Here is a 60,948-nt window from a genome sequence, read left to right on the forward strand (position 1 = left end):
CACTTCAATCGATCCATTGATCGATTCCGCAAGCTACTGCTCGCAGAAATTCCCTTTGAATCGATCGACTGATCGATCCAGCCTGGGTTAATCGATCGGCTGATCGATTGAACCCAATCCAATCGATCGGCTGATCAATTAGGTTTCTGATTTCTCTAAAATCCAATTTTAGCGAAATTCAGACACTCCCCAAAAATTTTACAAAAATTTAAAAATCATGAAAACTCATGTAGTCATTATTTAGGGTATACTTTATCAAGGAAAAATAGTTTTCTATGAAAATACTTTCTATTTTCAAAGATTGACATAACTTTGAAAAAACCCTTGAAAACTTCAATGTTTTCTCCTAGTTTGTGTCTAACTTTTCAATGATAATTACTATCAAAAGATAGTCTTCACCAAGATTTTCAAAAAGTATTTTAAAATCATTTTCAAAATCAATATCCAACCATGTTCTTTGGGCTCAATGCACATGACTTGTACATTAGCTTTCCCAATGATTGGAAATCACATGACTATATGCTTTGATGAACCTAAAACTCAACAAGATGCACTAAATCAACATCTTGAGTTTTGTTCACCATCTAACATCTCACTTGTATCTAACGTGTATTAAAACACATTCAAGTCACCTTATAGTTCTTGTGAGATGTATATTTGATTTTGCCCTAAACTAAGGGATCATACATATCTATCTAGACATTATAAGAGTTATGATCATTCACCTAAAATGTCATTTGGTATAATCACACTAATTGAGATATTTACCATTCATGATAAATGTCTTTTGTCCTTAATTACAAGGAAATTGACATAATGCATGATGATCAATGGCATACATCAAAATAAGCAATTTTCAAAAGAAAAACATGCTATAACTACGTGATTTATGTATAACATGACATGGTATTTTTGTATTTTTCATAATAAAAATGAATGCAACACATGATGTCATGACATATAATAGGCAGTCAATCATGACATTTTAGCATAAATAAAATATACCTAGATAATCTATCTAAGTATCCTCAATTCTTAGCTCAACCTTAAAATTAAATCCTAGATTGCCCAATTTCATCAAGAAGATGCCAAATCCCAACTTGGCATTTCTTTAATCTCTTGATTTATTTATGCCAATTAAAATCAAGCACATTCCTCAATTTTGGCATATTTATCCTTCCAAAGGAGTAATCACCTTAAACTTTAAGCCCGGATTTGTCTTTGACTCCCTAAGAACATACCAAAATTCAACTTGGTAGTTCATATGATTCTCCAAATTGTGTCAATTTAATTTGAACATAATTCCTTAAGATTTGGCACATGTTACTCTTTCCAAGAGTAACAATTTGGATTAAGTTTTACATTTCTCTTAATTCCCTAAGAAAATGCCAAATTCCAAATTTGACATTACTTTTGCTTCTCTCAAGTGTGTCAATTTAAATTAGATTCAACTCCTTAAATTTTGACACATTTTACTTTTTCAAAGAGTAACACAATAATCTTTTTCATTTTCAAAAGTTAACAATAACCTTGAAAATGCTCTCAAGTGTCAACTTTATCAAGGTTGGGTTAACTACCTTTCCAATTGGAATTGACACTCTCTAAACCCATCTAGGGTGTAGAGAATATGTTCCTAGGAACCCAATACCTATTGGTGCTCCTTGGATGCTCTAGGTACTCACTAGGGATAACTTCCCTAGATACCTTCCTAAGGACCTTTCTAGGCTTCTTAGAAGCTTTGATCACTTCTACTAGGTCACTTCTAGGGATAATTTCCCTTGTAACATTCTTTGTGACTTTGTTTGGCCTTTTTGGAGCCTTAGTCACATTGGTCTTGCCAAAAGTACTTTTAGGGATTCATTCCCTAATATCTTTGACTTGACTTCTAAACCTAGGGTTGACCCCATAGCTATATGGAATCCTATGGTATTGAGTCTCACTCTTCTTGGCTTTGGGTTTGTATCCCAAACCTCTATAACCATCGAATGACTCTTACCTAGTTCTCCCTAGAGTTTTCTCATTTTGACCCTTAAGTATATTATCCATTCTTGCTAGGGTCTTTTCTAAATTATCAAGTCTTGACCTCAAGGCTTGATTTTCACTCCATAAATCTCTAGATTTTGGTTTTTCCTTAAATTCTTGAGCATTTCTATTCTTAGACATATATCTAAAGTCCTTAGTGTTATTGCCTAAGTTGTTATTTACCTTCCTAATCTTAGGTGTGGTAAATCTAGCATGAGGAGGAATATATTTTCCCTTAACACTATCATGCTTTCTACTTTCATGATAATTTACATTAAAATAATAAGTGTTATTTCTAACATGTATTTTCTCATGTGTAAAAGGAATAGGTTCATTAAATAATACCTTGGTTTTTACCTTGGAAGCTCTCCCTAGACTTGTGCTTCCTCCTTTTACCTTGACCGACTTCTTCCCCTTTGGACATTGACTTCGATAATGCCCATTTTGATTACACAAGAAACACACAATGTGTTCCTTGCTCTTCTTTGTTGTGGGGATTGTTTCCTTGGGCTTCTCCTTGCCCTTGGGTACTACTTGTCTCTTCTTCTTGGCTAACTTGGGTCACTTGCTCTTGTAGTGCCCATACTCCCTATACTCAAAGCAAATGATATGATTTTTGTTATTTACAATTGAAGTTTCTATATCTTTGCTTATAGAGATGATGCTTGATTCTCCATTTGATGTAGCTTGAATTGTGGATGTAGCATTATCTTCTTCTTCTTCTCCTCTTGAGGGTGTGAGTGCTTCCACCTCTTCAATTCGTGAGGATGTGGATGCTTCCACCTCTTCCTCTCTTGAAGATGTGGATGATCTCTCCTTATCTTCCTTCTCCTCCTCTCCTTTTTCTTCCTCGAATGTTGCACTCGTGTCAACATTCGATTGATCCTTCTCTTCTTGGACCAATGAGCCCTTCTCCTTGGGCTCCTCCACTCCTTGGAGTTGTGTAGGACTCTCATGATAAGCAATGATCTTTTTCCAAAGATCACTTGCACTTGTGTATTCACCTATACTCACAATGATATTAGAAGGTAATAAATTTAGCAAAATTTTAGTTACCTCCTTATCGGCCTCCGCTTGTTCCCATTGTTCCTCGATCCAATGTCGAGGTCGGAGGCGCTTCCCCTTCTTGTCCGTTGGAGCTTCAAATGGATCCTCCAAGACCATCCATTGGTTCCAATCCATTTGGAACCAAGTCTCCAATCGGTTCCTCCAAAAATTGAAGTCCTCTTTGTCGTATGGAGGTGGAATCCGGATGCCCCATCCGAGAGATCCTTCACTCTCCATCTTCTTTTTCCTCTAGCTTCTTGCTCTCTTGGCGGTTAGTCCGTAGAAGAGTGACCTCACTCTGATACCAATTGTTGGGACCTTTGTGCCCGCTAGGGGGGTGAATAGCGGTTCGTCGCGCGCTTGCGTCGTTTGCTTCGTCTTGATGTTTGCAGCGGAATACAACTCGAAGACAAACTATATAATGCTAACAAGTAGGATTTACTTGGTATCCACCTCAAGAAGAGGTGACTAATCCAAGGATCCACACACCGACTCACTCCTCCACTATAAAACACTCCTTCTCGGTCGCAGCCGGAGGCGGAGAAGCCTCGTACAAACCCAAACACACAAATATAACTCACACAAGAAGAGAAATACAAAAACACAAGTGAAAACACACTCTTCTTGCTTACTTGCTGTGTGTTGTTGTTGCCTCTTGAATCTTGGAGATGCACTCCAAAAACTCTCAAGAACTAGCAAGAATCTTCGAGAAGATCGCTGGTAAAAATCGCAGAAACCCGCAGGAGAAGAATGCAAAGTTATGCGGAGAAAACGCTCCGCCAAGACTTTAAACAGTGCTCCTAATCGATCCAATCCATCTCCAATCGATTTCCACGTCAGCACCGCTCCATCGCAGCCGTCCATCACCGGCATCCTGCCCAACGGTCGAATCCCAATCGATCGACCGATTGATTGGGACCATCTGAATCGATCGGTGGATCGATTCAGAAGTTTTCTGTGTTCTCGCGATCGCGTGAGAACTCCCCTGCCCAATGGATTGACCGATCGATTGGCAGCTCTCAATCGATCGCTCGATCGATTGGGAAGGCTTCTGTGCTCGGAATTTCACATCCCAATCGATCGACCGATTGATTGGGCCTTCCCACAATCGCAGCACACCCCAATCGATCCACTGATCAATTGGACTCTGGTTCAATCGATCGCCTGATAGATTGACCAACCTGGACTTGACTCAAACTTAAGTCCAAATTCCCAAAACCCAACTCCCAGTCAACCGTGACCTGTTGGGTCTCCATGCCTAGCATTTGGCCACACCCGACCAACCTCAAACTAGCCTTCTAACCTCCTCCATCAGCCTTGCGTCCCTCAGATATCTCCCATCCTTCACGCATTGTCTTTAGGAGCTTCCTTAGGCCTCATCCTAGTTGTCGGATTATACCACCACACTCGACCAACCTTGAACTAGCCTTCTAGCCTCTTCTATCAACTTTGCGTCTCTCGAATATCTCCCCATCCTTCACACCTTGCCTTCAGGAACTTCCTTCGGCTTCATCCTAGTTGTCGAGTTCTCCTTGCCAAGTCACACTAGGACTTACCTTACCAAGACCACATGCTTGGACTTACAACCTTTGCCAAGATCACACTTGGACTTACAACCTTTTCCAAGATCACACTTGGACTTTCCGTTGCCTGGCTCCTCACCAGGACTTCCCAAATGTCTGGCTCCTCACCAGGACTTTCTCCTTTGCCAAGATCATACTTGGACTTTCAGTTGTCTGGCTCCTCACCAGGACTTCCCAAATGCCTGGCACCTCACCAGGACTTTCTCCTTTGCCAAGATCACACTTAGACTTTCCAATTTGCCTAACCTCTAGTTAGGACTTCCACCATTGCCTAAACTTCAGTTAGGACTTCCATATGCCTAACCTCCAGTTAGGACTTTCCCATCAACCTGGTCAACCCTTTGACCATCTCCACAACTGGACGATTGCCCTAGCAATCTCCATATGTTGTCAAACATCAAAACTCAAATCCCGACTCAAGATTGACTAACTCAAGCTTAGTCAAACTGGTCAAACTTGACCAAGGGAAATTTCCCCAACACACATGACCCCATCAAGTATGTTGTCATATCCTTTTGGAAGTTTGTGCCACTGACAGCAAGGCATGTCTAGCAAGCAATCGTACTTTAGAAGCTTCTAGGCTATCACATTAGAGGATTGGATAACTGCTTAAGGAATGGTGTCAGAGATACTTTTTGACCTATCTTTACAAGATCAGAGAGACGTTGGGGGGGGGGGGGGGGGGGGGGGGGCGAATAGTGATCGTCGAAAATTGATAGTGAATTAAATCAAAGTACGTAGCTAAAGAATAAAAGAAGAAAAGAAACAGAGAAGCCAAGCGCTAACACAAGTTAGTTTTACTTGGTTCGGAGCCTTCGACGACTTCTACTCTAAGACCCACACTTGTCGAGTGCTTTTGTTGGGTAATCCACTAATAGTTTGAATGATTACAAAAGTTAAGTACAAGAATTAAAAGCAATGTTACTGACAACTAAGAAAATGAGAAAGTCTTGATCGTCGGTTGTCAGAGAAGCTTTACAATGTCGTAGGAGTTTTTTTGAAATACCGAGCAAGAGTGAAAGTTGTAGAAGTTGGTGTTCTAAAGCTCATGGTTGAAGGCCTTTATATAGGCCCATTCCGAGTGCCTGGAACCCCTCCAGGTGTCTGGATCATGTGGTTCAGCCAGTCGACACGCTCCACATCAGCTTTTGGATGATTTTTTGAGTCCAGACACCTAGACCGACTCAGGGTACCTGGCCCAGTTTCGGGTGCTTGGAGTCTGGGCACCTAGAGTCCAGGCGTCGGATCCCTTCTAGGCTCCCGGATCCCTTCCGGGCACCTAGACTCCCCTTTTCTTCAACAGCTTTTTCCCTGCAAAAAAGGGTTAGTCTAGACAATAGAAAATATATTTATCCTATAAAATAGAGTGAGCACAACATAATAAAATAATAGTAATTATATCTTATCTCCTTGAGATCAGGATCTAGCTAAGGTCTCAACTTAGATTTCCTAAATGGACCTAAGTTAGATCGACGTCTACAATTCCCTCAAAGGGGAACATGTCCTTACTGGATCTCTCCTCCAGTTGTTTACCTTCACTTACCAACTGTGGTCGCTTAACTTACCTTTGACCCGCTAGGTCTTCCCACCAGTTGTTAGGTCCGCAGACTCAACTGGACTTCGACCGATTATCAGGTCCCATAAACCCAACCGGACTTCCCTCCAGATATCGAGTCTTGTGGACCTATCTAGATATCGCACCTGCTATTGGGTCTCGTAGACCTAGCTGAATTTTTAGTCTGGTGTCAAGTCATTCAGACCAGTTAACTCCTATACACTTGGTAGAAAGGTTAGACAAACACCACATCTAACTTTAACCTATTTATCATACATCAAAACCAAATTATTAGTGCAATCTGCACCAACAATCTTCTCTTTTTTGATGTAATGACAATCTGGGTTAAAGTTAGAAAAAAAACAAGTGTAATTAAGCAAACATTAAAATTTTAAATAAAGTGAGTTAGTATTGATTTTTCTAACCTAACCCACTATTCTCTCCATTTGGCATATATCAAAAAAAATTAATGCATGAAACATAAATAATAAAGGTTTAACAAAAAGTACTTTGCAACTTAGTTTTTCAAACAAGGTTTCAAATAATGATGCTTAAAAACCAACTATTTTAACTAGAAAGTGTTTATCTTTTCAAAGGAAAATTTTCAAGTAATGTTTTTTTAAAAAAACTTTACAAAGGTAAACACTCAGGTTCATTTTAAGGAGGATTAAATGTTTCAAAAATAATTTATATAATATTAATTTTACAAAAAAAATATTAGGAAATAAATTACCAGGGAAAATATTTTGAAATGTTTAACCTTTTTTTAAAAAAAAATTGCAAGGATAATTTTTATGAGAATTTTATAAGTAATTTTTCAAACATTTCAAAAATAATTTCTAAATAGAATAACTTTTAAAAATATTTTAAAGTTATTTCTCAAAATAATGCTAAAGTGTTTTTGCAGAACATTTTCAAAGAACTTTCAACGAAGTTTTTAAAATAATTTTCAAAATAGGTTCCGAAATACGATTTTGAAAATAAACTTTTTGAAATATGGTTTCCTTAAAAAAATGTTTAAGGAAGATTTTCAAAAAGTATAAAAGACATGTTTCAAATAAGCACCTTTCAAAAATATTTTCTAAATCATCCATTTTCAAAGTAATTTTGCAGAAACATTTTAAGAAAGAGTTTCAAAGTGGAAGATGATAGTTCTTGTAAAAACCTAAGTCGCATAAATTCTAGACAATCAAAATAAGAATTCGAATAGGAAAAATAAGAACATATGAGCATGGATCTTCGTTTCATCGAGAACATGGTATAAGAAAGTAAATACTATAATTACAAAGAATCTGAATGCAACGGAATTGTCATTGTTCTTCGTGTAGAGCTCGTCGATCCAACAATCTTGTGGAAGAGGAAGAAGAAGAAGAAGAAGATTGGCCTTCTGGAGGAGTTAGGGTTGATAGCACCGAATCCTCTTCGTCAATGGGGAATGAAAAGACGTCTCAAAGATGCCCTAATCCTCTGGGGACCAACCCATTATATAGTACACATCTATTATCACCCCATAGATAATCATAGATGTGAGATTATAAGTCTATATATATACTGAACATCTATTATCAACATATAGATGATAATAGATGCGGGACTAAAGGTTCTATACATACATAGTCTACATTCAATAACCGAACTCAATAAGCATAAGTCAGATTACTTTAAAGGGTTCAGATCGTATTCACATATGCAACTTACAAATAAGCCCACCTGATAGGGATAATTATATCCAACAATCTCCCACTTGGGCTATATGTGAGTTGTATTTAGAATACAAGTAAAATTTTAGTTGATATCAAACTTTATGTGCATAAGATACCCCTGTAAATAATCTGGTCCATTAACTTCATTGGTATAGGACTAAAGAGGTCATAGCTACTGTATATGATCGTAACAAGTCCTAACAGTAATCACAATACCAATGTCATTAATGACATATATCAAGATGTAGATGTGTAGAGTGAAAATTACATGAAATGTGATCAGTACATGTCAATTTTCAACTGATCCTAAGATAACCTCAAAAGAGGTCAGATCATATTTGCTAAATACTTTATGCTAAACTGCAATAGCAAATCATGATTAACTTTATGATTCCAAAAGGAATCTGTATCATATTTACAAACACTAAATGCTAAACAGCAGTAGTAAATGATGATATCATAGTCAGAGTGTTAAACAAACATATAAATTTCCATTAATATTTTGAACTTTAAGTACGTATAATAATCAAAAAAAATATTTGTCTTTATTATCAAATATAGAGCAATAAAATAAATACAAACTCCCACTAGATAAGTTCTTCTTCCATAAGAAGGACTCTCATATCCACAACATGCGTATGAAACACCTTAGGTACCAAGTCTTTGGTGAGTGGATCAGACAACATGGAATCTGTACTGATGTGCTCTACCATAATCTGACAACTTTGAACTCTTTCTTTAACCGCTAGAAACTTGATGTCGATGTGCTTGAACTTCGACGAACTATGGTTATTTTTGGCATAAAGTTCTGCGACTTTATTATCACAGTAGATCCTCAGTGGCCTGTCAATACCATCAACCATCTGTAATGCTGTGATAAAGTTCTGCAGCCAAATCTCGCAATTGGATGCTTCATAGCATGCTACCAACTCTGCCTCCATAATAGAAGTGGCTACTAGCGTCTGCTTGACGCTCTTCCAAGATATAGCCCCTCCAGCAAGCATGAAAATATAGCCTGAAATAGATCTTCTGCTATCTAAGCATCAAGCAAAATCAAAGTTTGAATATCCAATTACCTCCAGATGATCTGATCTCTAATACGTGAGCATATGTCCTTTAGTTCTTTGCAAATACCGCATCACTCTCTTTACCGCTTTCCAGTGTGATGGTCCTGGGTTACTAACATATTTGCCTAATATCCTCATTATAAATGCTATATCTGGTCGAGTATAAACTTGTGCATACATGAGACTTCCCACTGTTGGCGCATATGATAATTGCTCCATCTCCTTTATTTCAATTTCAAGTTGTGGACACTGTTGCAAGCTGAATTTGTCACCTCTTGACACAGGTATGTCACCGGGTGTACAGTTCTGCATACCATACCTTATAAGCACATTTTCAATATAGACCTGTTGTGAAAGTCCAAGAATGCCTCTCGGACGATCACGATAGATTTGTGTGCCAAAAACAAAGAATGCTTCACCAAGATCTTTTATTTCAAAATTACCAGATAGAAATGACTAAGTTTGAAGCAGCAGATCCTTATTATTGCTCGCAAGCAATATATCGCCCACATACAAAACAAGTATAACAAACTTGCTCCCACTAAACTTGACATATATGCACTGATCAATGAGATTTTCTTTAAATCCAAATGAGGTAACCACTTGATTAAATTTCTAGTACCACTGATGGGACATCTGCTTTAAACCATAAATGAACTTATTTAATTTACATACTAGATGCTTTGAGTCTTTAGACTCAATGTTATCTGGTTGCACCATATATATAGACTCCTCTATATCTCCATTGAGGAATGCAGTCTTTACGTCCATTTGATATAGCTCCAAATCATAATGAGCTACAAGTGCCATGATTACCCTAAGGGAGTCTTTAGTTGACACAGGTGAGAAAGTCTCCTTGTAATCAATGTTTTGTTAATGATTGAATCCATTGGCAACAAGACGAGCCTTATACTTTTTGACATTGCTCCTTGAATCTCGCTTGATTTTAAATATCTATTTACAGCCAACGAGATTCTTTCCTTCAGGCAATTCGACAAGTTCCCAAACATCATTGTCCGCCATAGACTTCAACTCTTCTTGTATGGCATTAATGCACCTTTCAGGGTTAGAGCATTGTTTGACTTCTTGGAAAGATATAGGATCACTCTCCCACCCTATGTCAAAATCATGCTCTTAGAGATAAACATAATCACAAGAATTTGTGATTCTCCGTTCCCTTGTGGATTGCCTTAAAGGTACTTGTGTTTGAGGTGGTTGAGATATTTGCTCATCAATATGAGGTAATACTTCAATTTCAGTGGCAGGTTCCTCAAATTGCATTGGAAATGTCATGAGAATATCTTGGTTTACTAGGCTCACTGGATGTGTGATACCCATAATGTGCGGTATGGTAGTCATACCGCTATTGATCGCACTAGTAGTAACCATAGGAGGATCGCCAATGCTTTTCTCAAAAGATACTTCCCTGATTTTGTCACTCCCATGTCCTCAATAAACTTAGCATTTCCTATTTCGAAGAAGAATCTATTAGAGGGATCATAAAATTTATACCCTCTTGACTTTTCAGAACATCCTACAAAATTACAGCTAATTATTCTTGAATCCAGTTTCCTTTCATTAGGCTTGTAAGGACTAGCTTCAGCTGGACAACCCAAGACGTGTAAGTTCCTAATGCTAGGCTTCTTACCCGTCCACATCTCGAATGAGGTTTTAGCTACTGCCTTACTAGGTACTCTATTAGAGGGATCATAAAATTTATACTCTCTTGACTTTTCAGAACATCCTACAAAATTACAGCTAATTATTCTTGAATCCAGTTTCCTTTCATTAGGCTTGTAAGGACTAGCTTCAGCTGGACAACCCCAGACGTGTAAGTTCCTAATGCTAGGCTTCTTACCCGTCCACATCTCGAATGAGGTTTTAGCTACTGCCTTACTAGGTACTCTATTGAGTAGGTAAACTATAGTCACTGCAGTCTTGAGTGCTTCACCCCACAAGGACTCTGGTAGAGAAGTGAAAGCCATTATACTTCTTACCATGTCTTTTAGGGTTCGATTGCGATGCTTAGTTATACCATTTTGACTGGGTGTACCAGGCATGGTATATTGAGGTACAATTACACACTCGGCAAGGTAATTTGCAAAAGGTCCTAAACGTTGTTCACCTGATCCATCATATCGACCGTAACATTCACCTCCACGATTGGATCAGACAATTTTAATTTTCTTACCTAGTTAAAGTTCAACTTCGGCTTTGAAAACTTTGAACATGTCCAAAGAATGTGATTTCTCATGAATAAGGTACAGATAGCCAAATCTGGAATAGTCATCTATGAAACTAATAAAATATGTGTATCCATTCCAAGATACCTTAGGGAATGGTCCACAAATGTCTGTATATATTAGCTCCAAAACATCACTACAATGGCTAACCCCCTTGTTCCTTTTGTTAGTGGTCTTCCCTTAACACACTCTATGCAGATATCAAAGTCTGACATGTCAAGGGAATCGAGAATTCCATGTGACATTAACCTTTCTAGGCGTTGTTTGGATATATGTCCTAAACGCCTATGCTACAACATTGAAGAATTCTCGTCAGTCAATTTATGTTTCGTACCTATATTATGCATTATTATGTTGTCAACCGTAGAAATAAAGGTGTTCAATTTATAAAGCTTATCAACCAAGGAATCATTACCAACCAACACTGAATTAAAAAAAATACTAAAAATTCAATTTCTAAATGAACAAAAATAACCTGATTTGTCCAAACAAGAAATTGAAATTAAATTTTGTTGAAAAGATGGTACAATAAATGTATTTTCTAAATCCATAAAAATATTGGTTCCTAAACAAAGCCTAAAAACACCAATCTACTAGACTTTAGCCTTCTTTCATTTCCTGTATAAATGTATCTTTCACTATCAAGAGGAAGTTGGCTCCTAAGACAACACTGTATAGTGATACTTATGTGAGTAGTAGCACCGATATCTATCCACTAAGTGTCAGTGGATATAATAGCTAGATTGACTTTCGAACTAACAAAGTTGAGAAAACTCCTAGAATCTGTAGTTTGTTTTCCTTTTCCTTTGTTATTGATCCTCTTTCATTTCTTATTTGAACCTTGAGATCTAGTTGCTAGGTGAGCACTTTCAGGTGTCTCAAGCCCTAGTTTGTCCCTTATGTTTCCTTTTCTAGTATACCGCATGGTTACCAACTTCGTATAAAGTGTGGTAGTCTCGACCTTTTCATTTAAGGTGAATCGGTCTGTCAATTGGTCCAAGAAACTCCTAGCATCTCCTCCCTCAGTTATTGAGTCCTTTATTGGTGCCAGTATGGAAAGCTTCATGATATTCAGACACATGCGATTTGATTTCTCCCACAGCTGAAATTCAGCCTTCTGCTCTATAGTGCTAGCACTGGTCAAAGGTGTGAGATGATCATTCCTTAATGCATAGTCTAAGTTCATGTAGCCTAAGACTACGGTCACGTATTCTTTCCATTCAGTAAAATTTGAACCAATTAGTGTTGGGATATTATTAATGTTGGTAATTACAGATTACACTGAAATTAAAGAGAGAAATTTATTTAAGCTCACGATTTAACTAAAGTCAAGAACAAATAAGTAATATAAAATTATGCAAATAAAATTTTAAATGCATATAAATGAGCTCTTTATGAGATACCAAGTACAACATAATATGCTTTCCTTTAGGCCGATACATTGTTTGTTAGTAATACTCTCTAATATAACTCAAACTTTAATTGACCACATAATGTGTCTTCCTTTGGGCCGACCCATTGTGCGCATAATATGATACTTTATATGAGTTATATTTTGGTCCATAACTCACAACAACCTTAATCAACCACATAATATGTCTTCATTTGGGCCGACATATTTTGTGCATGATTTGAACAAAATAATATTTTGTTCCATAGTTGTAAGCTACCTTATACATATATCTGTCATAAAAGTAACTTTCCTGTGTGCCGATTACTTTTAGCATAGATATATGTCTACCAACACAAAATGTACTAAACTTACCTAAGGTGTCTTCCTTTGGGCCGACACAATAGTTTACTTAGTAGCACGTTGTGTAGATAAATTCAAGAAAATACTGGGAACTTAGTTCAAACTGAAATTACTTAATCAACCTTAACAACATAAAATTAGGTTTATTAATCGATTGATACCTTATGATAATCGATTGGTATGATTCAATCGATTATCCCAATCGATCCGAAAGTCTACTATATGTGACTATATGATTATATATTAGAACTCTTTCTTAAGAAGTTAAAACTTCTTTTCAGCTCTATAATTAAATAATATTATTTAATTTCTTAGATATTACATTAAATAATAAAAAAATTATTTAATGTATATTTTTTTCTTTTCATGTTGAATGTTCACGTTGAAGGAGTGTTTTAACCTTTTTTTTTTTTTTAATTACAAAACAGTGTTTCAATGAAAGAAAGAGTAATTATTATTATTATTATTTTCTTTAATATAAAAGGCTATTTCTCGTTGAACCAATATTTTCATCGTGAAAGAGAATTATTTCAACATGAAAATCGATTAACACAAGAATAAAAAAATAATCAAAAAATAATAATAATTTCAATTGATTAAAAATAAATTTAATCGATTGATTAGTGATATAGTCACGAGTTTAAGGTTGAAAGTCAATTAAGAAAAAAATTCTTAATCAATTTCTATCAATTCTGTTTGATATTTTATAGACTCCGCAATCGATTGCTTGACCAAAGTAATCAATTGAATCATCATAATTTTACCTAAAATTATATTAAATAGTTACAGTTTTCGCCTTTCTTCGTATTCTTCTCAGAAACATGAAAAAACCTAAAAAACAAGTCTATCCTAGTTTTCTCTTATATAATTTTCGACGATCAAAAATTTATATTAACTAGGAAAACTTAATCTAGCATACACAAATAAAGATCAACGAAAAACTCAAACTGTATTGCCAATGAAAATGACAAAATAGAAAAATCTAGCTCAGATACCAATTGATAGTTCTTGTAAAAACCTAATCCGCATGAATTCTAGACAATCAAAATAAAAATTCGAATAGGAAAAACAAGAACATATGAGCATGAATCTTCATTTCATCGAGAACATGACATAAGAAAGTAAATACTATAATTACAAAGAACCTGAATACAGTAAAATTGTCATTGTTCTTCGTGTAGAGCTCATCGCTCCAACAATCTTGTGGAAGAAGAAGAAGGTGAAGAAGGTTGGCCTTCCAGAGGAGTTAGGGTTGACGGCGTCGAATCCTCTTCGTCAATGGGGAACGAAAATATGTCCAAAGATGCCCTAATCCTCTAGTGACCAACCCATTATATAATGCACATCTATTATCACCCCATAGATAATCATAGATATGAAAATATAAGTCCATATATATACTTAACATCTATTATCAGCATATAAATGATAATAGATATGAGACTAAAGGTTCTATACATACATGGTCTACATCCAATAACTGAACCTAATAAACATAAGTCAGATCACTTTAAAGGGTTCAGATCGTATTCACATATGCAACTTACAAATAAGCCCACCTGATAGGGATAATTATATCCAACAGAAGATTTTCAAAGTAAGAAAAAAAATTTAAGGAAAAATTTTATAAATAAGATTTTCTAAATAAATTTTAAAGGGAAATTCTCGAAGAAAAAAAAATTTAGAAAAAAATTTCCTAAGGAATATTTTTTTTTTTTGAAAAAAATAAGGAACAGTTTTCAAAGAAAATTTGGGAAAAATTTTTGATCCTCCCCCTGAATATGATATTTCTTAAAAAATATTTATTTAAATGTCTAACCTTTTGTTACTAACTAACTATCAGATGATAGCAATGTTCACTTACCTAATCAAGTTAAGTACTAATGTCCAATTAGAAATCACTGCAAGGGGACTACTTAACTTAATTAATGTACTATTATATTTTTTTGCCCAGATTTATGTTGATGTACTGATATAAGCATCTAAAGTCCAGGAAAGAGGCCTACGCATCTCACTTCATTCTATGTTTGTGAATACACAATCAAGGTAAATCTAATGTGTTTGTGAGATGCTCGATTCCTAGATCTATAGGAGCATGCTTTCTATGGGTACGATCTAGACTAAGGCTAAAATAATTTTTGCAACACTAGGGAAATGGAAAAATTTTAAAAACATAAATGCATAATTTTCCTAGAATTTGTAAATCATTTAAAAATTTGTTTGATAATAAAAGTCCTAGTCTATCATGCACATTCCCAGTTGTCTTCGTAATTGACAAAATTCAGATTCTGGTAGTGGTTTAGTGAAAATGTCAACCAAATTTGACTTGGATTCAACATAGTTGAGTTCAATGTCTCCTTTGGTAATGCGATCTCTAATAAAGTGATGTTTAATTTCTATATGTTTGATTCTTGAATGACGCACTGGATTTTTGGTTAAGTTGATTGAACTGATATTATCAATATGGATTTTTATATTTTTATATTCTAAGTTAAAATATTTTAATGTGTGCATCATCCATAACAGTTGTGCTACACACTCACTTATTGCTATGCACTCGGTTTCAGTAGTAGATAAAGCAACATAGTGTTATTTTCTACTAAACCAATTGACAATTAATGATCCAAGCAATTGACATCCACCATTTGTACTTTACGATATAGTTTACAACTAGCATAATCAGAGTTTGAGTAGCCTACTAATTCAAAATTAGGTGTTATAGGATACCAAATTCCTTCATTTGGTGTTCCTTTTAAATATCTAAAAATTCTTTTTACGTTAGTTAAGTGAGATTCCTTAGCACAGGTTTTATATCTAGCACACATATTAACTGCAAACAAGATATCAGGTCGACTTGCAGTTAAGTATAAAAGACTGCCTATAACACTCCTATAGTATTTTAGGTCTACGGGTTTTTCATTTGGGTCACTATCTAAGGTTGTGTTAGTTACCATTGGTGTTTTTATTTCTTTGATATTTTTCATTCCAATTTTTTTAAGTAATTCTTTGATGTATTTTTGTTGGTAAACATAATTTGCTTCATTAGTTTGTTTAATCTGTAATCCTAAAAAGTAAGTTAGTTTGCCTACTAGGCGTATTTCAAATTCTTGTTCTATTAAGGTTATAAATTCTTATAAAAATTTTGAGTTGGTTGAACTAAAGATTATGTCATCTACATATACTTGGGCTATAAAAAATATCTTGTTTGATTGATTTTACAAATATAGTTGGATCAATTTGACCCTGGTTGAACCCTTTGGAAATTAGGTAGGAGGTCAGTCTTTCATACTAGACCCTAGGTGCTTATTTAAGACCATACAAGGCTTTCTTAAGTTTAAAGACATGGTTAGGATGATCTATGTTTTCAAACCCAGGAGGTTGACCTATATAAATCTCTTCTTTTATTAGTTCATTCAAGAAGGTGGATTTAACATCCATTTGATAAAGTTTGAATCCTTTCTGGGCTGCGTAGCTCAGTAGCATTCTAATAGATTCAAGTCTGACTATTGGAGCATATGTTTCATCAAAGTTAAGTCTCTCTACTTGACTAAACTGTTTAGCTACTAGTCTAGCCTTGTTTCTAACAATTTTTCCATTTTCACTTAATTTATTTCTGAATACCCATTTTATTTCTATTACCTTTTTATTATCAAGTAGTGGTACTAAGTCCCAGATTTCATTTCTCTCAAATTGGCCAGTTCTTCCTGCATGGCTATAATTCAGTCTTGGTCAAGTAGGGATTCTTCTATAGTTTTGGATTCAATTTTAGAGATTAAGGATATTTGACTTAGGTTTCTGAATGATGATCTAGTCTGAACTCTTAGGTCTGGGTCACCTATAGTTTGTTCGATTGGATGGTCTGAGCTGACTGTTATTGTTCTAGGCTCAATTTGTGTTTGTTCATTTTCTTGTGGATTATTCTGTTCATCCTCGTATTCACCTATTATGTTTTCACTTACTCCCCCTAGATCAGTGCTAGTTCTAATGAAGTCCATTGGTTGATATTGAGGTTGAGTTGAGCTAGATTCTTTAGTAATTTTATCAAATTTTACATTGATTATTTCCTTAATTCTTAGAGTAGTCTTATTATAAACTCTATATCCTCTATTTAGGGAATACCCTATAAAGATTCCATTTTCTACTTTTGAGGTAAATTTTCCTAAGTATTATCTAATATTTAATATGTAAACAGGACATCTAAACACCTTAAAGTATTTAATATTTGGTAATTTATTATAGTAAATTATAAATCGGTTTTATTGTATTTCTTATTTATTGTTGTTCTATTTTGTACATAGCACGCTGTACTAACAGCTTCTACCCAGAAATATTTTTATAATTGGTATTTATTAAGCATTGTTTGAGTGACTTGTTGGAGAGTTTTATTTTTTCTTTCCATTATTCCATTTTATTGAGGTGTATTAGGATATGAGAATTCTTGATGATACCAATTTTCTAAGTAGAATTTAGTAAATCTATAGTTTTTTGAATTCTCCATCTTTATCACTCCTAATTTTTTTTATTTTTTAGTCTTTTTCATTTTTAGTTTGTTTACAAAAATTGCTAAATATTTCAAATATTTCGTCTTTAAGTTTTAAGAATTTTACTCAAGTAAATCTTGAGTAATCATCAATTATTACTAGACAGTATAAGTTTCTATTTATGAATTTAATCCTATGTGAGTCAAATAAATCTAAGTGCAATAATTCGAGTTTTGAATTAGTTTGAATTTGATTAATTGGTTTGTGGGTTGATTTGGTCAGTTTTCCTTATTGATAAACATTACAAATTGTTAAGTCTAAGTTAGGTAGTTTTGGTAATTCTCTAACTACGTCATTTAAATGGTGAGGTTTCTAAAGTTAGTGTAGAATATTCTCCTATGTCACAGCTAGATTTCCTCTTTTTATGTCAAGTGACACTTAAGTGAGGAGTTTGTTAGGTTAATTATATAAATATTATTATTCCTAAGTCATTTTAATCTTATTGTAGGGTCTTTCATATGTTTAATTAAGTATTCAGTAGATGTAAATCTAACCTTGTATTCTGAGTCACACAATTGACTAAAGTTGAGTAAGTTAAAATTGAAATTTTCAATAAGGAGTATTTTATTAATAATGAAATTAGATTTTAATTCAATATTACTTATTCCAATTACTTTCAGTTTGTCGTTGTTTCTAAAGACACTGTTCCTAGTCTTTTGAAGGTTAACTTTGTGAACATTGTTTGATCCCCGGTCATGTGTCGGGAACAACCACTGTCCAATATCCATTTAGATTCCTAAAAAAGATTAGGAGAAATAAAATTTTAGCTCAAGTGTGAACTTATTTTAACTTGATTAATTTTAATTTTAATTTAATTTTGATTTAATGCTTATTTATCTCAGCCCGTCTAAGTTTTCAGATAAGGGGATCTTATGATTTTGTGAGATGAGTTGAGTTAAATTTCCGGATTTGGTTTAACTTGTGTTAGATTCAAGTTTAGCTTTGGGTTCAACAAACATACATTCTTTGGATAAATTTCTAAGCTGTAGTGAGTCACTTGGACATCATTAGAGTAACAACATCTTCGAGGTTTTCTAAATAATCCTATCCACTAAACTTAATAACAAAACATTGGTCTAACTAACTAAGATTGGTAAGGGGTAACTTCAGTTAATTCCACTAAGCCAAATGCACCAGGTCAAAGTCATATCTTCTTAGACATGCATAGACATAGTTTTCCTAGCCTGCTATCATCCAAAACTTCTCCAGTACTATTTTTCAGGTTAAACTTTTGTCTCTTTTTGATCTAATCCTAATTATCTTGCCGGATAATTTATTGTTTTGGAGGTGCCAACTAATTTGGAGTCTCCCCCTAAATTATTAAACTTTTCGGTTTAGGTTTTAGGTTTATGTCGATTATTTTTGTAATTAAAATAAACTTGATGGTAATTTAAATTAGCTTTGAAGTTATTTGATTTGAATTTATTTTTTCTATTTGAGTTTGAATTATTTGATTTGATTTTATACTTAAGTTTAGAATTTAGCTTTGAAGGTATATTTTGGTTTAGTTTTGAGTTAATAGGTTTAGTTGGATTTAATTTTAGATAATAAATTTCATTTTTAGGCACTTAGAATTGATTGAGTCATACTTACATTGTTAGACATGCTTTCGGAACCTAAGCTTTAGTTAGGTTTTTGTTTTAGCTTATAAGTGATATAAAAATTTTATTTGTTGAGCTAAACTTATATCTGAGCTTGGACTTATTATATACAACTTTTTGAGTTTTAAGAATTAAATCTAAATTTTTCGATCTAATGGTGAAAGTTTCTAATAATCCTTTAAGTTTATTGATTTCACTTTTTAAATTTGTGTTTTCCTCCTCAAGTTTTATATCTTGATTTGGATTTCTATTTTCAATTTGTTTCTTGAGGCGTTGATTTTCCTCAAGAAGTGATTCAGTTTGTTTTTCATGTTTAATTAATTTTTTATTCAAACATGCAATTATTCTAAAAAATTTGGAGGTTAAGATAGAAGATACCTCGTTCGGACCTTCGGAAATGAGTGCGGACTCATGGCTTGATTCGTCTTTGGACTCGTCTTGCTCTAACTCGCTTCGGAAATGAGTGCGGACTCGTGGCTTAATCTCACAAGTCATGGATATAAGATATCAGGTTGACACATGAGTATATATTAGAGAATATGTATTGAATTGACCTGCCATGAGAATGTTTCATGGATCATTATATGAGTGTCATAGACATTCTCATGTGACTATTGGTATGAATAGTCCTTAGACCTGGAGTCGCTATGGTTCCTGACATAAGGAATTATATATTTTGATATCGACAAACGTCACCTGTAACAGGATGGACTATAAAGTCGATCATTGGATATGCAATAACTTATGCGGAGGGATGTAAGTGATGTAGATAGGATCTATCCCTTTCATATGACAGAAGCAATATCTGTGGACCCCTTGATTAGTAGGACACAAAAATACATGACCATGCTCAAGTGAGTCAATATGAGATATTGAGCTTATTTGTTTGAGTGTGTCTACTTAGATATCAAGAACACAAAGATTGATAAGAAGATGACATGGTCTATGCCTCATTGATCAATCTAGATATCAAGGATAGAAGGATTGAGTCATACAAGATAATAGTCACGGGCAGGTTAGGTCGGATCTTGACATTCTCATCACTTAGGTAGCAATGATGCATTACTAAATGTCACTCATTGCTTATGTATCGCAAATGTTGATCTGGATACATTATCATGTTACGAGAGCCTATTGGGTCACACAAAGAACATGTTTGTTTGGAGATGGATATTTTAGTTTGACTAAAATACTTAGGATCTTAAGATTAATGAGTTAATCTAAAGTGTTGATGTCATCTTAGTAGTGATTGGTACTAGTGCTAGTGGAAGATTGTTAGTAATTAGCCCTAAGAGCTAATTATGAGATGATTAGGTTTTTTTTGGTTACTCATTGAGTTAGACTCGAATGAACCCACTCATTGGATTAAGTCCAATCCGAATTAGACACATTGGATTAATGAGTTAGACTCAATGGGTTAGACTGATTGGGTTATTAGATTAATGGTTAATCTAATATAATAATCCAATATATTAAGAGGAATGCAAAGAGACAAACAACCCTTGGTATTCATTGGATGACTATAATTAGGTTTTTGGATTGAATTTTTCATTAGATAAAAAAGAGAGACTCTTGATCTTCCTCCTTGACCAAATCTTCTTGTTTGGCCGAACCTTCCAAGTGGCTAGCACCACAAAGTTGGTTCTTCTCCAAAAGCTTAATTCATGTAATGAATGAAGGATATGTTCGTGTGGATATCGTAGAGGTTGGACACTTGATCGCGCTGAGATCTGCATTCAAAGAAAGGTTGGTGCCGAGATTGCGAAGGACACACATCAAAGGTATAATCCTCTCATGTCAAACTTAGTATATGGTTTCCTTTCGCATGGATCTTCTGGAGGAACTAGATATTTTTTACTGTGTTTTCGCGTGTTTAGCGCCCTAGTTTCTTACAGTATGAGCCTGTTTGGTAAGATAGTCGAGTTGGAGGGCTTGCTCATGATTTTTATTCTTCTTGACACCGAGTTCTCGTTCGGAGCCTAGCAGCTGCTCGGAACTCCGATCCAAGTCTTCTTTCAGTCAGGCTATCTCTGCATTCAGTTGATCAATGAGAGCTTGGGAGGCTTCTGATTGCCCGACCGGGGCACACAGTTCCTGTAGCTCGTACTCTAAAAATGCCAACCTCTAATACATGACCAGACTCTCAACCCAGAACTGTAAGATGGGAAAGCTAATTAGTGTCGATTGGGGTATACAAGAGAAACACTTCATAAAAAATATTTATACCCCGGTGGATTTTTGAGTGAAGTCGTTCGGCGTGCAGGCCCTGGCATCTGCCCAGACATGTGCTAGCGGTCCTTGAATCTTAATTTGGTGTTTGAGGGAGCATGGGTAGGTGTCGTCAGGGTGATGCCACTCGTCGGTCGGTAGGTGGATAATAGCCTTTACGTGCCTACGGCCGCTCGAATCCGATGGCTTGAAAGTGGCTAGACCCTTTGACTTGAACATTGGGGAGGAGTGGATGGTGGACACTAGGGTGGCTGGCATGGGTGGCTGAGTGGCATGTAAGCAACTGGCTGGGCGCATATGGCCCTGGCCGGTTGCACGGGCAGAGAGGGTGTCCGATCAGAGGATGGGGGAGCAGGAGCGGCAGTCTCCCTCTTTGGGATGACGGAAGATGAAGTCTAGCCCCGCTCGGAGTACGGGCGCGAGACGGTAGGTGCAGAGGTTTACAGGGTGGAGGTAGCTAAAGGGGAGGAAGTTTCCCCTCGATGCCTCTTGCGGCGTTAGATTAATAGCTCACCTGAGGTGGCTCTCCGAAGGCACCGCGATCGGTGCCATGGATGGCTGCTTGGGTTGGAGTTCGCCTATGGTGACCCTGGCATTGCTAGCCGTTGTCTGATTTCCTCCTGCCTCGCTAACCACTGCGTGGCTTCCTCCTATTTCGCTGGTTGGATCGTCGGAATGTTCGACTGATAGTAAACCACGACTTTCTAGCTCAGCGACACCCTTGGCGTTGATTTCTGCATCGACGAGTCTGCTCTTGCCACTCAGTCGTGCCCTCAGCATTATTTGAGGTGCAAAAACAGAAGAGAAATTAGTTAGATTCAAAGGCGGTGAGAAGAAAATAGACATACCTAAGAGAATGGGCAGCCTCATTCGGATGAGGCTTAACCTTAACACATATAGGACTTCTTCCAATAGCAACCGGTGTATGTGGTACTTCTGACTGGCTAGACTTGAAGCGGTTTAAAGAAAGTCTGATCAACCGAGATAGCGTCCGACAAAGGGAGGTTTTGTCAATTCAATCTGCTAGTCGATCGGGAAGTAGGGTCTGACAAGAAGACAAATAAAGAAGTAATGCTCCCTCCAGTGTTTATTGGAGAAAGACATCGTATAAAAAAAATGGCACCCACTCGGGCTTGAAATAGAAAGGTTCCCGACTTGGATAGCTTAGGATAGTGAAAATAATGGAAGATGTGGGGTACCAAAGGGATGCAGTGTAGGTGGAATAGTATTACTACTCTGCATAGTAGTCTAAAAGAGTTGAACATTAATTGATGCAAAGAAAAATGGAAATATTTTACAAACTGCAGATAAAAAGGGTTGAATGAGAAAATCAGAGGCCGGCGTAAAATTGATCCTTAAAAAAAGTGAGAACCCATTATAGGGCAAATGAGGACGATCATAAGCGGAAAGGATGACGATTTGATAAACAGCGAGGAAACGATTGGTGAGCTTCATTTGGTCGACTTCATCGCCGTGGAATTTAGAAGGTGTGGAGGTATACCAGAGCATGGGGACGGGCGGGGGAGGACGAGGAGGCTCGGCTATGAAGAACAAAGGGGGAGGAAAATCAACAGTGTGAAGAAAGAAAGGGAGAGAAGCTTATTGTAAAGGAAATTGCCTGCAGAGAGGAAAAGGAGACGATGGTGAGCGCACGGAAGATGGTGAAGGGAAGAGAAAAAATCGGGGGCTTAAAAACTTGGAGAGCGACCGCTCTCAACCGTTCGATCAAGGGCTTTAGAAAAGGAGAATTCATTGCGACCGTTGATTTCAAAAAGGCCACGGTCACATAAAGCCTAAACAACCATCTATCACATCACGTCTGCGGCGGCATGTAGGGACGCCATGTGACATTCTTCTACAGGTAGCATTCTTCTACAGCTGAGCATGCCCAGTATTAATGGAAGGAGATTTGAGTAGTTTTCAAGAAAATAAGGTGACATTAGCGGCAATTAAAACCCATTACCGTCAGGAGTAGAGCTTAGAGAGGAATCAGAAAAGTAGTTAATTGTCATACATGATAAAGCTGAACGATAGCTATAAAACCGAGTGTCTTCACATCAGTAGTCGAACGACGGCTATAAAATCGAGTGTAGTCGCATTAGCAGCCGAACGACGGCTATAAAACCGAGTGTCTTCGCATCAGCAGCTGCACAACGGCTATAAAACCAATTATCTTCTCTTCAGCAGTCGAACGTCAGCTATAAAACTGAGTGTCTTCGCATCAACAATCGAATGACAACTATAAGCCCTAGGACATCCTTTACAAGGAGAGGGAATTTCGGACCATGTCAACTGTCTAGTCAGTCGGACTTGCAGCCTCCTTTGACTAGACTTGAGGGGGAGGATTGTGATCCAGTAATAATGAGGTGCCCCACCAAAGATAAGTCAAAATAAGGAAGACCGACTGACATGGAAGACAAAGTTAAATGGGGTATCTAGGTCGGTCGAGCGGACCATGCAAGGCTAAATGGACTGGGTATGGCCGAGTGGGCCGATTACAGCCGAGCGAATGGTAATACTTTTATAGACAAGTAAGTTGGGCTCTCCCCCGACCGGATAAAATTACCCTCCGATAACAAAGAGAAATAAGCAACAGCTGGTCTCGTCGACCAGGCTTTGCGTCCGGTCAGAGTGGGATAACCCTGGACAATCAGGAAGCAAGGAAAGAGACGAGTCGATAGGCCTTGAGGACAATGCCGAGCTGAAGTAGCCCAGCCAAGCGGACTCTGATCGACTATGCATGACCCTATCAAGTATCTTGTTATATCCTTTTGAGAGTTTATGTTGCTGACAGCAGGGCATGTTTAGCAGACAATTATACTTTAGAAGCTTTCAAGTTGTCACATTAGAGGATTGCATGATTTTTTAGGGAATGGTGTCAGAGACACTTTTTGACATGTCTCTTTTTAGACACCTAGGAAGATGTGCTTACGCTTTGAGATGCGTGCATGAGCACCATGTTGACACTATAAAAGGGGTTCCCAACTACTGAAAAATGTATGTATAACTTAGTTTTCTATCTCTCTTAGCTACAGTTCTCTGTTTCTTGAGATTGTTGGAGACTGACTTGAGCGTTGGAGGGCCAAGGCTGAAAACCCCTTCCCGATTTTGCACTGACGTTTTTATATTATAAGACTACGTAAAATCTTCATCACATTAATATCATAATTATATTCTCAGTTTATCATCTTCATCGTTTTATATATAAAAATAAAGTGCCCTTTAATATTTTTTTTTAAATAATATTTTATCAAAGAGTGCATACAATTTTTAAAAATTCACAAATTACACTCTATTTTTACGAAAAGACGTACCTCCTTTTCAAAATTCCTTCTAGTCTATTATAACCCAAAATAAAGTAAAATATTAATTTTTCTTACTTAAATCGAAAAGATTAGTTATTTATTAAATATTTTCATACAAAATGACTTAAAAATATCGAATTTATGTCAAACTAATATTTATTTTCCTAATGAATTCATTAATTTATTTATTTTTAAGTTTTTAAAGTTCATTAATGAATTTGGATCAAAAGTGATTGATGATCCTAGAGAGTTATAAATTTATATCGTTGCATTCGTGATAGTTCCCTTAATTTATTTATGTTTTATTTTCAATTTTGGAACCTTAATAAAAATCAAAAAAATTATAAAAGAACATTAATATACAGAGGACAAAACTTCAAAAAAATATTTTTAATTTTTTAATAGCTAATTAAAAAAAGTGAAGCAAAACTAAATCAATACGGGATTCTGAAAAAAGTTATATTGTACATAATTTTATCTTCTTTTGTAAAAGGTTCTTTTAGAGATTTAAATATCTATACTCTAGATTACATAATAATTTTACAGTTGTGTTAAAGTTTCCATTCAAAACAGGAAAAAAAATTAAAAATCTATTGGTCAAAATAGCTTGGAGGAGCTCTAAAGTGGAAAATGTTTTAGTGCAATTGTTCCTTCCATTCCTTTGGATTTTACAATACCCCAAAACTCTGGACTTATCAATATGAAGAAATTATTCAAAAAATTTAGGGAGTGTTTGGTTTATTTACATTTTATTTTTATTTTCTAGAAAATCATATTTTCTTATTTTTCAGAAAATAATTTTTTTCTATTTTTTGTTTTATTAAAAAATACTCTCTTTTTCTTGAAAAGGACAGTAAAAAATATAAACCAAACACACTTTTCATTTTTTCACAAAATGAAAATAGAAAACAATATGAAAAATATAAATCAAACACTCCCTTTATTTTAAAAAAAAAAACTTTTGACACAATGCAATATTTAGAGTTAGACACTCTGATTCAATTTTGGAAAACAACAATAATTTTCTTTAAGGTTTTATGATTCCAAAAGCAATTAGTTCATTAATGATTTTTTTTTTTACTATTAATGAGTTTTTTTCCCAAACTTATTAATGGATTTAAAAAAACTTGAAAAAATATATAAATAAATTAAGGAGGTGAATAATATATAATTTAATATAAGATTAAAATTTTTAGGTCACTAATGACATTTGTATGAAAGTGATTAATGAAATAAGTAAATACCATCCGTTTGGACGGCATGGCTCCATATTTCAAACATCGGGTAAAATGTCATTTTTAACTATAATAAAAATAAGGTGATTTTTTCCCCCAAAATTGAATTGAACTTGAGACTTTTTTTTATGTCTTTAACGAGAAACTTTGAAGTTAATTCAGTTTGATTTAGTCGTGTTCATACCTATTTACTCCACGTGTGAATTTTGACTCAATTAAAAAAAGAAGATATATTATAATATAAATCTGATTTCATCCTCCGTTCGGAATGGACCTTCTAATTTTCATGGGTGAGCTGGCAGATATTAAGCCCACATGTAGCGCGGAAATCCCACGGCGAAAACATCCAGATTCAACTGTCGCCAGCCTGGAACTTAATCCGTTGGCGTTTGCCGCGTCTCTCAGACAACGGTCGTATTGGATTCCAGTTCGTACTTTTTCCTAAATAAGTTGGACCAACATAATTTCCAGCATGAGAAATAATTTTTTAATATAAAAAATTTCATTGGGCAATTGGTGTTGACAATGACTCCATCAATTTGACTCGACCTATATTGGAGACACTCGAACTTATCCTGTCCGGATAATTAAACAATTAATAAAATAAATTTGCTAGTTGTATCCGTCTAATTGATTGGATGCATCAATCACCACTTCAGTCATCACCAGATACTTGACCATTTTATTTGGATCGCACCCACGATAGCGTCCAATTCGTCACGTGTTAAATGTTTTAAATGCTCCCCAGTTGCCTGTGTTGCTGTCACGCTTGACATGTCACCTGTGACGTGCGGCGCTCGCGAACGCTCAAAATCCGCGGTCTCTTCCCGCGCTTTAAATACTTCGCCATTGGACCGCTCCGACTGTCAGAGACGCAAACAGAGGATGAAGCATAGCAGTCGAGCAACGAGCGCAGTTGTCTCCGGCGAAGGTCACTGCAGCGTCGCCGATCACATGGAGGGGGAGGAGCAGCGCTCGATTCGGTTCCCCCGTTACGGAATTCAAGAGGAGTCCATCTTCGTCGCCGCTCTGACGCATGTCATCTCCGGCCAGCCTTTCTCCGGCTGCGAAGTGCTCCTCCAATCCGTCACTTGCGGCGTCTGCGGCATCGCCGGCTGCCTCGGGTGCGACTTCTTCGTATCATCGGCCGCCGACGCGCCTGGAGAGCAGGGGAGAGGAAGGAGGAAGAGGATCAAGAAGTGCAAGTACAGGGGGGTGCGGCAGCGGCCGTGGGGGAAATGGGCGGCGGAGATCCGCGACCCGCATCGGGCGGTGAGGAAGTGGCTGGGGACGTTCGAGACGGCAGAGGAGGCGGCGCGGGCTTACGACGCAGCTGCCATTGGGTTCCGCGGCTCGCGCGCCAAGCTCAATTTTCCGGTGTCCGAAGGATCGAGCCAGTCGTCCTCATCAATCTCGACCTCGAATGCTCCCTTGCCGGAGAACAAGGAGCGGCAATCCATCATCGGATGGCACGATCAGATACAGAGCGCGGTGGCGACGCAGGGGAAGGAGGAATGGGCGGAGGTGTGGACTGGGTTGCCGGATTTGGTGACGTTGGACGATCGAGACCTCTGCAACTGGGTTCTTTGACCTTGAGGTTGAAGAACAAATGTGCATTCGGTCGCTGGTTTGCCGTTTTGACTTTTGGGAGTCAAACACACTGGACTTCACTTTTTTTTTTTAAAAAAAAAGTGTTTTTAAATGTGTTTTTTTCTCCTGTATAATGATAAATTTTCATTTTACCCAATAGTTTTATATTTTTAGAATCTCCCAGAAGTTTTGTTATTGCCACTTCCGACCTTTCCACTTCGATTTCACATAAAATTAGTCTATAAACATTGTCTTTCCAATAAAAAATTTAAAAATTTCAAAGTTCCAATAAGTGCATACATATTTTTCATAAAACAAAACTAATTAGCCAGTAACGTAACTGTGTGGTGTTCCGATATTTGTTATTTTCAAGTCAAACACTATCTAAAAATAGAGAAAGTCAATTTCGATTCTTTATATATATATATACATATTACCCCATGAATTCTCAATATCTACGGAGGAAGGAAAGAAAGAGAGGGGGAGAAGGAGGGTAAAGGGGTGGCCGAGGATGGCAAGAGCCACAAAATTCTCGGCCATAATTCCTCGCGCCCTCTTCACCCGATCGATCTCCACGGCGTCCTCCTTCGCGGTCAAGCTCCTCGCCGCCGATTTCCCGCCACCGCCGACCCCGCAGGTCTCGTTTGACCTCGCCGATACTGAGCGACTCTTCGCATCCGTCCCCACCTCCACCCTCCTCCGCTCCTTCGCCATCCTCTCCCTCATGGCTGCGGGTCCCGTAGTCGACCTGGGGACGGCGGCGCTGCGGGCGTCCATGGCAAGCGGGGGCCGTCTCCTCCGGCCTGCTGCGTTGGCGGCCGCGCGCGCGACGGTGCACCGCCAGTTCTGCGCCGGCGAGGGCGCCGAGGAGGCGTCCCTCACGGTGCAGAGAATGTGGAGCGAGGTGGGACTGCGCTCGATCCTGGACTACGGGATCGAGGACGCCGAGGACAGCGCCTCGTGCCAAGGCAACCTCGCTGGCTTCCTGCGAGCCGTAGATTTAGCGGCGACGCTTCCGCCGACCTCTGTGAGTAATCAGATCACAAGACGATCTCGTATCGAATCTAACGAAAAGTATTGTTTATTTTTCTCTCCCTCATCATCAGGCGAGCGTTTGCGTAAAGATCACAGCTCTCGCCCCCATCTCATTGCTAGAAAGAGTTAGCGATCTACTGAGGTGGGAGCAAAAGGACCCATCGTTCTCACTTCCATGGAGGGCGCATTCGTTCCCCATTCTCTGCCATTCGAGTCCCCTGTTTCTCACTCCTCGCGAGCCGGAGCCTCTTTCAGAGGACGAAGAGCAGGAGCTCCAATCAGCTCTCCGGAGATTGTCGATGCTCTGCGACAGATGTGTGAAAGCCAACATCCCTCTACTGATCGACGCAGAGTACTCGTCGGTGCAGCCTGCAATCGATTACTTCACTTATTGGGCGACGTTAGAGTCTAACAAGCAGCGCGAGCAGCCGATAGTGTTCGGGACGATCCAGACTTACCTGAGAGACGCGAAAGAGAGGATGATGAACGCGGTGGAAGCTGCGGAAGAACAGGGAGTTTCTCTGGGGGTTAAATTAGTGAGAGGTGCGTACTTGACGAGAGAGACTAGATTGGCAGAATCCATGGCTGCTCCATCCCCAATTCATGGGAGTCTCCATGAAACACACGTGTGTTTCGATACGTGTGCTTCCTTCATGATGGAAAAGGTCAGCAAAGGATCGGGTGCAGTTGTTCTTGCCACCCACAATGTGCACTCTGGTAATTCTTGCAGATTCAATAGTTTCAGGGTCACAATTCAGTGGTTTAGGTGCTTTATCCTAAATAAATTGTGTGGATGGATGGCTGTAGGACAAGAAGCTGCGAGGAAAGCTGAGGAGCTAGGAATCGGAAAGGATGATGAGAAGCTGCAATTTGCACAGCTGATGGGAATGGCAGATGGGCTATCGCTGGGGCTCAAGAATGCCGGTTTTAGAGTGAGTAAATACCGGCCTTTCGGGCCGGTAGAGCAGGTTATTCCCTACCTCCTTCGGAGAGCCGAGGAGAACAAAGGAGTCCTTTCGACCTCCTCAAAAGATAGACAACTTCTGAGGTTTTAATTAGTATTTGAATCTTTGCGACTCAACTCCTTTCACAGATTAAGTATTTGATATTGAATTGTTTTGTAATTTTTTGTTTTTTGTTTTCATATAGGAAGGAGCTCTCGAGAAGAGTTACTGCCGCATTTGTTGGGAGAGCTTTGAACTAATTTTGTTTTATTTTTTTTCCTTGGTTGAGAGATAAAGCAGGAAAAGTTTCCCAGTTTGGTGAAATGTGTAAACTTTATGCAAATAATCAAATAGCTAGTGTTTGCACAGATTATGCCAATAAAAATGAGAAGAAATGTGATTCGCATTCTTCACCATCTATGATATTTGGCATTTTGGCAAATTTGTTTTAAATGAGAAGAGGTGCTCTAATATTCTTTCTTATCATTTTCCCCCTCTCTTGGCCCAAGCTAAGTGCAAAGTGATTAATTTGCATGAATTTCTCAAAAAAGATGAGGCTGAAGATCCATTCCAATAAAAAAAAAACTGGTAAAAATTAAAGAGTTCTATTTTTTATGAAATGGTCAAAGAACGTCCTATTTGGATTTTTTTTTAATAAAAAAGGTGTCTTATCTATTGAGTTATCATTATAATCATATCTATATTTTCCATCTAAATCTTGAATTCGTGAGATAGCTTATAGTAGTTATGAAATTATAGTTGCTATAACATCAAAAAAAAAAAAAAAAAAAAACTAAAATTATTTGGAATCTTTGAAAAAAGATTTAAATTACGTTTTTAGTTTGAAATCGAGTTGTTACGTATTCCACTTCATAATCAGTTGTAAATATCTGAATGAGCTTCAATTTAATGACTTCGTATCTGCTACAATTGCATGATAGCTCAATTGTAACAACTAAGAAATCGTAGTTGCTACCACTACGTGATAGTTTAGTTGTAGCAACGACGATTTTGTAACTACAATAATGTGAATGTTAAATTTTAAATATTGAAAGATCATAACTTTTAACTCGAATTGAATTATGAAATATTTAATATATCAAATCAAAATTCGTTAAGATCTATAACTAATTATTAGATGAAATGAATAACAATATCATAATTTTTTTTCATGTTATGAGAGCTACGAATCATAATTACTAAAATCATGTGGTAGCTGAATTGTAACCGCTATGAAAAAAACATAAATAAGAGATAATAATAAAAATAATATAGGAAAAAATAATTGAGTATTTATGGAGAGACTTTTTTTAATAAAAAATCATTTTGATGATTAAAAAAACGCCAATTCGATTTTGCCTTGACAACACAAACTTGAAGTTGCAAGCTTTTTGTAATTCTGAGAAAATGATGATTTTGTTACTTGCTATGTTTTAACATCAATACTATTCACCATTGTAATTAAGCGTCAGAAAGGCTTGGTATTAATGTAAAAATTTTATGCTTGGGTAGCAATGAATCAATTCCCATGGAATAGCACACTATTGCACCAGCAACAGAAGTTTACAATTCATGTTTGTTTTCCTAAAGTTTTAGAAAATTCAATAGTTGGTAGACGATATACATAGCGTATGGTGTGCATGGTGTGCAGGGCAAGACAAAGATGAGAATGTTAAGAGGGGGATAAGAAGGATCACAGATGTTCACAAACCAGATCATTAGCTAAACATCTAGTTTACTCATCATCCTTGTATGGGTACTCCTCTGGGATCTGCTTCAGAAGCTTCACTCGGAGTTCGTATGCATCATCTCCATGAAGCATATCTCGCACCCAAGTGACTTCCGTCTTCATTGACACCTGCGATCAACAAAAAGCTATATTCTCATGTAGCATGATTCACAACTCAAAATTTGACCCATGTTAAATAGCTGCTATAACTTTCACATCAAACTACATCTTCAACAGTGTAAGATTTTCCCTGCAACAATAACAGTGGGTTGTCCGCCATTGATGCACAGAAACTCCAATTCAGTAATATGAGACATTACCTAGGCAGTAAGAAATTAGCCAAAATGCAAAGAAGCTGATATCAGCGTGGCTGAGCCATTTTCAAGTTGTTTAAGAAGTTTGTGGTGGAGGATAGGCAAGCTGATGTTTCGCATTTATGACGACTTTAAAAAGTGCATCAAGGCTCACCAAATTAATCAACTCACTAACCGATCTAGAACCTCTGCTAAAATGCTAGAATAGGTATGCCACTGGACCTACATGTTTTCCGTTGAGGTAAATCATTGTTTGTCTGAAACTCTTTCATGTGTAATGTTTTTACCAACCTAATTCAAGGAGTTCAACATCTGCTACTGAAGAAGAAACCTGATGTCTTGTAATTATCTCTCTTGCCAATGCATGACTCAAAATTTGTAGATAAAACTCCGTTATCAGTTCTAAGATCTAGAGAAAGACTAGAAGTCAAGTGTCCAGAAAAATGACCACTTCAGCCTAGCCACAAATAGATTAACCACCAAGCCAAATTGCAAGTCATTCAATTGCGAGCCAGATTGGTGGATCAAGTAGTTAGACCATATATGACCAATAACAATAAATCTCAACTAGTTGGTTTGAGTACATAAATTTTATCCAATCAATAAATTGTATGCAAAGCTACATGATAAATAAAATCAACGAATAAAGATCCTGAACCAACAGATATAACTAAGATCTACATCAAAAAAATTGTTGACATAGTTTTAAGCTAGCTGATAGGGCTAGGGCAAACGTCGACTTTAAAGAGCTAGGACCAATTATAAATCTAAATTTATACATGCATGTGACAATCTTTCAAGAATGTTTAGCATCATGATCGCATGTAAAACTATCATGCATTATTGGGATCTTAGACTTCATCAACAGGAATAAGAAAAAGAGAAAAGATATGATCTCCCTTCCAAACATCTATCACCAATTGCATATCATTAAAACTGTGATAATTTAACTGATAGAACAAAACTTGATTGCCATACGTGTGAGATTGGATGCAATAGCGAAGTGTTTTCAGAAGGAGAAAAAAAGGAACCTGCAAGATTTTTCAGGGTATGCAACTTCGGGTAGCTGGACTAATATAATTTTCCCAAGATAAAAGTAAAGTATGTAATATGATGCCAAAACCATTTGGCAATCAATAAAATATAATAGAAGTTAACAAACCATCTCCAGTGCTCCTCGAATAACCCCACTTAAGATGTTGCAGTAGTGAAGACCTTGGAAAGTATCAGGAAGCTCAACAAAGTCTACCAAGGGATTATCCTCCAGCACAAGACTGAAACTTGTTCCCTCAGCATCCCAGTTGGTCACAGATGCAGTCACCCCTAGGAACATTTTAAAACCTACCTGGCTTCGGCAAACATTAATAATCAGAATCAGTAGGAAAAAAATTAAGTGAAGCAACACTAAAAGAAGTTATATAACAGCAAAGTAGTAGTAATAGAAATTAACACAATATAGCTTGCAATTGAGTTCAAACTTAGAATTGATTGTGAAGTAATGTGATTCTTAATACAAAAACATATATTAACCTAGGAGGACTATTCTTGACAAGGCTATAAATGGAATTTGACAACTCATATTACACAACCGCGTTGCCCTTGACAGAGATCTAGAGACTAATCAGAGTGTTGCATAGCAAATCCCAAAAAATTTTGAAAAAAATAGTTTTGCTGTTATTTATTTTAACAAGGTAATACTTTTTACACAAAAGCTAGTGCACTTAAGACTGCATTCAAGTTACTCATCTCTGAATCTGAAGAACTAAGTAACTTAACATTCAATATCTGCATGAATAAAAATTGCAAAAACTGTGAAATTGGCAAAGTGGTTTATGTGTAACAATCACATAATAGTTGATGAAGATTTATCTTGGACAGGCAGATGGTTCTGTTCTTCAGAATAGTGTGCAGTTAAAAAAAATTTAAGCTATAAAAAGCTATTAAAAAAAAGGAACAGTCAGGGATATAGGAATATGATGAGCGTGTGTAATTTCAGCATTAAGACTATTTGCAGACTGCTTTTTCAATAGCCATACAGACCTAAGTCCCTGGAGCCATCAACTTACAGATTCTATTCATGCAATAATTATCTTATAATAGAAAGGGATAGCTATAATACCAATTGTAGATATGCAATCAATGTGGATTGTGGACTAGCGCAATTACAATTACTTAAGTAATTAACTTAAAAACATCTGCACCACATTGTGGTTCAGGTACCTCAAAAATGATGCAAATGTCATAAAGATTGGTAACTAAAAACCATAAAAGTTCAGTTGCATAGTCTGCAGTCCATTTCTACAGATAATGTAATACACAATCAATATTTTCAAAATAAAATACGAGTGAATAAAGCACCTTTGCAATTACATCGGCTGTCTCCTTGAAGTCAACACATCTAGAGACATTGGATTTGGCCAGGAACTCATCTATCAATCGAACACCAATGTTGTATCCCCTGCACAACATTAAATAACTGGTCACTAAAATGTAAGAATGAAAACTAAAACAGCGGTAACATTGCTGAATAGCAGGGGGGGACTAGACTAAACAACAAACATTACAATATCAAGACCAGAGAGTTTGATAGGAAACAATGATTTCGATTAGAAGTGGAACTACATGTAATTTCGTATGAAAATGTGAAATATTAATTTGCACTGTCGTCAACCAGCTACAAATCGTATCTCTGAATTTTCTAAATTAGTCAGAATATGCACTGATTGGCATAGTATGCCCAGCTCAATAAAATAGTATATTTTGTTAAATTTTCCAAGGGAGAGCAATGAAAAAAAATGACAAGCTAAGCATTGATCTTCAAACTTTAAAGTGTCGATTTTTATGTCTGGACATCATCTTTAGATCACCATTGCAATGTCTCAATTTGTGTAAAAAACGGCATGTTACTTGTACACTATTACAATGTCTCAATTTGTGTTAAAAAAAAAAAACTAAAACCATTTTCCTATTCGTACTCTTGGGAACAAACAATGTCGACCTGACGATCAAACACTAAATTTTTTTAGATCACCATGTTTATAAAGAAGATTTACTAATAAAGGTGGTTATTTAAGAAACCCATAATAAAAATAAACAAAAAAAGTATCGAAGGAGACGAGATGGAAAGAACACGTACATCTGATCGAGCTGCTTGTTGACCTCTTCTACCTCCTCAAGATCCGTAAGGAGCTGCCGTACCATTGCCCCGTATGTGAGCGTGAACAGTTCCGCATTCTGCCATGAAGGATGGAGAGATCAAACCACCCAGATCAGGGAAAAAAAAGAGGAAGAAGCAAAAGTAGGAGGAGATCTGGTGGCTAGGGTTTTTTTTTTTTATCTCGCTGAGGTCGCTGGCGTCTCGATCGGCCTTACCACATGATCGATGCTGGCGAAAACTGCGTCTCCAGTCTTGGGGGCAAGAGGAGCCATTCTTCCAGACGCTCCTCGTTGTCGCTGCTCTCGCTTGCGTTGGCTTCGATTCAGGCAGCAATCGACTTCGCCAGGGATTCGTCCGGAAGTTCAAAGTCTTTGACAGACGAGCCTTATCGGGTTTGGATCCAGGACTAAATTAAGGTGAAATCCGAAACATATTTATTAAATTTTAATTTTTCTAAATAAAATTTTCTTTTCATTTCATTGATTTCTTTTGGATAATTTTCAAAGGGTACATCTAAAATTTCTCAATGTCCATCTAATTTTTCATTCTATCCCTCCCACTAATAGCGGCCCTCATTTTTAAGGGCATCCACAACGCCGCGTTAAAGCGGCGTTATAACGCCACTGTTACTTTAACGCGGCGTTGTGGAACGTCGCGTTCATTCAATTAGCTTGAACGCGTTCAGTATTCTGAACGCGTTCAAGCAGCATTGGGGTGGGTCAGGGCTGGCCCACCCCATGCTATATTTTATTATTTTTTTTAATAAAAATATAAACTCTAAAATTAAAAAAAAAAAAACAGAAGACAACGGCAAAAGCAACGGCTAATTCAAAAAAAAAACTATTTAATTTAAAATTTTTAATAAAATGATTACTTTTTAACGGCTAGTTAACGGCTAGTTTGAAATTTTGACTATAAATATCCATCCATATGTGCACATATTTTCATTCCCACTCACTACTCTTTCAATTTCACTCTCTAAATTCTCTCCCCGTCTATTTTTTCAAGTTCCTATCATCTTAATTTCTATCCGAAATGGATGAAAATAATAGGGTATTTTTTTCCAATTTCTTGAATTCTACAAACAACTCGCAAGAATATTCATCTTCCCAGAATCCACAAATTCCACCAAATTATCAATACCCATATCCATTTCCCAGTATGCCGTTCAATTGTAATTTCGTTTTCCTAACTTTATAATTTTGTTTTCCTAACATTCTAATTTCGTTTTCTCACAAACATTTATTTTATTTAATAAATATATTTAAAAAATTAATATTATTTTTGAAAAATAATAAAATTTTATTTTTAAACGTAAAATTATTATTAAAAATAATAATAATTTAAATATTTTAAAACATATTTAATACATATTTATTTAATATGATATAATGTTAAAATGAGTGAGTGGACGGTGGGACCCATGAATAATGAGTATTAACGTTAAAAGGGATGTGGGTGAAAGAAGGATGTTGTTATAATGAATATGTGGCAGTGGGCCCCATACTTTTTGATGATGTGATGGATATTATAATGCTAGAGCATTGTGGATGCTCTAAGGGGGTGTTTGATTTAGAGGAATAAGAATGGGGAATGAAAATAGTAATCATTGATTGTCATTGTTGATATTTGGATTATAGAAATGGAAATACAAATAAGGGATTGAATCCTTATAATTAGGTAATGACTCATTCTCATGTCTCCTCTTTCAATGAGTCATTACTCTATTTTCAACAATCAAAATATTTCCTTATTTCAAAAATACCCTTGACCCGAAACTAAAATTTTTCCCTTAATATCAAATATCAAAATATATTTATTTCATTTTTCTTTTGTATCACTTTCTCTCTCATCATATTTTCTCTCTTATCATTTTATCACCCACTTTCTCTCTCGTTAATCTCTCTCATCACATTTTCTTTCTTTTTTTTCATTACACTTTCTTTCTCATCACACTTTCTATCTCATTACACTTTCTATCTTATCACACTTTCTCTCTCCTCAATCTCTCCCATCACACTCTCTTTTCTCTTTCTTCTCATCGCACTTTCTCTCATCACGCTTTCTATCTCATCACACTTTCTCTCTCCTCAATCTCTCCGATCACACTCTCTCCATTTTTTCTCAACACACTCTCTCTTATCATACTTTCTCTCTCCTCAATCTCTCCCATCACATTCGCTTTCCTATTTTTTTTATCACACTTTTTCTTTTATTATACTTTCTCTCTCATCGTACTTTCTCTCTGCTCAATCTCTCTCCTCATTTTTTCTCATTACACTTTCTCTCGCTTCATCATCTCTTATCATATTTTTTCTTTCATCATATTTTTTCTCTCATCTTCTATCATTATGCTCTATCTCATCACACTCTCTTTCCTCATTTTCTCTCATCACACTTTCTCTCTCTTCATTCTTTCCCATGACACTTGCTCTCTCTATTGGTTGCTATACCTGGACACCACTCTAGTTCCCTTATACAAAAATTTTGTACAAGCATAGAACTTTCCTAGCTACCCTTGTGTTCTACTGAAGTTCAACTTGAATTACAAATAAAACTTAACATTGTTAATTCAAGTTGTCCTTCAAAAGTTAAATTTGGATTGGGAACGATGCTTAACATTCTTACTCCAAATTTAACCGATGTGTTCTTCTTAAGTTAAATCATATTACAGAAGTTGATCAAATATCTATTTCAAGGATCGGCTTCCAGGTCAAACGTAGCGAGGTGCATAACCTTTTTGGGTATGGGAGCATCTGTCACTGCCTAGATAAAGCCTTTCAAAGAAATTGGATATTTAAACTTCTTAAGTAACCTAGGTTTAACTACGAAGACCTCAATAGAAGCACAATATCGAAACATGAAATCGAAACAAAAAATCGATTACAAAAATGATAACTAAAAAACCGATAGCCTCTTGTGTTTTGTTTTTCAAGATCTATACCAAAGATGAACTAGTTATGGTGCGGAATTAAATAACTAGTTATACCTTTTGTATCTTATAGACCTCACGATCTTCTATTGTATTCTTCTTCTTATCTCGGACGTCGTGTGGACGACGATCTACCAAGACGAGATTCCACCAAAACCTTCTTCTTCCTTCCAAGTTTCGACCACCAACAATCTCCTAGAGATGAAGAACTTCGGCCACCAATCAAGCTCCAAGGGATGCTAAGAAACAATGTCTCCTATCTCTTCTTCTTCCTCTAATAAGATCCAACCACCAGCAACTCCTAGAGATGAGATGTCGTCGGCCACCAAGGAAGAAGAATAGGGGAAGAAGAGGGCCGGCTACCACCAAGAAAGAGAGGAGAGGAATAATAGATGTGTTGTTCTAAGGTGAGGCACCTCTACCCTCTCTTTTATATTCCTTGGTCTTGGCAAATAAGGAAAGTTTTAAGCATAATTAAAACTTCCTTATATTCTTTGCCAATGTCTAAGAAGAAAAATTTAATTAAAACTTCCTTATAAACCTTTAATGGTCGACCCCTACCTTGTTCTCAAACAAGGAAAGTTTAAAAAAAAAAAATTAAAACTTCCTTAATTGTTTCCGGTAAGAAATTTTAATTAAAAAATTTCTTTCTTTAAATCCCTTCATGGTTGGTTATAAAAGGAAAGTTTTATAAATTAAAATCTCTCTTTTAAAATATGTGGATCGTTACAAAAAGGAAAGTTTATCAAAAATTAAAATCTTCCTTTAAACTACAAATAAGGAAAGATATCAAACCTTTCTCTTAATCCTTTGTAGAAAACTATAAAAGAAAAGATTTATAATTTTAAAACCCTCTTTTAAAACCATGGCTTCCACATAAGGAAAGATTTAAAATTTATCAAAAAAATTAAAATCTTTCTTTTAACTACAAATAAGGAAAAATGTCAAACTTTTCTCTTAATCCTTTGTAGAAAGCTATAAAAAGAAAGATTTATAATTTTAAAACTCTCTTTCAATGTGAATGTGGTCGGCCACCCTTGCTTGGGCTTTAAGCTAGGGTCGGCCACAACTTAAACCCATCTAACCTTGGTTTGGTCGGCCTAGCTTAGGCTCCAAACTTGGCTTGGGCGACCACCTTAAGGTGGGTAAGAAGTTGGGTTTGGTGGATATAAGACTTTATAAATAAGAGATTACAATAGGGGCCGAGAGGAGGAATCGATTTTGGTCTCCTGATGAGCTTGAGCTTCCCATGTTCGCCCCGAACACCCAACTCAAGTTCATCAATAATATCTCATTCCACTAAAGAGTTATTATTGTACTACCGCACCAATCCCATATTACTATATGGGCTCTTTCTTATCATGAGTGTGTTAGTCTCCCTGTGTTTAAGATATTGAATGTCCATTAATTAAATGAGTTACTGACAATTCACTTAATTAATATCTAGCTCCAAGAGTAGTACGACTCAACCTCATTGTCATGCTAGACTAGGTCCACCTGCAGGGTTTACATGACAATCTTTATGAGCTCCTCAAGGGGACATCATCAACCTAGATTACTAGGACACAGTTTCATTCTATAATCAACAACACACCATATAAATAATATTATTTCTCAACTTATCGGGCCTATTGATTTAACGAGCTAAATCACACCCTTTGATAAATCAAAGAAATAAATATTAAGTATACGTGCTTGTTATTATATCATGATTAAGAGTACACACTTCCATAATAACAGAGGTATTATTCTTTTATATAGTCAGTATAAAAAGATACTATCTCAAATGGTCTTGCTCAATATACTCATAGTGTACTAGTGTAATTTATTAGTCAAGATAAACTAATACCTAATTACACTACAACCACTCTAATGATTTGTCTCATTCCATCTTAGTTGTGAACAACTGTTTATAATTTATAAGGAACTGATAACATGAACTTCTGTGTGTCTCCTCACACCATGTTATCTTCAATATAAATTCTATGAACAACTATACTTCGCATAAATGTAGATATTTGACCAATGTGATTCTTAAATATTTATACAAAAAGCTAGACTTTTAGTATACACTCTAACACTCATTATTCTCTCTAATCATATTTTTCTCTCACATTCAACTTTCTCTCACATCTCATTTTTTCTCTTATTTTCCTTTAAGGGTAAAAAAGAAAATTTTAATTTATTCCGATAGAAAATATTCAACTAACCAAACATTGCTTTTAAGAGTGATATTCATGCTCATACTCATTCCCATTCCATAATACTATGATTTTCATTCTGATTTCTATTCTTAGGAAAGAACCAAATGCCCCAGCATGACTTTTTAAAAAACAATTTTTTAGTTCGGATGGATAAAGCAACATTGAGTCTCATGCTTACCTTACTTTTTTTTATTTTACACATAACTTTTCTATCACAAAATACACATTCCGGTGGGATTTTAAAGGAGTAAAAATACCCCCGAGAAGACTAAACCTTAAAAGGTTATCAAAAATTTCGGCATTACTGAAAAAAACAAGAATTTTGACATAATTAAAAAAGATAGATTTGTTATATTAACGGTCCCCTTAATACAGATTTCATGAATATGGAGGGAGATAAATACAGGTACATAGGCCATAGGCACAAAGTGGGATAAATTTCAGGACGTCAGTTCTTGATAATTGATCCCTGGCCATTACGCCAGAGATGTCATGCGTCCACCATCTGCGCTACACCCTGGGGGTAATTTCGGCGTCATTAAAAAAATATAAATCTGCTACATTAACAGCCCCTTAGTGTCGACCCCACAGATATGGAGAGAGGTACATGCAGGTACATAGGCATCAGACGTATGGTGGGGTAAACCCCAGGTCGTCAGTTCCTAAAAATCGACCCCTAGCCATTATGCCAGAGATGTCATATGCCCACCGTCTATGCTTTACCCTGGGGACAATTTCGACGCCATAAAAACTTCGAAGACTAGTTGTTTTCTGAAGAAGATAGATTAAGGTTTTAGATAGCAACTCATTTGACACTTTCTCATCGAATCTTGTTAAGATTTTCTATTATATGTATTATACCGGATATAGTTTTTATTTATTTATTTTATCAATTCTAATATAAAAGATTGTGCTTAGGATTTTTTTATTGAGTTTCAATCAAAATTCATCGATGGACTTTGCAAGCTCCAGTGAAATCTATTTCAAGTTTAGTATATTTCTTCATTATTTCTCAGTCCAAATATATCCTCATCTCTTTCATCTCATATAAAATTTTAAAAATTCAAGTCTCGTAGGTCATGTATTTTGATTAAAATCCATTGCTAAACTTAGAAAGCTCTGATCGAACATATTCCAAGTCTTGCAGGCTTCTTTAATACTTTTCACTTTCATCATGCCCTAAAGTCTTAGATTCAAGTCCTTTATAGCCGGGCACAATATATTTTTAAAAATCCATCTTGAACTCTATAACTTCTTGTATGAGTATCAGAACTATATTTATAAACCATCTATGTATATCTTAGTGTATGTCATTGTTATGATTACAATATTTTATTTTAGAAATGACTATTTTTCTAATAAATGTCAATCATTTATGACCATCATTAATTCATATTTATGGAGAGACAACGAGCTACTCAACAGTCTATAAATGTAGTCCCAATTAATATCCATCTTCTTGTGAAAATACTAATGTGGTGAACAAAAATAGAAATACAAGTAATTTAAAATTTGATCTAAATGAAGAAATAAATTGATTAGAAGATAAGGTACACAATAATAGTACGATATTTGAAGAATATTTCGAGGCAACATGGAGCCAGTAGAAAGATTAAGATATTTAGATTGCAGAGGAATTAAAATGTAATACAGATTCAAAAATATTTTGAGTCGATGATATCCAATTTGACCAAGCTAATTTTAACCTAGATTAGTACATTGACTTAGAGAAGCAATTTCTAATTATTGATGATCCATATGTTATGAATTCATGATTAATACCAAGACTAATTGTAGAGGAAACCAATAAACATTTTTTTTCTTGGACAAATTTTTCCCTCTCGACAAAAGTTCAAAGATGAACTTGTAAGACATGTTATGTTTAAAAAAATTAGATATAATCTAGTTGACATTCGACTAAATAGAATTTAAGCTATTTGCTTCAATCATTTATGTACATGGAGAGTAGTTGTTAGGAGAGATACTATTGGTGCAGTTTATAGTAACGGTTTAACTCAGGTTTTGGTGAATGGCAAGTGAGTTAAAGTTAGGGATTTTGTGATCTAATTGTGTTACCAAGTGTGCAGGAATTGACGAGTTTGAAGGACCGGATACGAGGTTGAAATCCAGCTAGGTCTGCAAGACCAGATAGCTGCTGTGAAGTCCAGATAGGTCAACGGGTCGATCGAATATCTGGCAGAAAGACCGGTTGGGTCCGCGGGACTGGACAACCGGCAGAAGTCTAGTTGGGTCTGCGGACCGAACAATTGGCATAATGACCTGACGGGTCAAAAGGCAAGTCAACAGCAAGCTGGTAAGTTAAGGTAAGTCACTAGAGGAGAGTGACTAAATGAGGACGCATCCCAGGTTGAGGGACAGTAAACGTCAGTCCAGTTTAGGTCAATTTTGGATCCCTAAACTGAGACCTTAACTAGTTCCTAGTTCTGGGAGGACAGGAACTAATTATTACTGTTTATTATAATTGTGCTAACTTTGTTTTGCAAAGTAGATATTTTAGTATTGAACTAACACATTTTGTAGGAAAAAAGGAGCACAAAAGTCTTCGAATGAACAGTACCCGAAGGTGCCTTCAAGCATTGGAAAGTGCCTTTAAACTGTTCATAGAAGGCACCTTCAATGGCTATGGAAGAAACCTTTCAGAGGATAAAAGTTGACTGATTTGGTGATAAACTTCAGCAAGTTTTAAGATCAGATTTGACGCCTTCAACACTTATGGAAGGCGCCTTCCATGCCCTACTTAAGGTAGTCTCGATCAAGCTCCATTCAACAACTTATATACGAGATACTACGCGTCAATTCGAGGTTCCGACTGCTCCGACTTCCTGCTGTGACTCTGCTGCTCCCGACAACTGCTCCGAGGACTTTCGATCGCGGCTGGTAGATCGACATCGACACTCGTGCGCTCTCACTTCTATCCCTACATGTCGGTAACAAAGTCAATTTTTTGTATGTAATTTCTACAAACGAAAAGTATTTGATCTCTCTGTACTCAATTTCCTCTTTCGGAGGTATCAGAAAAGATTTATTAGTGGATTACCCATAGATAGGTCCGCGGGATCTAAGTCTTGGAGTAGGAGTCGTCGAAGGCTCTGAACCAAGTAAACCGTTTGTATTTATATTGTTTTTTATTTGTCTATTCTCTTATTCTGATGCATTCGTACTTTGATTTGAAAATAAAAAATAACGAGATTTTCAAAACCATGTGATTCCCCCCCCCCCCCCCCCCCCCTACATACGACTCGATCCAATAAGTGGTATCAGAGAGGTTCTGCTTTGAATTGGTACAACCACCAATCAAGCCAGGGGGAATTGTTTTCAAATTTTAGTTTTTCGTATTCAATTTGAATTGGTAGAACTTACCCTTTCAAATAACAATTTTTTAATCACTTTTTAACTCGAAGTTGGTGCAAACCACTCAAGTTCTTCAGAATTTCTTACTTTTCTTCTAAAACTCTGCTAATCCAAGACCAAGTCTTGGTACCTTTCTTTAGTTTTCTATCTACACCTCTACATGACCCAAAATAAGGGTACATCACCGTTTGTCCCCGACTCTTCAACGGGGATGATTTCCCATATTGGAAGAAGCAAATGGTGTAGGATCGGAAAGAACGCTAGAGGGAGGGTGAATAATGATCGTCAAAAATTCGATTTTAAAACAGATACGTAGCGGAAGAATAAGAAGTAATGCTAACACAACCAAGTTTTTTACTTGGTTCGGAGCCTTTGACGACTCCTACTCTAAGACCCGCACTCATCTAGTGCTTTCGTTGGGCAATCCACTAATAGTTCAAAATAATTACAAATTGCAAATACAAGAACTATATATAAAAATTATCGACAATAAAAAGCTAATTAAAGCTGAAGTTCTGTTGTCGGTGGAGCGTAGCAGCATTATGGGAGCCTTTCGGAGCATCAAGTAGAAGAGAAAGTCGTTGCAGTTGTTGTTCTAAAGCTCCGGGTCAAAGGCCTTTAAATAGGTCCATTATGGGCGCTTGGAACCCCTCCGGGTGTCTAGACCACGTGACTCGGTTAATCAACGTGCTCCACGTAATCTTGTGGATCAATTTTCGAGTCCGGGCGCCCGGACCACCTAGTCACCCACGGCCCTGCCCAGGCGAGCCTGATTCGGGCGCTCGGAATCCTTTTCTTCAACCTTTCCACCTACAAGAAAAGGTTAGTTCAGACAATCAAAAATTACATTTTACCTGGTAAAACATAGTTTGCACAACATAATAGATTATGAGTAGTAATTAGATCCTATCTCCTCAAGACCAAGATCTAATCAAGGTCTCAACTTAGGTTTCTCAAATGGACCTAAGCTGGACCGACGCTTATAGTTCTCTCAATGGGGAGTGCGTCCTCACTGGATCTCTCCTCCAGTTGCTTACCTTCATGTATCACTTGTAGTCACTCGACTTGCATCTGACCCACCAGATCTTCTCGCTAGTTGTCAGGTCCGCATACCCAACCGAACTTCGGCCGGTTGTCAGGTCCCGCAGACCCAACTAGACTTTTCACTAGATATCAATCCCGTGGACCTATCTGGACTTCACACTAGCTATCGGTCATGCGAACCTAGCTGGATTTCTCACCAGCTATCGGACCCCGCGGACCTAGCTGGATTTCAGCCTGGTGTCAGGTCTTTCAGACCAATCAATTCCTGCACACTTGGTAGAAGCGTTAGACAAACAACCCATCTAAGTTTAACCTATTTGTCATACATCAAAACCAGACTATTAGTGCAACCTGAACCAACAATCTCCTCCTTTTTGATGTAATGACAACCTGTGTTAAAGTTAGAAAAAATGCAATAAAGCAATAAAACAGAAAAATGTTTAAAGTATTTTAAAGTGAGTTCAATTTTCTAACTTAATCCACTATCCTCCCCCTTTGGCATACATAAAAAAAATAAAGACATAATGCATAAAAAATAAGTAAGAAAATATTACAAGCTGAAATCTTCAAGCAAGTTTCAAAGAATTATGATGATGTAAGGAATTTTGAATTCTAATTACTTTAAATAATTTTTTAACAAGATAGAAGTTCAGGTTAATTGGAGTGAGGAATAAATATTTTGAGAAATTTTGTAAGTAAGATTTTCGAATAACTTTTCAAAATATGGTAAAGATGTTTTTCAAAATGATTTTCAAAAATTCAAAGTTTTCTAAGTAAAACGTTCAAAAGAAAGTTTAGAAAGAAGTGTCTAAGTAAGATTTTCAAAGGAAGTTTAAAGCAAAACTTCTAAGGAGTTATGTATATAAGAGCATTGTTGAAGTAAAGATTTGTAAAAACTTCTTTAAAAAAGAAATTTCAAAGTGGAATAACTTTTCAAAATATTCTAAAAGTATTTTTTTAAACATTTGACTGAAGTTTTTCAAAGTAAGTTTATCAAGAATTTTTAAATAAACAAATTACATTTTTCTTTAAAAATCCAAAGTACTTTGAAAAATATAACTATGTAAGGCTAATTTTGAAACTACTTCCATTAAAATAAGAAAAAATTTCAAAGCAAGAGAAATGTTTTAAAAACATAGAGAGATCATTTTTAGAAATCATTTTTAACTTATATAAGTAAATTCTCCCCCTTAATCTGATAACATAGTGAGATCAATCATTATGTAATAAGCAATAGCAAGTCAAATCACTAAAGTGAAACTAGCTAAAGAGAGATGGAATACTAGTAACTGAAATGAAAGTAAAGTCACATCAAGTCAATATGTACAAACAAAAAGAAACAATCAAGGACTGTACTACTACGAAGACGAGGAAGATGGACTGAACCCCCAGGAGTGCAAGAAGTCCATCAACTCAGTATGACGAGTCTGGTTCTCCTCTCGAGAACTAGACATGTCCCGTCAAAGATCGACGGCCTCCTGTTGAAGACTCATCATGGCAACCTCAAGTCCAGTAGCTCGGTCGTCTAGAGTACGAGGGACTGGAGGTGTCGGTGCCCCCAAAGAGATCAACAATGTATGCATCTAGGTCTACCTCCTCGCTTGGAGCTGGATCAGGCTGATCCTAGGCCTCAAGGTCAGGCTAGGGTGAGGCAGCTGGACCGGGCTGGTGCTGGGCTGCTCTCCTCCAAGATAGGACACTCTCATCATCTATATGTACACCTCCTAAGGAGAAGTTCCTAGGACCTACCATGTCAAACTCATTTAGGGCTCTAACATCACCTATGGTGACATCAATGTCCAATGAGACAATGTATGTAGTCAAAATATGACAATATGACATGTGGACCCGCCTACTAGTGGTAATACCAGCCGAATAGAGGATGGTGTGAAATATATGCAAACTAATGTCTATATCTAATTTATGACATAATGCATAAAGGAGAAAGGAATGAAAAGGGTGCATCATCGCTACGTCACGAGTGGTCAAGGGCAAAATGTATGTAACTAGGACTCGATAGAGGACATAGTCCTGAATTCTAAAGGTAACTGATCTAAATAGGGTCACAGTCGGTACACGCTGACCCCTAAAAAAATATGAATAGATCGTATCAAGTGTAATATGTGAGTAGGGATCACCAAATGGTGGATCCTGAGGAGGGTAGCACTGGAAGGGACATGTGGATGGACGCAATCCCAAAAAGTCATGAATAATAGTGGGAGATAAGGTCAAATCTGTACCGGTGACCCTAGTAGTGTAGGTAAAATTATCGACTCTAACTAGGTTGTTATACAGCTCATCACATAGACCTATGTTGACTGAATTGGAGCAATAAACTAATCACTGCAAGCTGTAATAATCAATAATTTCTATGGTAGGAATGCATAATCGCATGAAAAATTGTCTATCTAAAAGTCTAGAAGGTATAAGAACATATATGGTAGAGGAAAATCTAACCCTAAGTTCATTAGTGGGGAACCCAGGGTCTATACTAGCGGTTGAGGGGTTAGTACCAGAACGAGATTGATAACCATCATTTTGTCATGACATTTTAATTCATATAGGCATACTTTTTAATCTTCTCATGTGTTAATTTCATGTTTACTTCATGTTTCATGAGTTAGAATTATTTTTGGACTTAGTTGTAAAGTATCTCATAATTATGATGTTTGATGCTAATATTTGAATATGATCTTTGTAAGCATCAAAGGGCAAGGACTCAAGTTGGATCGATTCAAATTGGGCTCAATTCTGAGATTAATTGGAGAGATAAATCTTTAAAGAAATCTAGGTCGTCCATTCGAGATCCGAGGAGATCTATGTCATCCATCAAACATATGTTCCATCCAAGTCAAAGAGAGGGTAAATTGGGGCCATGGATCAAGATCTGAAGCCTTTGAACTAGATCTGAACCGATCCAACCGTTGATCAAGATGCGAAAGAATCACAACCATCCATTTAGATCTGGGATCAAGTTTAAAAGGATGAGAAGCTACAGTGCTCGTGTCAACTTCCATAGTGCGATCACAATAAATAGAGAGGCGCGATCCTCTCCGGCGATCTCCTTCCTTCCGATCCACCGTTGGCGATCTAGAGGTCAAGGGTGTCCCTTCCTCCGGTCATCATCCACCTGTCACTAGCCGGCGACACCATTTCCCCCATCTGATTTCCATTTCTGCTGTGATTCTGAGAGGAAGAAGAAGAAGCTGGGAAGTGGAGCAATCTCGATGTTTGATCTTGATTCCCTCTCTTTCCAGTCGGCGATCGTTTTCCTTGAAGATCTGAATGCCTCCAATTGGTTAGAAGTGTTTGCTTCTACTTCCATTTATTTTTTATTGCTATTTTCGATTCCTGCATTTCTAAATTCAATACTGGTGCTGCCACTGGATCAAAATCGATCATTTGAATTGATCGGTACCTCACTGATTGTGAGTGCTTGGGATTTTTAGCTCACTTTGGTTTATCATTTCTCCCTTACATCTCTGCTTTCATTTCTGCATTTCTATTACTATATTTTTTAGTTTACTGTAGATCTGTTTTGCTACTTAATTTAGTAGATTTGAGTTAGCTGAGATTGGATGAAGCTTTGATTTGTTTCTGTACGTTCAACTGAGTGCTTGTTAGCTCCTTGAGTGGAGATCTGAATCTGACTATGAGTTCATGTTTAGCACACAAATTGTTTCCATTTGAATCTGAATCTGTTTTGATACTGTCTGGTTGCTTAGATTTGAATTGCTAGGTTAAATGAAATTGTAGATATGTTTTTATCTACTCATTTGCATGAATATGAGTAGATCTTCTACCATCTGGCAAATGGTTAGTTGATCCATTGAGTATCCGATCTTTTGTTCTTGTCTTGTTCTTGTTTTGCTCTTGTTTAGTTTCTAATCTATTTGGATCTATTAATGGTGTAATCCATAGCATAGGGTGACAATATGTTGTGGGTTCATGATTAATAGATAGATAGGATTTCTTTCATTGCATTAGACTTAGTTTCATAATTGTCTTGCTATTTCATTTCTTAGTTTAATTATGTTGATGGTGAAACTCATAGCGTAGAGTGACAATGTGTTGTGGATTAATTATTGGCACTTAGTTAGATTTCATTCCAGTTTTAGATTAGTTTCCTACTTGTTTTTCTTTTCATTCCTTAGTTTAAGTACTTAACAAATCCAAAACCCCAATTTCTTATCAAAAACCCAAAAGTAATAACAAATCAATCCTAAGATACCATCATTGTTACATTCATTGGGAGACGACTCGAGTCATCTCTATGCTACATTAGTATAGAATGAATTCGGTTACTTAATTCTTTTGATATTCATTTCATGACAAAATTAAAGTTTATCAAAATTAGCGCCGTTGTCGGGGAATGTAGTAGTGTTTGATAATCTTAGGATTATTTTTCTCTTATTACATAAAAATTTGAAAAAAAAAATTATTGTCAAATGCTTTAATGTTCATACATCCATGTGTTTGATCTTATATGTTCTTGTGTCTTCTGATCTTATTTGCTAAGTGTTTCAGTGTAAGAACAGAAAATTTCTTTGACTATGGATCCATATTATCAGCATTTTGGAGGTGGAATGGAGAGTCAGTACTATCAGCCTAATCAACCTCAATACTATCATCCTGAGCCTCAGTATTAGCATCCTCAGACTCAATATTATCAACCTAAACCTCAATATTATCCACCCATAGAGCAGCCAAATAGGTATGGTTTATTTCCAAATTCATATAATTCTAATTGGGTGGGTCAATCACATTTTAGGTATGAGAATACACAAGGACAATTTCCTGAGCCATATCCAACATATCAGAGCCCACAAGGATAACATGATGAGTATATGTCTACTTGTCAACATCCAGTCCAGCAGGGTGATCTAGCTCCCCGGGATACATTTCAAGATGAAGTTCATGCCCCTAGTTCAACACAGGACCTTCGGGAGATTATCTAGTTAATGATAGAGCATTAAAAGCAACAATTTGTAGAGATACAAAATTTACAAATACAAGTAGACCAATTTGCATCATCCGTTAGCCAGTAACAAGCACCATGCTTCAGTGAGAAGAGGGATTGTAGTATTTTTGACAGACCTGATCTTATTTCCATTACTCCACAGGACTCCTCTAGTATTTCTTGTTGTGATGTTGTTGTTGTAAGGATTTCTGACTCTGTTGATAGTGTTGTTGTAGATGTTGTTGCTGATGCAGGTACTGATGTTGATGATGAGGAGAGTGTAGGAGATTACATAGAGGTAGCAATATCCCAAGAATCACTTCTTCCAGTTACACAATCACCTAAGCTAGATGTTAATGATATAAGTGTAGGGGATTGTACATTGGAAGCAATATCCCAAGAATCATCTGAACCAAAGTCTGAGCTATTGTTTGATGATGAGGAGGTCACAACCACCTTTCTAGAACCTCCAGGTACCTTTCAACATAATAAGGTTAGTATTCTGATGTGCGTAGATTATATACACTTTTATGCATACTTTGACACACATCTACTTGTACTTTATTCATATAATGTATGCTTATCACACCCTATTTCATTATAATATTATACTTCCATTATTTTCTGTTCGGAGATTTGTTCTTTGCTTATTTTGATTGATAGGACGTGATTTCGAGCAAAAACGGAGTTTAAATGAAGTCTAGAGCTTCTAGAGTGTCACGAGCATGCGAAAATTAAGTTTTTCCAAGTTCTGGCTGTGTGGAGACCACATGTCTGTGTGGAGGCCGTGTGGGGGGCGTGTTGAGGTCGTGTGAATGTCACACGGCCGTGTGAAGACCGTGTGGAATTTTTAGCACTGCAGACCAAAAGTAAAATGGATATAACTTTGTGCTCAGTTAGAGTTTTGGCCTGTTCTTTATATTGATTTGTAGATAACTTTAAGATCTACAACTTTGATGAAGACCTCAACTAGACCATCTTGATGGTGTAAAAGACGTTGCAATGAGACATAATCATGCAGAGCCATGCCAAGGGCCATGCAAGGGGTGTGTGAGCTCCACACGGCCGTGTGAGCCACATGGCCCATGGCCATGTGAGCCACACGACCGTGAAATAATTTCAGAGAGCAAGATATTTCAAGCCGTGTGAATCCACACGACCGTGTGGCTTGGGCAGAGAAGAAAAAGAACATGGACGTGTGAGCCATACGGTCGTGTCACACCTCTAGAGAAGAAAGTGCACATGGCCGTGTGAAGGCCACACAGCCATGTCACGAGTCGTGTGGTGCCCGTGCCTAGCCTATAAAAGGGGGTTTCTTCCCCTTTTCTCTTATCTTAGGTGATCTTTGGCTTAGGGCTCTTCCCCATTGCTTGGGAAAGGGTTCTCCCCCTTGGGGGAACCCTAGATCTTCCATCCTTCATTGATCCGTCCACCTCCAGAGCAAGGATTACATCTAAGAAGATCGATGCTACATGGATAAGCTTTCTCTTCTCTTCTCCTTATATTTTGAGTTGTAAATTGCTTTACGTCTTTTTTCTTGGTTGTATTCTCTTGCAATGGAGTAGATCTCCAGATCTAGGATGTAGGAAGTATTTGCGATGTGATGGAGATGTAAAACTATGTAGATTTGTCATGTTTCTATTCAATGACTTGTTAATACCTTGTTTATATTTGATGATGTGTGTGTGTGTGTGAATGCTTATATATATCTTTTGCATATTTTTCAAATAGTTGTGTAGAATTATTAATCCCGTAGGGGAGATACCCTAGATCGTATGACCGAGTGGCGTCGTGACAGGGTTGCCTCGCTAACGGACTTCATAGGAATCACTTCCATTTAATAGCATAGGATATGGAGTAGAAGATCATGTCGGCTTATCCACTGCAGGGGAGAGTCGGTAGTGCATATAACTTCCTACAAAAACATGAACATAGAGGATGGGAACTAAGCAATCTATGTAACATTGCCTAGCATTACAAGGAAACCAAAATCCTAGAATCTATCATCCTCCATCCTCTTAGCTCAATCCCCTCTTAAGATCCATTTTCTCTCTTCCCTCTTTTCTCTTTCTCTTATTTTCTTTCCCCACCAATCTTACATTTGTCTAGATAATTTGCCTTGTGAAGTTAACTAGTGCTTAATCAACAGTCCCTGTGGATACGATATCTTTTATATTACTGACGACGTAACCGTACACTTGCGGTGACGTAACATATTCCTTTTGATTTTCCAATAAATTTCATAGAGGTACCTTTAATTGACTTTATTGGATGTGATGTATTTATTGAACAATGTAATGTAGAAACTAATATTCTCCCATGCTTACAAGAAGTGTTGTCTTTTATTAATTTTGTAGCAGACTATAAGCTTCTGGAGTAAATGCTTAAACTGAACCGCCTTCAATCTCCAGGATGAACTTTCAAAAAGAATAGGATGAAGGGAGCAATCTTTACATCAAATCATAACATTCCTCTCCCTAAGTGGATGTTTCTTCTTAACTGACTCCAACCACTGGGAAGAATTATTCCAATACCGGCGTGGATGTTACTTCTAAATTGTTTGCAACCGCCCGAAATAAAGGAGAGTTTGTTCCTTGCTTTTCTTTTTGCTTTACATACTTTACGTTTGCATTTTGCTTAATACTTTGTACTTTGTTTGGTCTACATAGTATTCCATTTAGAATAAAATTCTCCATGAAATTGTTCTAGTGTTTGTCACTGTCGACCTTTCTATCTCTTGCTCGTGTTTGTCACTGTCGACCCGTTAACTTTAAATCAACCTTTCTATCTCTTGCTCGTGTTTGTCACTATCGAATCTAGTGTTTATTTGTCTTCCCATTAGAGCAAGCTTGGCAATATTTATCTCAAGTGTCTCCTTCAACTGACCATTGCGTATTGTACGTTGCTTTACTTTTATTACATTAATGGTCTATCTATGGTTTTTCAATAGTGTTCCATCATATTGTTTTGTACGTCGCTTTAGGGTTTTTTTTGACATCATCATCATTATTATGGTCATGTTCTATTAACATTATATTCACTACTTATTTCTTATTTTATAGTTTGGAATGTCTTCAGATACATCAAGTCATGATGTTGCTTAAACCAATTGATCTCATGAGAGGTCGCATGAAGAGAATGAATTGGGAAAGCAACATTTTTCAATTCAAGAAATTTATTACATTTGTGCCACCAACTAATGAACAAGTAAAGCTGATCTAAAGCCCCCCTTTTGCTTGGGTCCTGGACATCCCTAAAAACCCAAATATTAAAGGTCTTGTGCAAAATATGTTTGATAACTGAGATCTTGAGCTTTCTAACTCTATCAATGGGGATGGGGGATTTGGATTTCTAAAAAGTTACAATGAAATGGCAGAGGTGAATGTGCAGAAGACAGTTATGGTGAGAAAACATGGTCATGAGTCCCCTACAAGAAGTTATAAGCCCACGTTAATTAGCATGAACTCTAGTGCTAGTGTAGGAAGATCAACACCACTGTGGCGTTGATTTTTCAAAATCACCACTAAAATATTTGTTCTTCTTAGTAAGGTTGGTGTTGATTTAGTGATATCAACACCACTGTGATGTTGGTTTTGAAAGAACAGCGCCATAATTGTTAGAAACTTTCAAAAGCTTTTTAACACTACTAAAATAACTTCAAACAATAACTAAGGGCACACTTAGACTCTGGGTACTGAAGAAATCCATAGGAGTTGGAACAGGTTCAATTTGAGCTTGCAAAGTCCATCAATGGATTTTTATCGAAATCCATTAATGGATCTACAAGATTTAGATTTCTAAAAAATTATAATGAAATGGAAGATCTAAGAGTAGAGAATGTATCTATGGTGTGCAATCTAAGTTATAAGTTTCTAAATTAAAATTATCAATCTGTGACAATTGACAAAAAGTTTGAAACTTAATAAAAACTATTGTAAATGCTCGGAGATGATAATGAAGGACATATTTGGACTTAGATGAACTTACCTAGCCAACGGAGAGGATTCCCCCTTTTATACCACTTCTTATAACCTCCGCAGTCATGAAGTGGACCCCGGTTTGTTAGAGTTCGTTATGACATTAGCTGCGTACTTGGGGAAAATGATTTTTAAGGAATCTTTTTTGTACCCCAGATGTACCTTCTTTGTCGTTTAGCGCCTGCAAGACAATCTGAAAGCATATTCCCCGCCAAAATATATATTCTCTATCATGAATTATTCTATTCGATATATTCATGCATGATTCTTCTTCCTGCGACTTTTGTCTTGTCAAAAAATAATATTTTATTCAACATGTTTCTAAGGTATTTATTGAAGGAACTGTGTGGGTTCTTTGCTCGAAAGAACCCTCTTGATCGATATTGGCTTATCTTTGCTCTGAAGGTATGTCCCGACCGATATTGGCTTACCTTCATACGGCAGGCATGTATCGACCGATATTTGTCTATCTTTGCTCTGAAGGTATGTCCCGACCGATATTGGCTTACCTTCATACGGCAGGCATGTATCGACCGATATTGGTCTATCTTTGCTCCGAAGGTATGTCCCGACCGATATTGGCTTACCTTCATACGGCAGGCATGTATCGACCGATATTGGTCTATCTTTGCTCTGAAGGTATGTCCCGACCGATATTGGCTTACCTTTATACGGCAGGCATGTATCGACCGATATTGGTCTATCTTTGCTCCGAAGGTATGTCCCGACCGATATTGGCTTACCTTCATACGACAGGCATGTATCGACCGATATTGATCTATCTTTGCTCTGAAGGTATGTCCCGACCAATATTGGCTTACCTTCATATGGCAGGCATGTATCGACCGATATTGGTCTATCTTTGCTCTGAAGGTATGTCCCGACCAATATTGGCTTACCTTCGTACGGCCGGCATGTATCGACTGATATTGGCCCACCTTCATTCGGCAGACATGTATCGACCGATATTGGCCTATCTTTGTTCTGAAAGTATATCTCGGTCGTTATTGGCCTACCTCCTTTGATTCTTTCTTCCTTTTCTTTCCTTATCTGGAAACCCATAAAACCTAACCCATATCACTAGCCTTCCCCTTAAGTCTAGTCGAAGGAGGTGTAGACGACTGACTAGACATAAGTGTGGTCTTGTCTTTTCCTACCCGTGACTCTGCTCCAGATTTTGAAATGACCTCACAGATTTTGTGTACCACTGTCTTAATAAATTAAGTATAGCAAACCTGTGAGCCTTTTTCTCCTTTAAATAGGGCTGCAACCTTCTCTTCACCCACAACCCCTCTCAGTTCTTTTTCTTCCTTGCCACTTTTTGTTGCTAAGGCCATGGCCGTGGATCCTCCTTTTTGGAGGCAACTTTTGTTGGACTAGGTGAGATCTATATATGAGTTTATTGGGATTTTTGCTCCGGCTACTCTGGGGGTTCAAGGGATCGTCTTAAGAGATGAAGCTTCACAGTCCAGATCTTTTATCCAAAGATGCAGGTGCTCTGAAGGACCCGAGAATCTTCAGAGAAATTTTTACTACTTATAGGGGGGCAGCCAAATGACCCATGGGTGTTGTGTGAAGGGCACAGCACATATTACCCTTGGGCTAAACTTGATTGCTCCACTCACTGAGCTCACACGGCTTGAGAGGGGAAGTGGTTTTTACATTTACTTTTCCATCATGAAATGAATCAATGTTCCCCTATCTCGTTGCCCTTGAGCTTTTTTGTTTTTTGTTGCTTTCTTCGTCCAGGGCAAAATATTGCCTCTTATGTGCCTTGGCAAGCTCGGACGAAGTGGGCTATTTCCATCTCCGCTCCATGGTAAGTTTGAATCCAGTGGTGATTGACATTTTCTGAGTGCTATAAGAGTTTATGCTTGTAACATTTGTTTTCTATTTGAGGTTTGCTGTTCCTGAGGAAATGTGACGCTACGTATTTGATCGGATTCTAAGTGTAAAGACAAATTTTTGTATCTAATCAAAGGCTTTTACTGAATCCCTATATTATTTACAATGTGGTGTTGTGTTCATCATTTCTTCATGTATCCTATGTATCATTTATTCTATCTGAGGTTATCTTATAGTTTGATATTATAACCAATGTTATATCAACTGGTGTTATCTAATTGACTGACGTCAATATCATACTTATCTAATATAACCATAATTGCCCTCGTTAATATAAAAAATATTTTCAATAAATACTAAGTCATATTCTACAAGGACAGAGTAAAATTTGTCACTCCTCTAAACTTTTACTCTTAAAATATTTTTGTCTTTAGCTCGGGTATGGTCAAAAAGTTCTGTCTTTTCCAGTTTATTATGCCCAGTCGTTCACGTCTTCTTTCGAAACTTTCTAATTAGTGATTGACTTTCCATCGGGTGAGAGAATGTTCGAGGCACTACCAACCCCCTTGCGATCTGGTCTGTCACATCCGATGTAAATGACCTGACACTTACCTTTTCCGGCCGCCACGTCGTGCGAACCACTCGCTTTTTTCCCCTGATCCTTAGCATCCGTTGGACTAGAAAGCATTTTATTTTATCTATAGTGGTATATTTCTCAAACCCTAAACCCTTCGTCTTCTTCTCAACCTCATTTCTCCTCTAGCACCATTCTCTTGTTGTCGTCTGCAACCGAAAAAACTTCGTATCTGCTACTTCTTGACGTTCCTCTTTATTGCCCCCAGTAAGTAATCTATTGTTTCCCTAGCTTATACCTTTGTCCATGGCTGAGGAAGTAATTGCTCCTTGGTATGTCCATATGTCTTCTATCTTTGATAAGAATGCTAGATTATCCATCCGTCGTCAATATGAAATTCCTAAGGAATATAGAATCATAATCCCAACACCGAATGATCGACCTCATCATCCTTCTGATAACTGCGTGACTTTTTTCAGGGATCAGTTGATAGGGGGTTTAAGGTTCCCTATCCCCTCTTTCTTGATTGAAATAAGTCAATATTTCGACATTCCCCTGCAACAATTTGCACCTAATACTTTTCGTTATCTATGTGGCACTTACATGCTTTTCCGTTTACGAGACATTCCTCCTACTCCTCAGAATTTCTTCATGTTTTCCTACCCCAAACTCTCTGAGCCTGGTGTTTTCTTGTTCCAGTCGCGAACTAAAATGGTTCTTTTTGGTGATATGCCATCGTCTCTCAAGGCCTGGAAATCCCGTTTTTTCTTCCTAAAGTTTCTCGGACCCATCCCTTGGTCTCATGCTTGGAAATCCTTCTTACCTCCTCTGCCCGATGTTAGAGAGCTTCATCTGCTTCCCTCTTTTCCCGTTTATTGTGAGAAGCTACTAGGTCATCGGCTCTCTATTTCAAAATGGTTGAAAGTTGAACTTCTGTATCTATTTGGCTTAAGCCCCGTCAAACCTGATACCCCCATTTCCTTAGGTAACATCTTGCCCCTTCTTCACTGCTTTTAATTACCTAAACCGTTTCTCCTTTTCATACAGTGGAGAACTTCTATGATGCTTTGATCAATGACGAACTACGCGTGGAGGAGGACCTACTTCGTGCTAAGGAGGCTGAATTCCTAGCTGCTCTGGCCCCTCCCCCTGTAAGCGAAGGGCCAACTATTTTAGCCGAAGTGCCTAGCTCGTCGGAGCTTCATGAGGCTCCAGGAGGTTCTTCTAGGGATCTTGCTGCGCAGATCCTCCCTGATCCTGCTTCCACTATTCCGTCTCCCGCAGCTGTTGATGTCTCCTCATCTGCCTTTACTCCTCTTATTGAGCTTACATCCCCTGGTAGCTCTGATAAACCCATAACTGAAATTTCTACGGGCAAGCGTCAGGGACGCAAGCTAACCAAGGCTCCTCCTCCAAAAAGGAGGCTCATTCTTTCTGCCGATGAGCTAGCTTCAGGAGATTTTGTGTCAACTGGTCTTCTTTCCGATGAGCCCACATTAGCAGAACTTTATCCTTCCCTGAATTTTCCTACCTCTCCTTTTCCTAAAACTAGTACTTCTGGTGACGCTTCTTTTACTTTTCCTTTGTCTATTCTGACTTCAGGATCTTTACCCTCTTCGCCTTCTTCTTACTTGATTTTTGCTCCACCATCTATCCCTACTTCTTCCTTCTCAGCTGGCTCTTCTACCATTCTTGTCCTCCCCATATTACTGGGGGGTTCTTTTGCTAATTCTTGGGATGAGGTTCGCCTCCTTTTTGAGGGGCTTTCCATCCCTAAAGCGATTGACCACTTTTCTCATAAAGAGAATAAGGTATGGTTATATACTCCTGCTTTCTGTTTCTGAAATACTATCTCACAGTTTTGGATATGCTCCCAGCGGTGGCTAGAGAACATGGGTTTCTCCCGACTATTACACATCTTATACACTGAGAATGAAAAATTGAAATCGGAGAACAAAAGGCTGCAACAGCAAGTTACCGAACTGTCTTCTGCCGAATTTTCTGCTGCCGCCAAGAAGCAACTTGAAACTCAAATTGAGAGTCTTGAGGCCCAATTCAAATTGGTTACGGACCTTAATCAAGAGTTGACTTCAAAACTTGGCGAGTTAAAAGATAATTATGAAGCAGAGTTGAGTGAGAAGTTGAAGGCCTTGCAATTAAAAGAAAACGAGGTGGCATCTCTAAATAGTTCCCTTGATTTGACCAAAGCCGAGGTTGCTGCTAGGGAAAAAGAATTGAAAACCTCTCAGATGGCGTTAGTGGTCTATAAGGAGCATGAAGATGTTCGTTACAAAGAACGAGCTACTACCATGATTGAGTCTAATGAATTCAACCGACCGATTGTGAGATCCATCTTGTCTGCTTTTACTGCAGGGGCCAAAGGAGCAATTCGACAATTGGAAGAGGAGGGCTACTTAGCGCGCGTTCCTCCTCTCAATTTCCTGAACCGTCGCAGACTCATTGAAGAAAGGCCTCCTGATTTGTACCCAAAACTAACTCTAACTTAATTTCCGGTTATTGTAAAGAAGGGGGATCGAGACTTTGCCATGATCCTCCGACAAACTTATGTGGTTCTGAATGGTATCTCTGGATTGCTAATCTTACTTCATCTTTAGATAACTTGTCGGTTTCATGTAAATGCACCAAATGTCACTTGGCTTATCCATGCTCAATCTTTCCCTACGACTAATTCTCCAATAACCCGGCCGATATATAAGTACCGCCCGTATTTCGATGGGACTTCCGATGTCGGTCGATTTATCTTAATCGACCGATTTACCTCCTTGTCAGGTCTTATGAGTATTAACATTACACATCCTATGCGATGGCTTATACTGAGTCTTTAGTCAACGGATCTGGGTCACTTTTGTCCTGGTCGATTTATCAGGATGGTTCGATTTAACCCAGTTTCATCTATTGATCAATATCCGATGCTCGACTTATATTATATTACACCCATGCTTTGAGCCTATGTTTATAATACTAATTTTGGCTTTGTCTTTATGAAGTCTCTTCAAAAATTACTTCTAAGGAAACTTTACACCTTTTCTGAGGAAGTTTATTTGACTTCATCTCTTTCCCTTGATTTTATTCTCTGATATTATTACCTATTTATGACGATTGACATTCTGAGCACCTTTTATTCTCCTTTTCCCTTTCGTCTCTTCTGTTTAGAGGTTTTAGCACAGGACTAGAAGAGGGACAAGGGTTTACGGAGTCTTCTTCTGCTTCCTTCTGTTCATCTTTTCACTTCTCAATTCCTTTTCTTTTAACCCCTTCTCTTTATGGCGGTTTCTTCTCCGGCGTGGTTCCTCTCGTGTTCTTCCAACCTCATAGATACAGAAGAAGTGGACTTACAGGCAACTTATGGTTTTCCCTCTTACATTATCCGTCCTGCTCCTCATGAGGGTCCTCACCTTCCTCCCTTAGGATGCATCTCCATCTTCAGGGACCAAGTCTTGCAAGGTTTCAGATTTCCCTTTCACCCTTTCTTTTGTGAGGTTAGCCGTTATTTTGCTATCCCGCTCAACCAGTTCATCCCTCAATCCTTTTCCATTCTAATAGGCTTCGTCGGAGTATCCAAACTGTTAGATTTCCCGCTGTCTCCTCGTCTTTTCCATCACTTCTTCATCCCTCGTCGGGTAGATGTTGGTGTTTTTAAGTTTCAGTCTCGTCCCAAGGTCATTCTATTTAATCGCATTCCCCCTCAAGGTGAATGGTATAAAAAAAATTTTTATATGCGTCTTCCCTCTCCTCCTCCATTTCCTATTCAATGGATACATGACCTACCCCCGCTTCCTGACACTCATGGTCTCCTCAATGATCCCTCTGTCGCGTCTGCTCTACCTAAACTACGAGGGGCAAAGTTCAGTTTGCCGCATCTGATCGAAGAGGGTTTGATGTTTCCTTTCGGGATAGGCCACATTGACACTCCCTTGGACAGTTCTTTTGGTAGGTATAATTATTTTGTCTTGCCTATACTAATTAGCGTATCCTTTTTGATAATGGTGTTTGATATCTATATTGCAGCTGATGCTCTTCTTCCAGCCTTCATGTATAAAAATTCTGCTATGACTAAGTCTTTTATCAATAGCCTTGGGGAAGAATGGTTACATACCCGCCGATCCGATCCTAATCCTTCTACTCTGGGATTGCTTTCAGAGGAAGAACGATGGGCAGAGGCTGCCTCACTTGCCGAAGAGGAAGAAGAAGAGGCTTTTGTTACCTTAGTTCAGAAGCCAAATCTTACTAAGACTTCTCCTTTTAGCGACTTCTTTGGTACTTTTGTACAAACTCCTCTTGTCCCAGCACCCATCTCTCTTGAGAGAGGTAAGGCCCCGACAGCTCCCACTCATCTTATCTCTAATCCTGCTCTTAGGATGATGAGACCTGGCCTGCTTATCCCTTCTTCTTCTATTGTTTCAGCTTCCCTGATTTCTGCTCCTGAGAAGAATGATATTCCTCCTGCGTTTTCTGCTCCTTTGGCATTGGCCTTGCCCCCCTTGGCCTCTAGGTCTCGAGCTAAACGGACGCCTTGTCGGAGATCTTCTTCAAATATTAGTCCTTCAGCTGTTGAATCCCCCTCCCCTGTCTTACCATCGATTCCATCCACTTCTTTTTCTGCTCCTCTTGTTTCTGCTTTTCCTCCTATTGCGTCTTCTTCTTCTTCTCTACCTCCTGTGTCCCCCATTCCCCGACCTTTGTTCAAACAAGCTCTGGGTCTTCCTTCTCAATTGGGACGACCCTCTGAACCGTCTAGCTATGGCTTGTTACAACTACAGGGCTTATTAGCTGAATCTTGGTCACTAGGTCAAGAGCAGCTAAGGGGTCTTAGTCTTCCTCATCGAGCTGATCGTCATAGTCGCCAGGCAATAGCGGTAAGCATTTCTAGTTATATGCTATCAATTTTGTCTACTGATTCCTAATTACCTTGCCTTTTTGTTTAGTTACTTGCCTCAAGTTTACAAATTGACCAGCTGCTCGTAACTAAAGATTAGGAGAACCAGAAATTAAAAACTCAACTGGAAACATTGAGGGCCGCGTCTCCTTCTTTTAATAGTGACTTGACTCAATTACAAGAGAAGGTGGTCTTACAGGATCAACAGTTGGGGATCCTAAAACAAGAGTTGGAAGAGTGCCAGCAATTATTAAAAGATAAAGAGCTGGCTAGGAAAACTTTAGAGTTACAGGTGGATCGACTGCATTCCGGTCTTCGACTAGAGATTGCTTTAAAAGAGAAAGCTCTTTTAGATGCTTCTCAGAAAAGTCTTATTTTAGAGAAAGTAGAGAAGCTTCATAATGCCTGTCTTTCTGACCAAACTCAAGACCTGGCTTCTCATGATTTCGCTATTCTACAGGAACAAGAGCAGAGGAAAGCTCAAGATCAC

General features: G+C 37.4%; 4 protein-coding genes across 5 annotated transcripts; 3 read left to right on the forward strand and 1 right to left on the reverse strand.

Annotated features, from left to right (window-relative positions):
* Nucleotides 1-26,747: 26,747 nt before the first annotated feature.
* LOC122012183 (ethylene-responsive transcription factor ERF109-like) lies at nucleotides 26,748-27,653 on the forward strand. Its single transcript, XM_042568638.1, has one exon. The coding sequence runs from the start codon at nucleotides 26,770-26,772 to the stop codon at nucleotides 27,472-27,474; it is 705 nt and encodes a 234-aa protein (XP_042424572.1). The 5' UTR covers nucleotides 26,748-26,769; the 3' UTR covers nucleotides 27,475-27,653.
* A 298-nt stretch (nucleotides 27,654-27,951) lies between these two features.
* LOC122012191 (proline dehydrogenase 2, mitochondrial-like) lies at nucleotides 27,952-29,911 on the forward strand. The gene is made up of 4 exons (XM_042568650.1): nucleotides 27,952-28,501; nucleotides 28,581-29,226; nucleotides 29,317-29,557; nucleotides 29,659-29,911. Exons 1-4 carry the CDS (start codon nucleotides 27,986-27,988, stop codon nucleotides 29,711-29,713), a joined length of 1,458 nt encoding a protein of 485 aa, XP_042424584.1. The 5' UTR covers nucleotides 27,952-27,985; the 3' UTR covers nucleotides 29,714-29,911.
* A 1,057-nt stretch (nucleotides 29,912-30,968) lies between these two features.
* On the reverse strand, nucleotides 30,969-35,030 carry LOC122038336 (trafficking protein particle complex subunit 3-like). 2 transcript variants are annotated; one of them, XM_042598035.1, is made up of 5 exons: nucleotides 34,869-35,030; nucleotides 34,633-34,730; nucleotides 33,855-33,954; nucleotides 32,659-32,841; nucleotides 30,969-31,311 (listed from the first exon to the last, which is right to left on the reverse strand). In XM_042598035.1, the coding sequence occupies exons 1-5, from the start codon at nucleotides 34,923-34,925 to the stop codon at nucleotides 31,189-31,191; spliced, it is 561 nt and encodes a 186-aa protein (XP_042453969.1). In that variant the 5' UTR covers nucleotides 34,926-35,030; the 3' UTR covers nucleotides 30,969-31,188. The 2 variants fall into 2 exon arrangements, with proteins under 2 accessions (XP_042453969.1, XP_042453970.1); XM_042598036.1 differs by having other exon boundaries at nucleotides 30,969-31,328.
* Nucleotides 35,031-40,276: 5,246 nt separating this feature from the next.
* LOC122006368 (endochitinase A-like) lies at nucleotides 40,277-60,558 on the forward strand. Its single transcript, XM_042561843.1, has 8 exons — nucleotides 40,277-40,312; nucleotides 49,329-49,638; nucleotides 56,609-56,899; nucleotides 57,421-57,457; nucleotides 57,522-57,815; nucleotides 59,655-59,890; nucleotides 59,987-60,438; nucleotides 60,508-60,558. Exons 1-8 carry the CDS (start codon nucleotides 40,277-40,279, stop codon nucleotides 60,556-60,558), a joined length of 1,707 nt encoding a protein of 568 aa, XP_042417777.1.
* Nucleotides 60,559-60,948: the final 390 nt, after the last annotated feature.

This window comes from Zingiber officinale, chromosome 1A (genome assembly GCF_018446385.1).
Source record: "Zingiber officinale cultivar Zhangliang chromosome 1A, Zo_v1.1, whole genome shotgun sequence".
In the NCBI taxonomy this organism is placed as follows: Eukaryota; Viridiplantae; Streptophyta; class Magnoliopsida; order Zingiberales; family Zingiberaceae; genus Zingiber; species Zingiber officinale.

Excerpts from the sequence above, each read along its gene's own strand:
- LOC122012183 (XM_042568638.1), top strand. The coding sequence starts at position 26,770 with ATGAAGCATAGCAGTCGAGCAACGAGCGCAGTTGTCTCCGGCGAAGGT.
- LOC122012191 (XM_042568650.1), top strand. The coding sequence starts at position 27,986 with ATGGCAAGAGCCACAAAATTCTCGGCCATAATTCCTCGCGCCCTCTTC. Across the intron at positions 28,502-28,580 it reads CGACGCTTCCGCCGACCTCT|GCGAGCGTTTGCGTAAAGAT; the intron begins GTGAGTAATCAG and ends CCTCATCATCAG. Across the intron at positions 29,227-29,316 it reads CACCCACAATGTGCACTCTG|GACAAGAAGCTGCGAGGAAA; the intron begins GTAATTCTTGCA and ends GGATGGCTGTAG.
- LOC122038336 (XM_042598035.1), bottom strand. The coding sequence starts at position 34,925 with ATGGCTCCTCTTGCCCCCAAGACTGGAGACGCAGTTTTCGCCAGCATC. Across the intron at positions 34,731-34,868 it reads TCGCCAGCATCGATCATGTG|AATGCGGAACTGTTCACGCT; the intron begins GTAAGGCCGATC and ends CCTTCATGGCAG. Across the intron at positions 33,955-34,632 it reads AACAAGCAGCTCGATCAGAT|GGGATACAACATTGGTGTTC; the intron begins GTACGTGTTCTT and ends AATGTTGTGCAG.
- LOC122006368 (XM_042561843.1), top strand. The coding sequence starts at position 40,277 with ATGTCATGCGTCCACCATCTGCGCTACACCCTGGGG. Across the intron at positions 40,313-49,328 it reads ATCTGCGCTACACCCTGGGG|GACTCCTCTAGTATTTCTTG; the intron begins GTAATTTCGGCG and ends ATTACTCCACAG. Across the intron at positions 59,891-59,986 it reads ACCCATCTCTCTTGAGAGAG|CTTCCCTGATTTCTGCTCCT; the intron begins GTAAGGCCCCGA and ends CTATTGTTTCAG.